This window comes from Lactuca saligna, chromosome 4 (genome assembly GCF_052625555.1).
Source record: "Lactuca saligna cultivar CGN05327 chromosome 4, ASM5262555v1, whole genome shotgun sequence".
Lineage (NCBI taxonomy): Eukaryota > Viridiplantae > Streptophyta > Magnoliopsida > Asterales > Asteraceae > Lactuca > Lactuca saligna.
In genome coordinates, this window is record NC_136420.1 from 177110347 (window position 1) to 177182435 (window position 72089).

At 37.4% G+C, this 72089-nt stretch overlaps 2 protein-coding genes and 1 non-coding gene across 4 annotated transcripts; 2 read left to right on the top strand and 1 right to left on the bottom strand.

Annotated features, from left to right (window-relative positions):
* Positions 1-19280: 19280 nt before the first annotated feature.
* Positions 19281-21334, top strand: LOC145043122 (putative UDP-arabinopyranose mutase 2). Its single transcript, XM_078991684.1, has 3 exons — positions 19281-19676; positions 20308-20558; positions 20646-21334. The coding sequence occupies exons 1-3, from the start codon at positions 19356-19358 to the stop codon at positions 21139-21141; spliced, it is 1068 nt and encodes a 355-aa protein (XP_078847810.1). The 5' UTR covers positions 19281-19355; the 3' UTR covers positions 21142-21334.
* A 575-nt stretch (positions 21335-21909) lies between these two features.
* On the bottom strand, positions 21910-23785 carry LOC145043123 (squamosa promoter-binding-like protein 6). Of its 2 annotated transcripts, none has more exons than XM_078991686.1 (4): positions 23106-23785; positions 22862-22983; positions 22636-22782; positions 21910-22553 (listed from the first exon to the last, which is right to left on the bottom strand). In XM_078991686.1, the coding sequence occupies exons 1-4, from the start codon at positions 23576-23578 to the stop codon at positions 22267-22269; spliced, it is 1029 nt and encodes a 342-aa protein (XP_078847812.1). In that variant the 5' UTR covers positions 23579-23785; the 3' UTR covers positions 21910-22266. The 2 variants fall into 2 exon arrangements, with proteins under 2 accessions (XP_078847812.1, XP_078847811.1); XM_078991685.1 differs by having other exon boundaries at positions 21912-22553; positions 22636-22791; positions 23106-23782.
* TRNAD-GUC (transfer RNA aspartic acid (anticodon GUC)) lies at positions 21984-22055 on the top strand. Its single transcript has one exon. It is a non-coding gene; the product is annotated as a tRNA-Asp (tRNA).
* Positions 23786-72089: the final 48304 nt, after the last annotated feature.

The following is a 72089-nucleotide window of genomic DNA, read 5'->3' on the forward strand; positions in this document are numbered from 1 at the left end:
TCTAGACGAAATCGCAATAAACGAAAACCTCCAATTTGTAGAGGAACCGGTAGAGATCATGGATCGGGAAGTCAAAAGGACTAAACAAAGCCGCATACCTATCGTAAAGGTCCGCTGGAATGCCAAGCGAGGACCTGAATACACCTGGGAACGAGAGGATCAAATGAAACAAAAGTACCCGCATCTTTTTCCTAAATTGTAATATTGATCTTAGATTAAATTTCGGGACGAAATTCCCTTAACAGGGGGATGATGTGACAACCCTATTTTTCCCAAAAACATTGTAAACACTCGAAAGCTAAAAACAACGAAATTAACCTCGAAAATAAAGTGTTCAGATATCTAAGTTGGGATGCATCGAATATTAGATATCATGCCCAGGTTTCCAAAAACATAAAGAACACTCAAAACCGAGTTATATTGAAGAAATTATAACCACTCGTATAATTACGACACGACGTTAAAACATAATTTGATGTAAAAAGTGAAATCTCAATAAAATACATTTTAGCCTTAAAGTATCTAAACAAAAGTCGTAGATCTCGTTGAAAGATGAGCGTGCATAAAAAGATCGCCCAATTTGGACCTCGTATGAAGAAGTTACGAATTTTCAAAGTTTCGTAACAGTAGTAAAGGGCTAAAAACTCGGATTGAAGATCGAGTATTATTTAGCTATCACCACCTAAACGGAAGTTGAAGATCTCCTCGGTGGTAATAAAACAATAAAAAGACAAACGAAAACCGACGTCGAATAAAGAACCTATGAAATTTTAACGAACTTAAGGAGTCCCGGCCTATTAAAATTATATCATTAAAAACAAAGTCAAAACTAGCCGACGGAGTCTAAATGAAAGTTGTAGAGCATAATCTCACCTACGCGTGGATATAAAGACCGCGAAAAACGGAGCTCGTACGCGAAAGTTACGGAATTTAGAAGTTGGAAGCAGGGATTACGCCCCGCGTAATCTGGGAGTACACCCCGCATACTAGACCCAGGGTCGAGTCCCATCGGCCCGCCCAAACTACACCTAGCTAGCCAGGAGTCGTAAGCCATGACGCCTTATTACGCCCCGCGTAACCGAAGTACGCCCCGCGTACTGACTACGCCCCGCGTACTCCGGCAGTACGCGCCGCGTACGGGGGTTTTCAGCCCTATAAATAGAGGGCATAAGACTCGGGTTTTGGCACACCTTCACCATTTCTCAGACATTCTCCCAGCTCCAGAGACCCTTTTCTCACCTCGGTTTCCGCACTCGAGCCCCGACGAAAGATTTACGTTGCAGAAGTTCCCAAAGAGCCCGACGACGCAACTATCCGAGATCGAAACTCTGCTCAACTCTAGCCCCTCTCTTCAAACTTAACGAGTGAGTTCATACCCCTACTTTTAAATCCTTTTACATGTTTTAGGGGGGGAAATACAAGTACATTACACGTTAAAAGTATCGTTTTCTAAACATAAATGCAATTTCTAACTTCGAATATCGATACAAACATCTTATGTATACAAGGGCAATTATATCACTAAGTTATGTCTACGAAATGGAACATACTATCTGAAGAACTATAATGGGTATAGTTAGCAAGTCAATCCTACATTTTTATACAATTTGAAAAACGAAACACTTTCAAAAAAGGAGTAAAGTCATTTCATTGTAAATCTATTTATACTAGGTAAATGTGAGACATTTAAACTTCAACGTACATTTTTGTACGCATTTCAAGTCTTGTATTATATACCATAATCTCTTGGAGGGAGAGCGTGATACTTGTGTATAGATCTATACGGGATTGACAATCCCGCACCTAAACTACTAGCTATAGTTAGACCGGCTGGTCTTGGGTGACAAATGTCATAACACTGCAACACTTGAAGAATGTTGTTACAGACCGTCAGTGTCAATAGTATGGTTATAAAACTCACATAAAAAGTATAAAACAAGATTGATTTACAAGGTTCATATGTGCATCGCAGTATTTCTACATTATATTTTCATACTAAAGTATTGTTATCAATTGTTTATAAAAGTTACTAACACATTCCAACTTTGGAACCTTTTACATTTTACAAGAAAATATTGGATTTTCTAAAGATCTCGTTTACCAAATTACTACCAAAGGAATATACTTTTCAACTCGGAACACTCATGAACTCACCAACTTAAATGTTGACACTTTTCAAAACCACTTGTATTTCTCAGGGAATCAGTGATACAGGTAAACTACCAGCTTTTGGAAGAAGGAACACAAAGGATGATTTTATCATCAAACATTTATTCATCATATTGTAATATTCTTTTGATAACATGTATAACGCAACAATACACGTTTTCATATATGATGGTTGTGTTACTTTCTTTGCAATATTCAATCGTTGTGATACTACGTGAAGTCATCCACCCCCGAATGTTTCCGCCATTCTGGTTTGGGGGTGTGACAGAAAGCCTCTAGAGACCGACAAAAAAGCTACGCTGACAAGCGTAGGAAACCATTGGAGTTCCAGGTGGGCGACTGATTCCTACTGAAAGTCTCACCCTGGAAGGGTTGATACCCTTTGGAAAGCATGGGAAGCTCAATCCAAGATACATAGGGCCTTTCGAGATTCTCGCGAGAATCGTCCCTATAGCTTACAAACTCAATCTACCGCACGAACTTAGTAACGTACATCCTACCTTCCACGTCTCGAACTTGAAAAAGTGTCTATCCGACGAGACTCTTGTTATTCCACTCGACGAGATCGAGATCAACGAGAGCCTCAACTACGTGGAGGAACCAGTAGAAATCATGGACCAAGAGGTCAAGCAAACAAAACAGAGTCGTATCCCGATAGTGAAGGTTCGCTGGAACACAAAACGTGGACCTGAATTCACTTGGGAACGAGAGGATCAGATGAAACTGAAATACCCTCACATTTTCGCTTAGTTAATTGTAACTTCTTACTTCTTAAATTCTAATTTCGGGACGAAATTCCTTCTAACGGGGGGATGATGTGACAACCCGAAATTTCCATTTTGTACAAACCATATCACTTCAATACAAGTTATAGCAGTCACAGTTAATTTTCAGACTTTTTCGTGTAAGTTTGAGTAATTCAGGGTTTACACTTCAGGAAATATCAGGAGAGTGGGTGCACTAGGGTTTTGTGCAAAACTGTTATTCCAACTCTCTATTATATTAGAGATCATTTCAGGAATAAAAATATTTTCTGCCAAAAATATCTCAGGACTAAAAATAGAATTCTGAACCAAATTCATTCATTATTCGCATTTCCAACTAGAGAAAAGTCATTTTCTCTCTCACGGATCTTCGGGTTTTTATACCAAAACGTGAGTAACTCTTTCTAGTAGTGTTAGAAAGCTTTATATGTGTTCATAACATGATTTAGAAGGCTAAATCACTAGATTTAGGAGTTTACTCCCCAAGGTGTTCTTGGGCGGTAAACTCCCGAAACGAAGCCTAGACTGTCCCCCGTGATACACTACTGCCTTGGACTTGTATAGGAGTGTATTAGGGAGATGAAATCAAGCAAGAACCACCCAAGTTTGGGAGTTCACGACCCAAGAATATCTTAGGCTGTAAACTTCAAAGTTCATGCTCAAAATGGTGCTTTTAAGGCACCTAAGGCCTTAGACTTTTACCTAGACTTGTTCCCATTAAATCAAGGGCCTTAAACACAACAAAATCACCTTACAAAGTGATTTTACAGCCATGACATGATTCATGGGCCGTAAACTCATTAAAGGGGCACCAAAGTGTGTCAATGGTCTTCATATGCTTGGAATAAAAGCCTAGAACCTATACCACTTGTGCATGAGACTTGAAATCATCTAAAACACTCATCCTTAAGAGTTTACAGCCGCAAACTCTAAGGGAAATGGCCTTAGGGCCGTAAACTCCTCAAAGGAGTGTTTCTAGGTCTTAAACCCTTCCAAGAATTTAACCACCAAGTTGGAATAATTCTAGGAATCATTTGGAACTTCAAAACACACAATACCCCCATGGTTGGGAGTTTACGGCTGTAAACTCAAGAGTTGACAACTGTAAACTCCTTGTGTGATGGTATTTGGAGAGTAAACACATATATGGGATCCTTTGGAACCCTAAACACAAGTGCCTTGTCCCACAATAGCTTAGATGCAATCCTTAGGGCTTAAAACACTTATATAAAGTGATTATTATGCCTAGGATGTCTTAACATTATCAATTAGTAATTTAAGACTAATTGAGTGCATATATGTGTGATTATATGTTCATTAGGATTGTACACTTGACACCTAACAATCCTACACCGTCCAGTTCATCCAATTCACCATCTACAAGTGAGTGCATAGCATGTTATTAAATCATCTATATGTATTTTATAACTGTGTTTTCGTTTAACAGATTTCACATACTACATAATGTGATGCATGAAATGGTTTTCTATCTTTGAAATACTTTGTTATCAAATGTATGACTTTTGAAATGTTTATCAAAATGACATCAAGTTACTTTTACGTTTGTTCAAAAACCCTTGTATGTCTTACAAAACCATTTTACATTCTTGAACTAAACTATGCATGTACACTTATATTGTATATATGTATTGATGTATAGTTTACATCTTTCATTTAGTTTCCCACACCCTTGAGTAGTAAGAGTGTATAAACCTACTTGAACAACCAATTACCTTTCAGTTAACTATCACAGGGATAGTTAGAAGATATCAAACATTATTCCTATTACAAGGAATCACACAAGAGTCAGTTCATTCATGAGTCTTTACAAGTACATTACCTGATACATGAGTACCTTTACATATGCTTACATGATACATGAATACGCTTCCACGAACACATTACATGAATACCTTTACGTAGATACATCTACCTGTGTATACTTACATGAATACTTGAAACTCGATTCGTAAAGATGATTTATTAAGTACCTTCAGTAAATCATCCGGCCCATCCCAGCTCAACGGGAGTCAGTTACGGGGTTAACCATTCCAAGAACCACTGTTCGCTACAGAGGTTAATTGAATAATCTTTGGATGTTCATTTGGTTGTTATTACTTATATTAGGAGTCAATTACGAGGTTAACCATTCCTGGAACCTACTGTTAGCTACAGAGGTTAATTGGACAATCTTCGGATGTTCATTAGGTTATCTATTTCGCTTACAGCAATGTAGAGTCAGTTACGGGACTAACCATTCTTGGAACCACTGTTCGCTAGAGGGGTTAATTTGACAATCTTCGGATGTTCATTAGGTTATACCTTTCATTTCGGCGATCTCGTATTAGTCTTGGTAATCCAGGGATAATGCTTACATGATTATACTTTTTCCTGTTTACTTTATTTTGTGACACTTTCACATAAACAATGAGTTAGACTAAGTACTTTAGTGCTAGTCTATCGAATGAAAAACTATCATTTTACTTACAAAACATTCGGGTCTTAGTAGAAGACTACATTTCATACCAGTAGGAAATAAGGGATTTCTTAGGGTTTTTCATACTTATATCAACTGTCTTACTTAAAGGTTTTACAAGACATTCATAACAGTTTATAAAAGCAAGATAATGACACTTAAATACTTATGAATTCACTAGCTTTAAAGCTGATACTCTCTTTCAAAATAATTTGTATTCTCAGGTCATCGGTAGATAGGTACGGTGGCCAGGTTTTGAGAAGACGGAGCAGACAAGTCTCGTCCTTTATTTTGATTATATTTTTGGTGTCTTATTACAATGAAAGAACACATATGTATTAAAACTTTACTTATAATGCAATGGATGATGTTGTTGCTTGTTTACTATTTTACACTGTTGTGATACTGTACATGACGTCCTCCAACCCTGAACATTTCCTCCGTTCGTGGTTTTGGGGTGTGACAATTACTATGAAGGTCTTCTATTTGTTTTCTAATAAGTTTGATGACCCTTGCAGGACATACCAAAACTTATCAGTAATCGATTGAAAAAGATTTCTGAGGGTGATAGAATGATGCTCACTTGTCCCTTTACCGAGGTTGGAATCAAAGAAGCTATTTGGTGTTGCGGTAATGATAAAGCTTCAGTTCCCGGTGGATTCACTTTCAGTTTTTTTTGAAGCATTATTAGGAGTTGATAAAATCAGAAGTTATGTTGTTTATGAAAGATTTTGAGGACTATGGGTCATTGGCGAGAGGATGCAGTTCATCATATATTTCTTTAATTCCAAAATCAAGAGACATGCTAACTCTGAAATATTATAGACATGTTAAGCTTGTTGGATGTTTATATAAGATTCTTTTGAAAGTTTGTCCATTCAGCACTTTAAAAAGTGTTGAACATGGTTATTAGTCGGGAGCAACCAACTTATGTTAAAGAAAAAAGCATCCACTACTACAAAATGATGTATACGATTTGCCAATTAGGACCCGATTTTTGGAAAAACCAGGTTATATTATGGAAAAACCGGGATCTAAAACGGGACAACCAATATGACCCGGTTTATTTGAAAAAACGGGGTATATATTACACTTAAATAACCCGGTCCCTAGCATAGAAACCGGGACTTTTGTTGTATGGCTATATGACTCGGCCTTGAAAAAACAATCGAGTTGCATTAGTGTATATGAGCCATTTTTTATGAAAGCAAGTTATTTGACTTTTTTTGGTATAAAAACTACATACCCTTACAGTAAACAATAGTCATATCACCCCCTATCTTCTAATTAGTCAAGTTAATGCTCATATCTTGTTTCTTTTTATATCAGTTTTTTCATCTATAACATAAGTAATCAATCATGTGATGATTATATTGCAATTTGTATTATTATTTGTATAGGAATCAGGTTTTTTTTTTGAACAGTTGATGTATAGACATCATTTTACTTTCATGTATATATTTCTTTTGACCAATGGTGTAGAATTACATGAAAAAATAGTCAAGTTCAATAAATTACATCAAATTAAGACTACATATTAAAAAGAATTGAACTTAGTTCACAAAAGATGTCCTCCGATACACTTTGATGGTTATAAATACAACAATACTGCATCAGTTACCATTAATCCCTCCATTGATATTGTTGTAGCTGAAACACCAAAACCATAAACAAACATCCTAATCCCCACCTATCAACAAGTAGATATATACATTTTCAACATGTTACATAATCTTGAGTTAAGTGAACAAGGTTTGGTTACACATCAGGAACGGTTGGAGACATAATGTTGGGGGAAAGGGTAAAGACTATGTAAAATTGGAATATCTAACTTGTTATCATTTACATAAGACAATAACAGATAAGACCAACTTCACAACCATGGGATGTGACATCCCCATTTTCACGGCCAGAAAAGACCGATTTTGTTTATGCTTTATAAAAATCAGAGTACCTCTTTTAATAAAAATGTTGCGGAATTTGTTCCTAGTAAAACATGATAAATACGTTATCAAAGCATTTCCGAAGAAAAGTATTTTTAATTCGTTTTAAAACATTTGGGATGTCATCGTTCATACAGAAACATAAGCATAAATAGAACTTACATTTATTTACACTAGTGATCTACATCTCTTTAATATCTCAGTGTAGTGTGACTTCATCTCAACACCTGTAATATAAATAAACTGAGTGGGTCAGGTTGGGAAACCTGGTGAGTACATAGGGTTTTCAACCCACAATAATATAATTATTATCTTTAAACAATCAAACAATCGACCCAATTACCCATCCCCATTATCTTCTTTACTCTTAAGGATCTATCCTAAGAGTCATCTATCCCGCATTCGTTCATTCTAAAGTCCTTTGCTTCCAGAGTTATAGGACTGGTACTAAATCCATAGCTGCCAATGCTCGTTCGTAAAGCACTAATTCCAAAGCTGCTGGGTACTAAATCCATAGCTACGAGTGTTTATCTAATAGGTACTAAGTCCATAGCTACTAATTACTAACAGGTACTAAGTCCATAGCTACCAGTGTTTGTCCAATAGTCACTAAGTCCATAGCTGCCGATGTTATTTGTTAGGCACTAAGTCTATAGCTGCCAATGTTTACTCACATCATCTTTTATCTCTCATCATTCATGTACCCATCCCATACCCAACATACTTGTATATTTAAAATACGTATACAGTTCAAATCATTTAAAACATGTATAAAAAAACGTTCATCCAGCATAGACAACAAGTATTCAGATAATATGCACACATAGCACATAGTTTATATAAAATACTTCATATCTATGTATAAGATGAAAGTAACTATGCACTCACCTGAGAAGGTGGTGACTCGGTTCTCGGACAGCACTTCGTTTACTTTAAAATAATTTCCTTCGACGAAACCTAGTATTATTACCACTAGATTTTAGTCTAATATTTACCGTGACTAATTATTAGTCTTATTATTATTATTATATAAGCGTTTAAACAATACTTTCCAACCACTATGTACAGACAGGGGCCAGACATAAAACACCGGAGGACAGGACCATTTTGGTGTATAGCACTTCTGAAATCCAACAACTCTATGCGGCCCTTTAAACCAGATTCCCCGTACCGCGAGTAGTTAAAAAGATATTATAACGACGTTTATATAAGTCATAATAATAGCTCCAATATTTATTATAAATTTATAATAACAATACTAATTTTAAATATAAACTCTATTTAAAAAAGGTTAAGCATAACTTACTTACAAGGGGATTTTAGCTAGGAAACAGGCTCTGCAGGGGCAGAACTTTGTCGTTGAATCTTTCTAAGAAAGATTTGTGTAGCGTTTCAGCACTCACCTTACTATATTAAAACTACAGAAAGAGAAGTCGAATCACGAGGGACCGAAATGCTCTGGGGATAAGAATAGAAAGACTCTTGAATCAAGAGAATGATGCAAGAAATATGAGAGCCCAAGCCTCTTATTTATAGTAAGTGAATTTACAAAAACTACCCTCCATAATTACTTAATCAACTTATAGTTATATAAACAAATAAACACCCCTTTATAATACTATTTTAAATAGACTTAACGATATTTGTACTAAACTAATATCGAAAGAACTCAACATTAGTCTTATAATGACCGCATCATCGATACCTTTCTAATGATATATACATATATATGTGTGTCTGTGTGTATATATATATATATATATATATATATATATATATATATATATATATATATATATATATATATATATATATATGTGTGTGTGTGTGTGTGTGTGTGTGTGTACGAATATATGATTTATACTTTATTTTAATACGTAAATATGCTATTACAATTTGTAACTTGTTCATACGAACTCTGTTTTTGACGTTCTTTATATCAACTCGTAGGTGGAGATGTATACTACAACTTTCATTTAGACTTTGTCGGCTAATTTTGACTTTATTTTAAAAGTTATATTTTTAACAGGCCAGGACATTATTGGTCCGTTAAAATCTCATAACTTCTTCATCCGATGTCCATTTTCGTCTGTCTTTTTATTGTTACACTACTAATAACGAGATCTTCGATTCTCGTTTAGGTTGTGTTGGCTAAAAATGCTCGATCTAATACTCGAACTTTGGGTTGTACACCGCTAAGCCGAAACTTCGAAAAATCATAACTTCCTCATAAGAAGTCAGATTTGGGCGTTCTTTTTATGGACGCTCTCAGGTTAACATATTCTACGACTTTCATTTAGATTACTAAGTTAAAATAAGCTCTATCATAAATTCACTATTTACGTCTTCGCGGTGCCGTGACGGTTCCGTCGCTAAACTTCGACGGGTCATAACTTCTTCGTTATAACTCGGATTTCGGCGCTATTTATATGTACGGAACCCTTGAGACATATTCTACAACTTGGTTAAGATTATTTATTCTAAATAATATTTTGTTGAAAAGTTGTTTTCGACCCCTATTATCTCTAAATTGACTAGCCCGGATCTAAGGGCGTTACATGGGAACATATGGAATCTACTATAATCCAAAAACCAAAAAATAACCAAGATTGATCTAATACAACTTTACCAGGTACCACTTTCTGCACTGAGTATTTTAGTGCTAAATCCATGCCCCACCTAAATGGCTAAATGAAAGCAGGGGCAAAATCGTCCATAATTCCCCACCATAATATATTAGAAATAACAAAACATGAGCAACAGGAAGCTGGAACAGTTAAAAAAAGGTTTGTAGAAATGAACAAAATAGAGACAACCTACTTTACTCCCAAATCGACAACCAGAGGAAAAGGAGTTTATGAAATCTTTAATTCAAGCAACATTATGAAAACTATAAGCACATGCTCACATGATGTATGTATTGTGCATATGGAACCTTGAGCTAATAACAGGGCGGCACCAAGAAAACAGTTGAATTTCAAAAAAATAACACTAGGGGCAAAATGGTCAAGTTGAATTTAAAGGGATGAAGTTATTTCGCATCCACCTAATTAGTAGCACCAGAACACCAACTAACTATCATGAAAAAGCAACCAACTCTCATGAACGGGCGTTTATCAAAAGGAAACTCAGGAAACTCAATAACTATTTAGTAAACATTCACCAATGTTACTTGAAAAGTCAGCAATCAAAAACTTTAAGTAGCAACAGCATAGTAATAATCAACATCTTTATGAGCGTTTCTATGTCGGATACTAAACAAAAAAATGGGTTTTTTGACAGATGAGACCTATGTTTTTTCGCTGTTTAATCATATCCTTATGTCTTTTGAAATTTATGTACTCTACAAAAAAAATAGATAAGCTACACTCAAAAGATTAATTGATCATGAATAAGCTTTGAATTTTAAAGTTATAGATATTGTTAAAAAACAAATCTGAAAGATAATTATTGTTGATTCATATGATTATCTAATTAGTTTCTATTTATTCTTCCATTTACACACACATAAAAAGAAGATACAACATATGAACAAACTTGTATTTGTTCATCAATAAGCATATGCAAAAAATCAAGTGAACAAAAAGATAAAAGCTGATTTGTACGTATCTCTAATCCTAGTTAGGTGCATACTTCTAATTGATTCCACTTCTTTGCAGCTACATTCGATTATATGATAACATAAGTTTACTGTTTAGTTATATATGCAGAAAAGAGATAAATTTTGTATGAAGGAGAAGAAAACCGTATGCTACAACACACATACTCTTCTTCATTAAGTCTTAAGTATGTATTTTTAACCCTATTCTACTCAAATTTTCACATTTGAGTTGGTTAATGTTTTAAATTTGAAAACTTACAGATAAAATTTAACAGATTCTAAAGCTGTTAAGGGCATAGAAGATTGCAAAGATTCGATTTCCTCAACAATCGAAGTTATCTGTAGTCTCGTTGTAGCCTTCCCAATATCCCTTGGAATTAAAGATATCATAGACACAATCCCTTTCATCTTTGACACCAACAATCAACAACACATTCAAATGTAACTCTTAAATTAGAAAATAATTTTTCTTTACATGTAAGTAGAACTGAAAATCCAAAACAGTGTTAAGACTGAAAATCTTAAATTGTGTTGAGTAGATACCATAAAACCTAAATTTGGTTTCAATAAACATGATTTTAGTTGAATACGACATACACTGAAGTATTATTACCTCAAATCAATGTAAGATTCAAGATCCTTCTGTATTCCTTATATTCACACTTAGGACAGAGTTTATAAAGACTCTACTAGGAGAGTAGATTAATAGAGACGATGAATCTTTCTTCCGCTACCAACCTTTCATCTCGGTCTCTCATTTTTTTCATTATCATGTATAGAATGGTCTTTATAAAGGATTAAAGACAACGAAATATTTGGCGGAAAAAGTCCCGGGTTCCAATAAAAGTCCCGCCTTCATGTATCGAATGGGTTTTTATGAGGTTTGTGATATCTATAAAAGTCTGTTAGTTAACCCTTATGAAACCCTAACATTTTGACACATTACGTATCGTTCATTTGTAACTTGTTATATTTTTTCTTTTTATTTTTACTAAATATTAAATAATTGTTTATAATTTCATAACGTCTATTAGGCTTAGTGTAACATCCACAAATTTTCCAATAAATTTAAACTTTTCAAAAGCAACCCAAATCCATTAATTATTACAAAAAGGTTTTCAGTTTGTTTATTATCAGAGTATCCTAGAAACATCATTGTAAAAAAGAGGAGCAATACGATCACGTCTTTGCCTTGCCATGATCTCCTGAAGTACCTGAAACAAAACACTGAAACTGTAAGCTCGAAAGCTTAGTGAGTTACCCCGAAAATACCAACCACATATAACCATACTCATATCATATCTCAATATAGAACAGCCATGCATATTGAGTTTACAGTGTGACTGGTCCGCCCACACCGGACCTTCAATCCACCTGGTCTACCCTCTGAGTCTACAGTACGACTGGTCCACCCGCATCGGGCCTTCAGTCCATCTGGTCCACTCTCTGAGTCTACAGTATGATTGGTCCACCCGCACCGGGCCTTTAGTCGGTCTGGTCCACTCTCCAAGCCTCGACACGTCTGGACCACCCTCTTGGGGCCTTCAGTCTATCCGGACTGCTCGCTGGGCCTTTGGTATATCCAGTCTGCCCTGTGTATGTTGGCCTACAACACAAAGCAGGACCTGCCTTAACCCAACCCCAATCAGACAACCATGTGCACATAAAATAGTTAATCACATAACAAATCCTCAGCTAGACGGATGGTTCAATCAGATCATACAACATAACAACATCCTAACCAGGATACTGACCTAACAGGTCACTAACATAACATTACCCTATATACCAGGATACCAACCTTAATCAAGTCACTAACATAACATTACTCTATACACCAGGCTACCGACCTTAACCATGTCACTAACATAATATCATCCTAATATCAGCATGCAGATCTAGCAACTCAATAACATATCAAACAAATACCCGGATTCCCATCCGATAAAGGGCCGACCATGGTGCCTTAGACCTTGTTGATATAATGAAGATAACTCACCTTGCAACTGCTGAACTGAACCACGAAAGCACAATCCTGAAGCTCTGCCCCAAACTCCAACACCTATAGCCATCAATGATCTATTGACATAAATATCTGAATTACCATACTACCCCCAAAGGTCAAACTAGTCAAAGTCAACCTTCCTGGTTGACCCTACTCGCTGAGTCAACTTATTGACTCACCGAGTTCCTAAACTCAGGAAACTCTCATATCACGACTCAACTCGCCGAGTCACCCCATGACTCGTCGAGTTCAAAAATCTCTGAGTCCTTATCCTGTCCAACCCACTATGTCACCACTCAACTCATTGATCTGGGTCTTAACCAGAAGAAGTTGAGGGTTTTGCGCTATGACTCGTCGAGTCCAAGAATAGACTTGCCGGGTCCACAACAATCTTCATCAGACTCGTCAAGTTGTTCTTCCAACTTGCCGAGTCCAAGCTCATCTTCATATGACTCGCCAAGTCCACCCATGCGACTCGCCTATTCTCTTCAGTCCTTTATCCATACAAAGGCTTTTCGAGCCATGCACGGGATCCAAACTGTAGATCCATTCTTCTAGAGCAGAACTCTCACATAAAGTTGGAAACTTTACATGAATACAAAGGGCTAAAGTCCCAAATCAATCTAGGGCTAAGGTTTTAAGACAAGAATGCTCACAAGCATGCCAAGGGTTGATACTTTCCAACTATATGGACCAAAAAAAGCCTAGATCTCAAGTTGCAACCTCAGATCTAGTCCCAAAACCCAAAATGGATTCCAAACATGCTAAAAGGCCTTAAATCATCACCTCAGAATAGATCTGGAAGGGAAAAGCTCAAGGTAACAACTTGTTACCTCGGAAATGTGCCCAAGATGGAGTAGATTCTAGATCTCCATGAATCCTTGATGCTTTACACTTGATCTACAAGTCTCCTTTGCTAGAACCTCCTTCTAAAGCTTCCAAGCTCACACCAAAGGCTCACACTCGATTTTAGGGTTTACTGGCTCTTAAGGGTAATAATGAGGCCGAGGGGAGGACATAAAGTCTTTGTAATAGGGTGCAAACCCTAAGATTTGCGTTTTCTCTTCCCAACACCAACTCGTCGAGTCCAGCTGCCGACTCGGCGAGTTGGTCACTTAACTCGCGACCAAATCCTGCTCCGAATCGACGAGTAACCGCACCTACGCGCTGAGTCCACCCTCCTAATGCAATAGGGATTAAAACTAATCGTTGAAATAATTATTTATTGGAAGTAAATATTTGCCGAAATAAGACTATTTGTCACCCATCGCATTGCGCATGCATACACCTAGTATTCCTTAATATATATATATATATATATATATATATATATATATATATATATATATATATATATATATAAATAAACAACACTAAAGTTAATATTTATATTGACTTATATAATGTTTTATGACTTCTTTCTTAATTAAGGTCTTTATTTTAATTGTTATTTAATATATCACAATTATAATGATAATAGGAGTTATGTTAAAATATTATATTATTTTATCAAGTTGTTGTAAAATATTAAATTTTTTTATTTGTTTGAAATTAAAAAATAATAATAACAAAACATTAAACGTTAAGCACGATCTATAAATATATAAAAACAAATATATTACTAATTATCATCAATAATGATTATTAGTTTATTTGTTTAATTCTAGAAAACTATTTATATTCTTATGCATGAAAAATGGTATATTTTTATGTGTAGAATGTAGTCTATTTTTAACTGATGCAAATGTTAAAAATTTATGACAAGATGTCATAAAATTTTATAAAGGTATAGAAAAATATATTGGTTTACATAATAACTCATTATATTTTATAATTAAGTATGTTGGTTTTTTTAAATATACGTCATTATATTTGAATCATAGGAATACGTATTGAAACTTATTGAACCGTAATATATTCTTCATCTTATCTAACGAATAAAAACATTGTATTTTTATTACTTTCAAGTGCTCGATAGTATTTTTGTATGATTAACTTTGTATTATGTACATTACATATACCTTTAAATGCAGATGTTTATCCTACATGCATGTTATTCATATATATCTTTTATGTAATAACAGATGGATCGTAGTTACTGGATGTATGGAATTAAATGCTCATGCGATAAATATTTGGCATGTTTGAGTGGTTTTCTTAAAGTTGCAGAGGAGAATCGGGTGAATAAAGGAGAAAGCTACATATGGTTTCCTTGTGTAGGTTGTCAGAATTGTTGTATGTACACTGATTCTGCCAAAATAGAAGAGCCTTTGATAGTTCGTGGGTTTATGAGAGATTATACATATTGGTCACGACATGGTGAGATATTGGTTGATCATAATGCAACTGCTTTAGAGTATAATGATGATATTGATGATACAGATGGTAACAACTATGATAACTTATCTGGAATGTTACATGATTGTGAAGACAATGTTGCTGAAGATGATTATGAAAAATTTCAACAATTATTTGATGAATCAGAGAAACCGTTGTACACTGGGTGTACAAAATTTACCAAACTATCCGCTGTGTTGAAATTGATTAACTTAAAAGCAAACAACGGTTGGAGTGATACAAGCTTCACAAGTCTTCTAAATATTTTGCATGAGATGCTTCCGGATGATAACGAGCTACCTGTGTCCACATACCAAGCAAAAAAATTGGTGTGTCTGATGGGAATGGGAATTGAAAGAATACATGTTTGCCTAAATGATTGTATGTTGTATCGAAACGACTATGCAGATCTACATAGTTGTATTACATGTGGTACATCATGATACAAAAGGAAAAATTCTACAGATGAAAACAATAATATGAGAATGAGTGGACCGCCTACTAAAGTCTTATGGTATTTGCCTATCATTCCAAGATTAAAACGGTTATTTGCAAACGCTAAAGATGCAAAGTTGACGCGATGGCATGCTAAGGAACGTATAATAGACGACAAAATAAGGGATGTTGCACATTCTCCTTAATGGAGAAATATCAATTCTAAGTTTGAAGAATTTGGTCAGGATATTAGAATATATTAGGTTTGGACTTAGTTTTGACTACATTAATCCATTTGATAGTCTATAACTATTGTACTGTTATTTTTATAAAATCATATTAAAAAAATATAAGAGTGTTAAAAGGAACCGGTTGCCTATCTAGAAACCAGGTTCTAAGCCTATTGTGGAAAAAAGGGTAAAAGTCTATTACGGCCCGATTGTATGTATGAACCGGTATATATTTTGTTTTCATATGCCCTAGTTATAGTGAAGGGAACTGATCCTAATATTCATAGGTAGTTGGGACGGAAAGTGTTATATGACCCGGTTATATAGATTCAAACTGGGCTCTATTTCAGATTCCACATAGGACTCGCCAGCATGAAACCCGGTTGCAAAACCGACTTCTTTATGCTATTTAACCGAGTCTTTTAACGCTTTTTGTAGTGGTGATCTAAGATGGTTCGATTTTACTAAAATGAAATCATATTGTGGTGGAGAAAGGTTAAGAAAAAGTCGTTAATTTTCAAAATTGATTTCCAAAAAGCATTTGACTCTTTAAATTGGGACTTTTGGATTCGATTATGGGGCAAATGGATTTTAGGTGAAACTAGATGAGGTGGATTAGAGGTTGTCTTGGTTCCAATCAGGCTTCTATCTTAATTAATGGTGCAATGATGAAAGAATTCGATATCAAAACAGGAGTGAGGCAAGGAGATCCATTAGCACATTTTCTCTTTATTATAGCCATGGAAGGTCTCCATGTTTCTATGGAAGCCGCTTGCTATCTTCATCACTTACATGTACTTTCTCCACCCAACAATTTTATGTATGTTGATGGCGTTATCTTCATTGGCGAGTGGTCGGATGTGAATTTTGTTAACGTTAATCATTTGCTATGTTGTTTCTTTGTTGCTTCAGGATTTAAGGTGAATTTACATAAAAGCAAGTTGTTTGGAGTGGGTGTCAATGACCTGGATGTGCATAGGCTCGCTAGCATTCTCAAGTATGATCCGACTACTTCTCCTTTCATGTATCTTGGCTTACCGGTGGGGGCTAACATGAGACTTGCTAAAAGTCCCTTTCATTTGGCGGAAGATTAACACTTGTTAACTCAGTGCTTAATAGTATTCCTCTTTACTTTTTTTTTCCTTATTTCGGACCCCTAAAAAATTATTAATCTTCTCGAGAGTATTTGGAGGAGATTTTTATAGGGTGGTGATGTTGATAAAAAGAGAATTAATTAGGTTGCTTGGTAGGTGGTTACCAAACTGAGGAAGTTGGGTGGTCTTGGCATTGGTAGTTTCTAGTTTGGCTCTTCTAGCTAAGTGGTGGTGGCGACTTAAAAATGATTGTCACTCGCTTTGGTTATCATGCATTAAATCTATTCAAAATATTAGTCTTATTGACGAGAAATCTCTCACCAAAAGTTCTTTGAAAGGTGTTTGTTATAGTATTGTAAGCATTAAAGGCGACTTATTGGAGAATGACATTTGTCTTAATAATATGTTTGTGCGTGTGGTTTGAAATAGTGATAGTACTTTGCTTTTGGAAGGATAAGTGGCCTAGTGATGCTCCGTTAAAAGATATATGACCAAATTTATATGCGGTTGAGAAGAAAAATGATTGTCTAATTACTCAGAGGGTTGTTTTTGAAAATGGTGTGTTGATACAGTGGAATTGGGATTGGATAAGGCAGAAGGGGTAGAGAGGCTGCTCAATTTTTGCTAATGTCTAATATGTTGGGGGATTTTTCTTTTGTTCAGGGGAGAGATAGATGGTGCTGGAGTGAAGATTCCGATGACATTTTCTCAGTTAAAAACTTCAGAAGCTTGATTGGTGTGAGTGATGATGATATTGCGAGTAAGTTTGTTTGGGTAAAGTGAATCCCTTTAAAAATTAATTGTTTTGTTTGGAAGTTATTATAAGATGGAATTCCGAATTATATTAATCGGGCGAAGAGTGGACTTAATATCCCTTCCACTCGTTGTCCTTTTATGTCATAATATAGTAGAGAGCTCGGAGCATATATTCTTCTTATGTGATTATGCAAAAGACATTTGGAGATGGTTTATTGGATGATCTAATACTTGGAGGGATTCTTGCTCTAATCTTGTGGCTAGGCTCAACTCTTCAAGTGTGGGAAAATGTTTGAAGAAATTGTTCATGTCGCTTGTTTATTCGCTGTTATGGATGATTTGCAAGGCGTGGAATGAGTTAATTTCTAGAAATAAAAGGCAAGATATAGTGAACGTGGCAGACGATATATGTGTTAGAATTTTTAATTGGATTAAGTGTAAATCAAAATTTTCTAATCTTGTTTGGTTTGTTTGGTGTATGTCTCCGTTAAACTTTTCTTGTATCGAAACTTGAGCTTCTCACTTAAGCCTTTTGTTTGTTAATGCTAATTTTTTGCTTGCCGTTAAAAAAAAAATCCACAGTTTAACAAAAATACATAGTTTTCATTAAATGTTTAGGCTCAAAGAGTCAAAGTAACGGTCAATTCCCCTATTTTATTCCTCTGTTTCCTTTTTTCTTTTCCCTCCACTGTTCTCATTTTGTTCCTGTGACATGAGCAAGTTTCTAGCACACTAGCAAACTTACAACTGTCCTATATATTAGAATCGTTGGGAAGATTATCAATGAGAGACAATCTTGTTATGTGTTTGTACAACCGCGATATATAGAACTCAAGGAACAACACAACTTTCATTGTGAATAGTTTTCATGTTTGAAGACACTCGTTCAATACTCAAATTTAAGATTTTCTTTTGGAAATCTATTACTATTGCTCTGATAGTTCCACGGTTGGCTTACCACATATGGCTAAACCAACCGTGGATACTATATTTGATGCTTAGATAAATCTTTCATTTTCTTAATTTAATAATTTACAATAGGTGTCATCTTGTGGTTAAGTACCAAGGTCAACTATACTCGATCTTGTTGGGTCATTTGATACGGGATTGATGAAGATATTTTTTTCCCCAAATGTGTTATAATATGAAAAATAATTTGGTTGACATTCACTAATCACAACAAAAGTTGATCACCAACTTTGTTTATATTAAGTACACATAATATGATAATAGTTTTGTATTTAACAACCTTTTCAACACAATAACATGCTATAAGTTTTGTAACGCATATACTCCCGAAAATTTCAAACTAGGAGTTTGAAAATCCTCTCACGAGTTTACACTTTACATATACTTTTCAACTGTTATACTTATAATGACTTATAAGGACTCTAAGTTTTCTTTTTTTACCTTTTTAGCCCCTTAACCTTTCTTCTCTATTTCGTCGACGTCCAATTCCAAAAGCAAATCTCCTTATTTATACCTTTAACAATCGCCTGCTTCTACTCGCACAAAACCTACTCGGTTTCTTCTCTTTCAACAACAATGGCTTCCCCTGTAACCCCAACACCAATTTTGAAAGATGAACTCGATATCGTCATACCCACGATTCGAAACCTAGATTTCCTAGAGATGTGGAGGCCATTCTTTCAACCTTACCATCTAATCATCGTACAAGATGGCGATCCTTCAAAGGTCATCAAAGTCCCAGAAGGCTTCGATTACGAGCTTTATAACCGTAACGATATCAACAGAATCCTGGGTCCTAAAGCTTCTTGTATCTCCTTCAAGGATTCTGCGTGTCGTTGCTTCGGTTACATGGTGTCGAAGAAGAAGTACATCTTCACCATTGATGACGATTGCTTTGTAAGTTTATTGTATTTCTCTTTGCTTAATGATTTCATTGTGCTTAGTTTCGAATATGATTGTAGATTTCAGATGGGGTTTGGGTTTAAGATTGAAATTTAAAACATCGAAATTATCCGCTTCTTGTCTTAAGATCGTATGATTTGGGGAAAATTTCCTGAATTTCGAATTTCACATTGAAATTAACTTCAATGATGTTTAATTCTTGTTACTTCCATTGATATTTCCACCGATCTGGGGTTTTGACTAGGTCTGTTATCGTGTTTGACTTGGATCTGGCTTTTCCGTTTCTAAATAACAGTCACCCTGTGAAAAAGGGAATACCCCTGATTATGACATGAAATCCATCTCTAATAATTGCTGGGTATGTGGACATGGACCCTTCAAAAATAATAACTTTGAGATCTATTCCTTCGAGTATCGATCTTCATCGATATTGAATTTGAAATCTGACCCTTTTCGAGTTGGTTACCTCTGACCAATGTACGCATGCATCTTAAATCAAAAAAACTTTCTAGATCTAATTTACAATTCTTTCCAACCAAACTTGATCTCGTTACATCACGCACACCAAGTGTTTGATAAATTGCTTTCTCTTCCATACTCTCACATATCTCACCTTCTTCATCAGGTTGCAAAAGACCCATCTGGAAACGACATCAACGCACTCGAACAACACATCAAAAACCTCCTCTCTCCATCAACCCCCTTCTTCTTCAACACCCTCTACGATCCATACAGAGAAGGCACAGATTTCGTCCGTGGCTACCCCTTCAGCCTCCGTGAAGGTGTCCCCACCGCAGTCTCCCATGGCCTCTGGCTCAACATCCCTGACTACGACGCCCCAACTCAACTAGTCAAACCCCGTGAAAGAAACACCAGGTAACTAAAAAGATTAACCAACCAAACCAAAACAATCTTGATTTTCTCCCCATTTTTCAAGATCTCATTATCATTCTCAATCTTCAGGTTTGTAGATGCAGTTTTAACAATTCCAAAAGGAACCCTATTCCCGATGTGTGGAATGAACCTTGCATTTGATCGAGAACTCATAGGCCCTGCAATGTACTTTGGTCTAATGGGCGATGGTCAACCAATTGGTCGCTATGATGACATGTGGGCAGGGTGGTGTATGAAGGTGATCTGTGATCATATGGGGTGGGGGGTGAAGACTGGTTTACCCTACATTTGGCATAGTAAAGCTAGCAACCCTTTTGTGAATTTGAAAAAAGAGTACAAAGGGATTTATTGGCAGGAGGAGTTGATCCCATTTTTTCAGGCGACCACCCTACCAAAAGAGTGCACCACCGTGCAAAGCTGCTACAAAGAGCTGTCAAAACAGGTGAAAGCTAAGCTTGGGAAGGTTGATGACTATTTCAACAAGCTTGCTGATGCTATGCTGACGTGGATTGAAGCTTGGGATGAGCTTAATCCATCTGGTCAACAAGTTGTTAATGGGAAGTGAAGTTTAGGGTTTGGATTTTGAAACATTGAATTTGATCCATAGTTGAATTATTTGGTAGTATTGCATTAGGCTTATTAATGAATTATTTTATGTTTGAGTTATTTTTGTAAGGTATTTGAGCATTTTGAATTTTTGGAGTATTGGGGGTTTATGTTGAGGATCTTTATTATATATACCTTTTGGAGCATTTGAATTTTTGGAGTATTGGGGGGTTATGCTAAGGATCTTTATTATATATACCTTTTGGGATTGATTTTGTTTACTTAAAAACTAAATTTGAAATCTTTGAAATGATGATGAAGACTTGAAATCATTGTTGTGTGGGACCCACATGGAAATTTGAGTAAATTTTTTTTTGCTTTTTAGCGGAGTCCCCACGTTTTTATCACAAGAATCGACTGTTTGTGTCCCTCATTAAGAGAGTGGTCCTTTTGCAGGTTTAAATTTTGACAATCTATGATAACTTTTGTTGTATGTGAGTCATGAGTCATGAGGTGAAAGGTATGGGACTATGGGTGGTGAAATTGTTTGTGATTTGGAATTTACAATTGGGGTAAAGATTGATATTGTTTTGTACAATATATTTGTTAATTAAGTTGTTTCAAGAACTATTTTTGTAACATATGGTTGTAGTTTGGTAAAAATTTATTATATGATTATTTATACGACAATCCAATCTTTGAAAATGTCGATAGAAATTCTGACTTATAGGATACAGCTTGCATCCTTTGTTTTCTACCTTCTTTTTCTTTTGTTAGTCGCTTTCATGTTCGGCTGTATATTAAATGAAATACGAGAATACATTAGATACAAATATTTTATAGGAAAATATAAACAAATCCGTCGTTGTAGTATAGTGGTAAGTATTCCCGCCTGTCACGCGGGTGACCCGGGTTCGATCCCCGGCAACGGCGTTTTTTCGTTCTTTTTAACAGATGCAATAATATCATTTTTACTATCAATTTCTGCTTCTACGTTTTTCACTCTAACATTTGCTATTTTATTTGAAAAGGCAATGCCAAAAACAATTTTAAGAAGATGCATCTTGAATTTCTACCATAACTAACAACTTAAATGGTGAAAATGAAGCTTTCTGCAGATTCAATCGCTACAATATAACCATATTTATTTATGAAGCTCCACTCGCTCAAGCTGTGATGATAGGTGAAGCAAGTCGACAGTAGACACCTGATGACACCATAGCCGATTCTGAGAGTTCATGTATTCAGAACCCACCATTAATGGGTTCATGTTATTTAACACTCCAGACGCTAGATGGGTATTCTGATTCAATGCGTGTGTCCATGATGTTGGGTTTCTTGATGAATGACATGAAGAAGAACCATGTGATTGAGATGACAGAGGAGAGAGAGCACACGTTGAATCCATGGTAATGAAGTCCTCTTCACCACCTACAAAGTTTAATATATAATCACTGCAATTACTCAACGAAAATTTAGAAAAAAGAACGTGTTGTTCATCCTTGTTCCTCACCTGATTGATCTTTATTAAGAAACGGAAATAAATGGGAATTTGATGCTTGTATGCATTCATTGTTATCGACATAAAGTGATGGGTACTGATCGACATCTATTATAGATGATCTTGCGCTTGTTTTTGTGAATCCTTTAACCTTGGTTCCTGTTGGATCTTGAAAATTATTTGAATTAGTAAGAAAAACGAAACCCTAAATTTTGAGAGAGTGGTGTCAAGATCTTACGATATGGTGGAAGCAATCTCCCATGGCGACTAGAATGAGGTTTCCTTCGCCGCTCATTATGATCAGCTAGACGTTTCCTACAACTCCTCTTTCCATCATCAAATTCTTTCAACAAATGAAACCTAGAATCAAGAAACAAGCTTAGAAATGATGCGTAAATCAGTTTGAAAGATGCTTAATTGATACAAATCGGGATATAAAACTTGAAAAGATTTGAATTTAGTTAATGGGTATGAAAAATTACCTGCTACACTGCTGACAAAACCTTTGTTCGACTCCATGCACGATGACTTTCGCTGTTTTTGAGTGTAGTTCACACACTTTATGCCTCTTATGGTAATCTTTACAAGAGACAAGGCTCTTGTTGCAGCCATGAACTTTGCATAATGGTGACAAAGAATTGAAAACCATGGTTCGTTTCTGATTAGATGGCACGTGTGTAGTAAGATCAAATAGTTGATTTGACTCGACAACAGAACTCAACAGCTCAGAACTCGATTCATGTTCTTCAAGAAATTTATTGTGAGTGGCACCAATAATAGGACTCGACAATGAGCTCCCGATGATTTGAGGGAAACAAATCTCCCCAAATCCTTGATTCTCAATGCACATTGCGTTATTTGAGAAAACGATATTGTTCTCAAAGATAAATGGAGATTTGGATTCCCAATCCAATGACCCCATTTTAGCTTTAGAATCAAAGGTCCAAGACTCCATCTCCAAAATCTTAGAAACCGAAAAACATGATTATAAGACTCGATTTCTTGAAATGATTCAAATCGCAACTCACGATAAAGAATAAAGAATAACCAAGATCAAGAAAAGTAAAAATGTAAGCCTTATGAGGAAAGTTTAATCAAAATAAGGTAAATTTGGTGTTGGAAGGATCCTTTAATGGGAAGACAATGTGAAATAGTGAGGGAAGGAAGCAAGAAGTGTATTTAGTTGACAAGGGACCATGAAAACGACAATGGAAGGTTGAACCCATGCGATTTAAGTATGATGGAGATAGGTAATAAGGTTAGAAGGGGGCCATGGGGTCGGTGGTTACTATTATGGTCGTAAATTGATGGAGACAGTACATAGGTTGCGCGTCCCAACTCCATGGAAGAAGGTTTGGGAAATTGGTAATAAATTCAAGAAAGAGTTATTTTGTATTATGTACGTAATAGACACGGTTTGCGTACTACAAAATCATGTGACAATCTTAAACCGGAGACTTGTTACTAAGATGTTTTGTTAAGTTAAACTTCTTGCCAAATTATAATTGGATAATGTATGGGAAGTGGGGCTTGATTACAAAATAAGGTTGTAAGCCTACAAAAACTCTTCTTGAGTGGTATGTTAGAAAATGGAGTAGAAAATAGTGGTTAATTTTAATGAATTTGGATATATGACGGATCATTTTCACTTTTCGTATTGATATTTCTTTCGGTAATGTCTATATTTCTTCCAATAATGTATTTCTGGATTACATTGAAATTCAGTTCATATATACATGTCTATGTGAAAATTAGATAAGGTTGATGAAAAATACGGATTTTGCAATTGAAAACGGTTTTTGAAATAAAACCACACACACAAATCAAGTTGCCTTATTGGAACTACCATAGGTAGCTTGAGTCTCCCTGAATTGCGTTTGAGCATACCCAAAATCTTCTTCTTTCTTCAAGTTCCCAAAATTCTGGTTGTTATGCAGCTTGAGCTCCGTTGGACCCTTAAGTGTACGGCCCTTTTACGTCCTCTTCATCATGTTTGGGGACAAATTTTCCTTCTATATTAATGTGCACTTTGCACCTTCAACTTGTAGTAGATAAAATGGCCAATGACACTAAAATCACCAACAATCTTCCTCCATTTTAATGTAAACCATGTATTAACTTAGTTAAACAGCTAAATAAAAATATTGAATCGATTGAATTTTCATGTTTGCGTTTTACATATTATAGACACAAGAATTATGGTTTTAACTCATCAACACATCTGGACATGTGAGATAAAATACATACAAATTTAAAATTCCTCTATAAAATAAAACATTGACACAATCATAAAGTTATGTATTCTAATATTCTCATAACGTACACATGTCAAGTCCCCTACCTTTTGAAGTACAAGTACTCCACTTCACAATCATGTAGGCAATTTTTTACATCATCTACCTACAATACAATGTTTCAAAGGAATTATTAACAAGATAAAGGTCATCCCATCCGAATAGCAAACTTGTGCACTAAGGCTCGTTTTTTTAGAACGGTGGAATTAAAATTGAAAACTAGCATAAACTAGGACAAAAGTATATTAAGAGATTGCAAATGAAGGATTTTGCACCCAATTTACCCACTTGACTCTAAACTTAGGAAATCTAGAGCTAATCTAAAAGAAATATTGAGATTGAACAAAACCCCAAAGCACCACCTTAAAAGGTTTAACATTCCTAAGCAACAAGTTATTGAAAAATGACCAAATCGCTCAAAACAAAGTAAGACCAACCGCATCTAGACATCTTTTCACATTGAGAGCCAAGTGAGCAAAATCAGTCCATTTTAACCATTATGGAATAGAAGAGAATACTGGTAAATCCAACTGGTACCATTTAGCTAGAAGACTCCACAAATCCATCACCACACCAGAAAAGAAGAAGGGATGAATGACAATTTCAACATCAGAGTTTCAAATCGGACACATGACGGAGTCAATGTCGATGTCATGTCCATCTAAATTAATTCTCATAGGCACATTATTCATTTGTGACCTCCAAAACAAAATATTAACTTTGGATGAGATGAAGCGGTTCCATCTAGAAAGTTGAATACATGACTCTAAGAACATAACAACAATCAAAACTTGAGTTGTAACATTCTGCTTCCCATCATTTCTTATTTCAGGGTCGTGGGCCAGAAGTCGATTGTGTAAAGGCTTTTGGCCTTTAGGAGGTAAATATTAGACCTTGTGTAAGAAGGTAATGATGGTTAAGAGATCTAACCCTTGAATTGTGTTTTGGGCCGAAGGGTAAAAAAGGAAAAGTCATAGGCCGGGTTCTTACATGAAAAATGGATTTTTTGTTCGAGAAGTTTTTAGTCTAATATATCTAGATAATATCATGGGGCTCTTCAATACATTTATGTGGATATAAAGATTGTCGAAATCGGAATTAGAACGAAAAAGTTATGATTGTTTGAAGTTAGGACGATTTTGGGTTAGCCGTGTATGCTAGGCATACGGGGAGTAAGCTGGGCATACTAGGCATCCTTGGTACGATGGGCGTACCAGGAGTACGTTGGGTGTACGCGATCAAAATCCAAACCCTATTTTCATGGTTTTAGCCATATTTAAGCTCCTTAACTTTGAAAAACGCATTCTATTCTCAACCTGCATCCCTTTAACATCCTTCCTTGAATGCCTAACCCTAGTTAGAGACTTGTGAGCAAAAAGAAGGTGTTTTTGTAACACCCAGATCACATATGTATTATCTTTAAAAGTACGAAGTTGTAAGTTTCAATAATTTCCATGCTTACGACGTGAAGATTGCCTTTTCACGTTGTGAGGATTGATCTGGACGCGTGCAAAATTTAAAAGTCCACGATGTGAGCAGTATAGTGCTCACGACGTGAAGGCGGCTGATGATCAAAAACCATAAGTTTTTGGTATTTAAGGGAATGAGAGGGCTAGGGTTTCTCATCCTCAGCCTATATTACTCTTTAAGCGTCCAAAAACCCTAATCTTACCTCTCCTTAAGATCCTTTTTCATTTGGGTGCATTTCTAGCTTTTGGGAAGAAGAAAAGAAGAAGAAAGAAGTATGCTAATGTTGGTGTAGACATATATTAAGCACCATCATCATCCTTTCTTGCTTTTGGACCCTTGTAAGTATCAAATGCTCCAACTTTATTGCTAAGCATTGCGTATATCTTGAGTTTTGTCCATTTTATTGATGTTATTACTTGATTAAGTAGAGTAAATCCATAAAGTTGGCAACTTTATGGATTCTAAGAGTCCCAAGAACCTCATAGTGTTCAGATATGGGAGTTGGTATAGATATGAGGCATGCAATTTTGAAGCCTATTTATTCCCTTTTTGACCTAGAAAATTGATGATCATGTTTCGTGCATGCATAGCCATAAAGGAAACATTTTTATGGACCTTAGTGGTCCCATTTAGCTTCTGGAAGAAGTGGAGTTGAAGACTTAAAGGAATATGGACTTAAAATGGTGATTTTTAGCCTCAGATAGTGCTCACAATGTGGTGTGTGAGATCCCATGATGTGAGAAGCGGAGCAGTCCCATTTCTGTTAGGACTCTTGGAGATCACGATGTGTGAATGGGTGCTCATGTCGTGATGCTAGTTTAGGTGGTTTCTTTGAATGGGTTTACCATTTTAGGTCGTGTTGATTTGGAATCGAATCGGGTTTGATGTTGCGACATGACCAAGGCCTGTCCACAACGTGAGGATAATTGACTTTGACTTTGACCAAGTTTGACCTTAAGGGTAATTTAGGATTTTGATGGAGTTGGTCAATTGGTGGGAATAGGTGTCGATTAGAGAGCTAAGATTTAGAGTCAAGACATCATCAGCTTTTGTTCACATTACTATTGGATTAGATTTCTAAGCCCATAACTATAATTGATGTGTTTTGAGCATCCTAACAACCTTAAGGTACACATACAACCCTAAATGCTTTGGAACTATGTTTTCTCTATTATACATGCAAAATTGATTTCCAAAGCATTGTCCTATCTAGGATGCGAGTGTAGGTTCTTGTACCAAAAAAAACTAGATAGAAATACATACCTTTCCTTGTAGTTGATTGCTTGGAGCTTTAAGAGCCTAGCACCAATAATGTGAATGCCTCAAGTGGAATCATAAATCACCACAACAACTTGGAAGTTCTTGAGAGAGTATACTAAGCTCACAAAATCGACTATGCTTCAAGTCTCACACACTAGTTCCAAATTCTAGAGCTAGTGACACCTTTACATAGTATAGAGGACTAGGGTTACATCCATGTAAACCCTAATAACCATGACCTTTCATTTACCTAGGATCCATAGGTTACAACTTCATGGACTATCCATGGACTTCCATGCAAGCTTAGCCCATCCTAAAGAATTCATTAGCCCATGGTATTAGAATTCATATTTAACTAGTCTCTTTTGATCACCAAATTAATTCCAAATTAATTCTTGATCAATACTAATTAAATAATGTGATTTCATATTAATATATTATAAATTATAATATATTAATAAATCATGAATATATATACTCTACTCAAAAGTTTATCCATACAAATTGTCCCGGTGAAGTTCAACCCAAATGGACCATTCAGGGTCGGGTCAAGTATATACCAAATATAGCTATGGATTTAGACACCTTATCCAACAGTCTCCCACTTAGATAAGTCTGATAACTATAGTTGCAAGTATAACTTTAGGAATCGACCAACAATCGTAGTTTTCAAGACTTTGTCGAACTATGAAGCGCCATTTTAAATAAGTGATCATATAACCCTCTGCTCTCAAGATATCAGCTGAACAAATACATGGAACAGCATCGTTGTTATTGTACACCAGTTTGTTTCCTGATTTCCAATTTGTTTGACATAGAACTTAATTGAACACATCAATTTGGTTCTGACCGGGCCTGGTACATAGGCCAAAACAAAATCATTGAGGGACCTAAGATATCGCTTTTAATCCTCCAAGGACTAAAAGGAACATATAAAATTTGACTCATATGCTTGTACTAACTACTTGTTGAATCATACACAAGAGCACGTTTTATAACATCAAGTTACTGATGCGTTTTCGTATAATCAATGTACAACAAACTCATAGTCAACAACTCATATCTCTTGGTTTGAAGACTTATATGATATTACCATCTCACGATCACTCGAGATAAATTCCATGAAGTGATACAAGTGAGCGTGAGTTTAATCTAATACTCAGAACTTATGAGCACTCATGAATGTTGTAAAAACCATTGTTATGTCTAATACAATTAGACAAATCTACAAAACCTATTCATGACAGTCTTGATTCAATACCTACTTCCAAAGTATGATCGACTCTGGAAAGTTTGAATAATAAGATATATCAAAACATCATTATTCTGGAAGTCAAAACATGCAAAATTAAACAATAGTAAATGATTGACACATGACAGTACCATACTAGTAAATAAAAACTCCTTTTATTTAAACATCAAATGTCAATTACATTTCAACTATCACAAGTTTTGAAAGCTATCTAATTACTAAAACTAATATCGTCCTTCAGACCGATGCTCCTTGCATGCTAGAAATGCTTAACTGTAGTAACTCCCTTCATGAGGGGGATCTGCAGGGTTCTCTTTTTGACGATACCCTCTTTGCCATGAGGAGTCATTCTTCTATTTTGTGTCTTATGAAGTGATATTTTCTGTCAATGTGTTTGGATTAGCCATGATCTCTTGGTTCCTTGGCTAAGGCAACCGCACTGTTGATGTCATAGAAAATCTCTATAGGCTTGTTTATAGCTTGTACAACTCCAAGGTCTCTGATGAAGTTCTTCATCTATATTGTCTCCTTTTCCACTTCACTTTCTGCTATGTACCCTGATTCACATGTCGAATCAGCTACTATCTCCTGCTTGGAACTTTTCCAAGTAACCGCCCCTGCATTCATAGTAAAGACCCAACACAATTGAGAGCGAAAATTATCTTTGTCAGTTTGAAAGCTGGCATCACTATACCCCACCACTCTCAAGTCATCACTCCCACCAAGGGTAAGGATCCAATCCTTAGTCCTCCGCAGGTACTTGAGAATGTTCTTTACCGTAGTCCAGTGAGCCTTACCGGGGTTCCTCTGATATCTGCTGACCATGCTCAAAGCAAAGGCCACATCAGGGCGAGTACAAGTCATATGATACATGATCGAGCCAACAACGGAAGCATATGGTAATCGACTCATCTCAGCTATCTCAGCATCTATAATCGGACTCTAAGTCTTACTTAGTTTGGAATGCTCTGGATTGGTAAGTCTCCTTTCTTGGAATTCTGCATTTTGAACCTCTTCAACACCTTATCCAAGTAAGTGCTTTGACTAAGTCCAATTAATCTTTTACTCCTATCTCTCAATATCTTTATCCCTACGATACAAGTAGCCTCTCCAAGGTCCTTCATTGTGAAACACTTCCCAAGCCAGACTTAACCTCCTAAAAGGTTGGGATGTCATTTCTTATGAGTAGTATGTCATCCACATACAATACCAAAAGGCTGACTATACTCCTACTAGCTCTGACATATACACATGACTCATCCTCGCTTCTTGAAAAACCAAACTCTTTGACTTTCTCATCAAAACAAAGATTCCAGCTATGAGATGCTTGTTTCAATCCATAAATGGATTTCTCAAGCTTACACACTCTATTAGGGTGCTTTGCATTAACAAAACCCTCTAGCTAACTTATGTAAACATCTTCAACCAACTTTCGGTTAAGGAAAGTGGTTTTACATCCATTTACCATATTTCATAGTCGTGAAATGAAACTATGGCTAGCATAGCCCTAATAAACTTAATCTTCGCTATTAGCGAGAAAGTTTCATCATAGTCAACTCCCAAAGTTTGAGTGAAGCCTTTTGCAACAAGTCGTGCCTTGTAAGTGTGAACCTTCCCGTCCATGTCGGTCTTCTTCTTGAAGATCCATTTTCACCTGACTGTCTTACGCCTTGATACATTGTCAACCTAATTCCAAACTTGATTGTCATTCATGGATTGGATCTCACTGTCCATAGCCTCTTTCCATTTAGTAGACTCAGGGCCTGCCATGGCTTCCTCATAGTTGTTAGCTTCATCCATATTTACCAATGTACTATCACTGATAAATGTATCACCTTCCGAAGTAATATAGAAACCATAGTAATGCTTAGTTGGATTCCTAACTCTGGTGGAACGCCTTAGAGGTATAAACTCGTCAGCTGGTTCAACATGAGTTTCCTTCTCAAGTTGAATGCCAAGGTTTGAGGTTCCTTCACCACTTGACTCTTGAAGCTTTTCAAGGTCAATTTTCCTCCCACTGTTTCCTTGGCTTATGAATTCTCTCTCACGAAAGACTCCTCTCCTTGCCACAAAGACCACATCTGTAGAAGTGGTAACCAAAGGATTTATGTGGGTAGCCGATCAAAATACACCACTTACTACAAGGTTCGTTCTTATCGTGAATCTCATGTCTCATGAAAGAATCGCATTCCCAAATCTTGATGTGGTCTAAAGTGGGAGCTTTCCCATTCCACATCTCGTGAGGTGTTTTGGCAGCCTTTTTAGTTGGTACTAGATTAAGGATATGGGCAGCAATCTCTAAGGCATACCCCCAAAATGAGATTGGTAATGAAGCTCGACTGATCATGGAATGAACCATGTATAACAAGGTTCGATTGAACCTCTCGGCCACACCATTAAGTTGTGGTGTCCTAAGAGGTGTCAATTGTGAAACAATTCAACATTCCTTAAGATAGTCAAGGAACTCTGTGCTAAGATACTCACCACCTCTATCGGATCGAAGCATCTTAATATTCCTGCCCAACTAATTCTCCACTTCCTGTTTAAACTCTTTGAACTTTTCAAATGTTTCTGACTTATGCTTGATTAAGTAGAAATAGCCATATCTACTATAATCATCAGTAAAAGTCACATTTAAGCGGTTAGCATCCCTTGTGGCGGTTTTGAAAGGTCCACACACATCTGTGTGTATGAGATCCAACAAACCCTAACCCTTTGTACAAGTACTAGTGAAGGGTGAGTTTGTTATTTTTACAAGTAAACAAGACTTGAAACTATTATTTGACGTTAAGTCAAATGATTCCACGACTCCAGACTTCTGGAGTTGGCCTATGCGCTTCTTGTTGACATGTCGAAGACGACAATGCCACATGGACGCCATATCCAAACTGGTGGAAGAATCACCATGCAATACATTATTTCCTAAGTTATCTACAACATTCACAACTTCATATACACCATTGGAAGGTAATTCTTTAAAATAAAACACATCATTATAAAAAACATTAATATCACCACATTCATTATCAAATGAAAAACTGTAACCTTGTTTGTACAAGCCATGAAAAGAAATCATATTTCTCACCATTTCAGACGAGTAACAATATTTATTCAAATCTAATGTTAACCTACTACTTAGCAATAAGAGTAAACTCCAATCTTGGTGACAGGTGATGCTTTCATATTAACCATGATTATGTTTATCTTCCTGTGCTCCACTTCCTCAATTCTTCCTAGTCCCTACAAATTACAACAAATGTAAATTCCAAACCATGTATCAAGGACCCAATAATTAGTAAGTGATGAGTTATTAGACAATATATTGTAAATATTTGCAAAGGAGGGTTTGATCTTCCCATCCTTTATATCCTGCAAGTACTTGGGGTAGCACTGTTTCCAGTGCCTATTTTCTTGACTACAGAATCATTGTGCATCTTTTGGGTTGGAAGAGGGAGTAGCAGAACCACCTTTGGTTCCAATAGAAGAGGAGCCTTCAAGATACTTTCCCTTGGCACCCTTCTAAGGGGTCTTCCTTTTTCCCTTTTCCTTTCCCGATTGCTAGAATAGGGCAGTGGTAGGAGTAGAAACAACAATTCTCCCCTTGAGGTTGCTTTCGGCAGTCCTGAAAAGTCCCTGAAGCTTGCTCAAGGTGACCTCCTCCTTATTCATATGATAGGTCATGTGGAATTGATCATACCATTGAGGTAAGGAGTGTAGAATGATATCTATAGCCACCTCCTCATTAAATTTCATATTCAGTTTGAGAAGACGGTCCACAAATCGTTGCAGTTTTTGTAGGTGGCCCATAACGGACTCTCCATCCTTCATCTTAGTTGTTATCTTGGAGGTGATTATTTCATACCTCTCTTGACGGGAACTCTGATGGTACCTTTCCATCAGATGCTCGTGCATCTCAACAGGGTATAAGTCCTCATAAGGCTATTTGAGTTCAGGTGCCATGGTGGCAAGCATAATACAAGCTACCGTGGTGGCATCTTTCACATGTTCCCTAAAATCAACAACCTCCTTTGGAGTATCAGGCGACTCATTAAGTTCCTTAAGCTCCTTATCAAAGACGTATTCCTTGTCCTCATAGCGTGTGACCATTCTGATGTTCCTAATCCAGTCATTGAAATTAGTTCCATCAAAAATGACCCTCCCACAAAGATTCATGAGAGAGAAGGAATCGGTAGGGTTTGAGCCTGAAGCATTGTTGGAAGACATCTGAAAAGGAAGAAAGACAAGTTTAGATTAGATTAAGAGTCCTTAATAGGACACCCAAATGTAATATTAAGTCTAGGACCCAACATAATATTTTATAACATAGAAGAGGGATGCCGTAATCCAAGCTATAAAATATTTGAAGGTAGGTGAATAAAGATTCACCAATTTCGACCATGAAAAACGAAATGCAAATTAGGTTTAAATGAATTGAAATTCCTAGATTCTTTTTAGATTCATTGAACTTTTCAATGGCAAGTTTAGATCTCGATTGACCCCTTCAAGTTTGTGACTGTGATGCCGAGGATCTCAAAACAAGGTGTGAATAACCATGAAAATTAACTTGGTACACTTAATTTTATCACCTAATGATGTGTTGGTTAACCACACATGCTCCACCAATCTATGATAAATATTAAGCTACCCTTTGCCACTCTTACTAGTTCATGTTAGTATGCCAGTTAACCACACATGCTCCACTAATGACTTGGTGAGGTACAAAGTGTAATTTCAGGGGTTATCACCAAATTCACATTTCCTAAAATAACTATGATTGGGAATTTATAAAACATTTAGTTACTTTATAGTAATCATTATACTTAATAAGAATTAGTGTCCCATCCTACCCGTTCAACTAACGACCATCCACCAGTCAAGGAAGCGGTGGGTGAGAGTGGACACCCATTAAGCTTCCATTTTATAGGCAACAACCTTATACCCTCCTTATATACCAACTTCGTGAATAAGGTCTACCAACAGTAAGACTGACTTGATCTTATATATATATATATATATATATATATATATATATATATATATATATATATATATATATATATATATATATATATATATATATATATATAACTTATAATACCATAAAGTATAAGGGTTGAATTTTAAGTATTTAAAATTCTAGGGATTATAATTAAGGTTTTCTAAAGTGTCTTTACAAATTCCTAAACTTAAGGGAAAAATTTGAAACTTTTCAAAACCTTTCAACTTCATAACATATGAGTTTAATGGTTATTGAAAATGAGACTCTTCATTTTTATAATCTATGACTTTTAGTGATTCATTTAAAAGAAAACCTTTGGAAATCCATAACTTGAGGACAAGTTATGGTGTCCATTAAAATCATCAAGAACAACAATTCAACTAACAAGAATGTTTAAGTTCTTTTTTAAAATAATATGATTAAGGTAATTCAAATCAAACAAATTCCATGTAATTTAGATTAATCATATAAACTAAAATAAAGTATGAAAATTTCACAATCACCTATCAGTTGGACAAGCAAGAACATTACCCTCTTGAAAAACGGGTTTCTAGGTTCAAAAATAGTTTAATGTAATGATCCTCATCCAATAGCAAGCAAAAACCCGAAATTCTTCACACAAGTGCATCACCACATCGTGGTAAAGACTGTCACATCGTGGTGAGAGTTAGATGCAAAAATGACAGAATTTCAACTTTGGAAAAAACTGTAGCATCAAGTATAATTCAAAACAAGCCTAGGCTCTGATACCACTACTCGGTTTTGAGCATCCTAACAACCTTAAGGTGCACATACAACCCAAAATGCTATGGAACTATGTTTTCTATATTATACATGCAAAATTTATTTCCAAAGCATTGTCCTATCTATCATGCGATTGTAGGTTCTTGTACAATAAGAAAATTAGATAGAAATACATACCATTCCTTGTAGTTGATTGCATGGAGCTTTAAGAGCCTAGCACCAATAATGTGAATGCCTCAAGTGGAATCACAAATCACCACAATAACTTGGAAGTTCTTGAGAGAGTATACTAAGCTCACAAAATCGGCTATGCTTCAAGTCTCACACACTAGTTCCAAATTCTAAAGCTAGTGACACCTTTATATAGTATGGAGGATTAGGGTTACATCCATGTAAACCCAAATACCCATGAGCTTTCATTTACCTAGGATCCATGGGTTAAAACTTCATGGACTATCCATGGACTTCCATGTAAGCTTAGCCCATCCTAAATAATTCACTTGCCCATAGTATTAGAATTCATATTTAACTAGTCTCTTTTCATCACTAAATTAATTCTTGATCCATACTAATTAAATAATGTGATTTCATATTAATATATTATAACTTATAATATATTAATAAATCATGAATATATACTCTACTCAAAAGCTTATCCATACAAATTGTTCCGGTGAAGTGCAACCCAGGTGGACCATGCCAAGTCGAGTCAAGTATATACCAAATATAGTTATCTACTTAGACACCTTATCCAACAAAATATGATGTTAGGAGAAGAGTATCTTCCTCGAGAGGTAATACAAAAACTAGAACAAGAACTATGGAACCTAACACTAAAGGGTTCAGAGATAATTATTTATACCACTAGATTTAATGACCTTACGGTGATATTTTCAGCATTTGTAACCCCTGAATATAAGAAGATTGAGGGATATATTTGCGGTCTAGCGTAACAAATCAAAGGGATGGTGATCGCATCAAAACCTACAACATATATCAATACAAAGAGAATAGCTCTTAAGCAAACAAAAACAGAGATCCAAGGAAAATTTATTGTCTCAAAAGCGGAACATCCCAAATCAGGAATGAACAAGCGTAAGTTTAATGGGAATAATCCCAGATAATCATCTGGGAAGAGACAAGAAGTGGAAACTAATTATGCAGCCATGACAATAATACCCAACAACCAAGGAAAAATAATGAAAAATTTCCATGGTGCAGTCAGTGCAACCGTCAACACGCAAGTGACTGTTTTTTTACTTAAAGTGTAAAAAGAAGGAATACACTGCCAATTACTGTAGGAGAAAGACAATTGCAACAGTAAATCAAGGACAAATACTAGAACATGCTATGGTGAATGAAGAATGTGTTATGAGTGTGGTGAGATTGGACAGTTCAAGAAAGAATGTCCAAAGTTAAGGGTTCAGGGAGGTTTAGGCCTCGGTAGAGCATTTGTAATCGAAAGCAGGGAAGCTATCCAAGACCTTACGGTGGTATCTGGTATGTTTCTGATAAATAATATATACACTACTATATCAACTCTGGAGCTGATAGAAATTTTATAACCTGACGTTTAGAAAATTGTTAAGTCATGAGTCTAGCAAATTAAAAGAAATCTATGAAGTGGAAATCGCAAACGGTCAAACTAAGACGAAAAATGAAATTCTGAAAATCTATCTATTAGCTCTAAATAATTACATTTTTCACGTCAACCTCATGCTAGTGTGTATTGGTAGTTTTGATGTCATAATTGACATGGATTGGTTATCTTTACACCATTCCGGAATCCTATCCTATGAAAAAACCATACGACTACCCTTACCTAATAGCGAAGTCCTAATTGCGATGGTGATAAGTTGTGACAACCTGATATTTCGTTTTAGTTCATGCAAATATTATCATTTAATACTTATGAAACTCGTCAGCTTATATGCTGATCTACTCTTTCAAAACTACTTGTATATCCCAGGAATTCAGTAATTGCAGGTAACAAACAGCTTTTGAAGAAGGGATGCTGCAGCGCTAGTTTAAATTCATATTTTGGCATCATATTATAATTGGTTTTGAACGTGTACCTTTTAAACAATGTAAACTTTCAATTATATATATGGTGGTTATGTTGCTCTCTTTACTATGTATTCAATTGTTACGTTACCACATGAAGTCATCCGCCCCTAAACGTTTCCGCCGTTCCAGTTTGGGGGTGTGACAGATTGGTATCAGAGCATTGTTTATACTGAACTAAGTATATCGAACCTCATAAGATATACTAAACTATAAATGCTTAGGGACTCAAAGTCTCTGACAAAACGTTTTTACACCTAAAACCTTGTTTCATTTAAATAGATTATTTTGGGTCATAAAAATACAAAATACATGCATACAACGATATATTTTCATGGTTAGAACTATAAAAAAAGTTTTAAGATGAGTTGGACACTAAGATTAGTTCTCGATATATGTAATCGAATTTGGGATGAATATAGCCTGATCAACTGTATTTATCCGAGATTGGACTAACGTATGTCGTGGAATGATCGTAGTGAGAAACAAGTCAAAACTTACCAAAATAGACACTAGTATCAAACATTAAATTTAAATACTATAGGAGTATTTGGTGCACACAATAGTTTAATCGACATGTTTAGAGTTACATGTTTTCAAATTTTGTTCAAATCTTATAACCCTATTCTCGTATAGTCAAATGGCTAGATTCCACCCACCAGGGGACCCCTACTACCTGAACCAGGGCAATGGAGGATGGGTAGAGGAAGATCCCGAAGAGGATGAAGAACCTATCGAGTTGGAAAAAGGGGATGACTCTGGTACAGACTCAGAACCAAAAATAGTCGACCCTCTAGCCATTAGGAGGATCTTCCAGGGACCGACTCCCATTTGGTGAAGTCACCTCCACCATTGGAGCCAACAACAAGGGATACGCTCTCCCTACGGTATGTGTCAAAACTTCAACGACATCAGGGAAGGAGGTTCAGCCAACCGAGCACTCCCGGTCATGGTATGCAAACTGGCCAACCAGTCCTATCAATCGGGGGTCCAAGCAAATCAACTTCGTGAAGTCAACGTGGAAGTACAAGTTCACATTTCCGACATCCGTCAACTGGATATGCTGCAGGATGACACCCATCTCCGTGCCAACGCATTCCAAACACAAATGATTGCAGCCCTCGCAGAGTTGAGGGAACAACAAGCCGCCTTCGATAGGAATCTTATGGAATCAAAGCAATTGGATGCGGAGTCAAGCTCCAAGCGCAACACACGTCGCAAGTAGCGCTTGCCAAAATCCCAAATTTTGTTATAAGTTAGGACCTCGGCTAAAAGTTTTATTTTCTGAAACCTTGTAACCGGAGACCCTTTTAGGGGTCAAATTTTCGTGATCATTGTATCATCTATTATATTAATATAATTGGCACGCTATTATTACTATGTTGAGTATTTCGTTCAATCTTTAAAATATTATGGAAAAACCATACGCTTGTTTTATATATTCGGATTTACGAATAACTTTCATTCTTCTATCTTTGAGACTCATACTATCATTTGTTGTTGAACTATAGCGATTTAGTTCACGAGACACATTCATTTTATATAGTATGGAATTCTTATCTTTGTCTTTTCAATCTATAGTTGAAGGATGCCTCCGCGTAGAAATCCGAGACGAAATAACGGTGAGGAAGCATCGATACCACCACCATCTCCACCTCCTCAATTTGATGCTATCATGTTCCAAGAAGCAGTCACCGCAGCTGTGGCAGCTGGCATGTCACAGATCAATACCCCTGTTACTATTGGATCAGGAATTGGCACACATCCTTCCAACCATGGCGAGAGTCATGGGCAACCCCGAGAGTGCACCTATAAAGACTTTACGAATGCCAAACCACGTATGTTTAATGGAACTGGTGGTGTGATGATTTTGAGGCAGTGGATTGAAAGGACAGAATCAGTCTTTGAAATTTGATCCTGTCTCGAGCACAGCAAAGTCAAGTTTGCAACTTACACACTTACTGATAGAGCTTTAACTTGGTGGAATGGCCACGTTAAGGTACTTACTCTGATAGTGGTGAATTCAATAAACTGGAAGAGCTTAAAAATCATGCTGATGAGAGAGTACTGTCCACGAGGAGAGATTAAAAAACTTGAGCACGAACTCTGGACTCTTGGAATGATTGGTACCGACATCGCAACTTATACCAACAGATTCTGCGATCTGGAAATACTTTGCCTAGATATGATTGCTCCTGAGAGCAAGAAAATAGAGAGATACATTTGGGGAATATTGCCCCAAATTCAATCAAGCGTGTTAGCTTCAAAACCTGACATTTTTGAAAGTGCCAAAGAGCTGGCACAATCTCTTATTGATCATGGAAGTCATCAGAACTCAACAATTTATGCACCAAAACCACAAAAGGGAAACAACAACAACAATAACAAGAAGAGAGGATGGAATAAGGGGAAGGGTGGGTCTTCCCAAGAATCCTCGAAGAAACAACAACTAGTTACAGTGAATGCTGCTAGTCTACCTACTACTGTTCCTACAAATCTCTACCTAACAAAGCCTTATGTGGGCAACCTTCCAAAGTGCACCAAATGCAATTACCACCACAATGGACCTTGTCGGGAAATGCAGTGCTCCAACTGCAACTGAAAGGGACACATTATCCGTTTCTGCAAAGCCCCCGTAAAGCCGATCACTCAAGTTCCCAATGCTGGTGTAGGCCAAGCTTGCTACGGTTGTGGCGAGGTGGGTCACTACAAAAGAAACTGCCCGAAGGTAGCGAATACCGGCGGAGTGGGATGAGTTTTGGCTATAGGTCATGAAGAAGCCGTAGCTGATCCTACAATAGTTGATGGTATGTTTCTTCTCGATAATTCATATGCTTGCATGCTATTCGATAGTGGAGCAGAGAGAAGCTTCGTGAGCCAAAACTTTATTCACTTACTTAAACATTAACCTAGCATGTTAGAAAAATCATTCACTGTAGAAATGGCAAATGGAAAAACGGAAAACACTAACTGCATATACATGAGTTGTACATTAACTTTAGACGGTCATTCTTTCCTAATGAACCTCATGCCGATCCAAATTAAAAGTTTCGACGTCATAGTTGGCATGGATTGGTTAAGTCTTCTTCGCGCCGATATCATGTGCTTTGAAAAAGCAGGTCGTCTTAATCTCCCTAACGATGAAACATTAGTGATTTACGACGACAAATCAAGCACAAACCTTCGCATCATTTCGTGCATCCAAGCTCGAAAGTGTTTGTGGAAGGATTATCATGCATTTCTTGCACACATCGTCAATACGAGTCGGGAAGTAAAGAATATTAAGAGCATTCCAGAAGTACGCGATGTCCCCGATATCTTTCCATAAGAACTAGTTCCAGGGGCCAAGTCGAGTTCAGAATCGACTTAGTTCCAGGGGCTACCACAGTAGGAAAATCGCCTTATCGTCTGGCACCAGTAGTGATGCAAGAACTTTCCAGTCAGCTTAACGAACTCCACCAAAAAGGATTCATTAGACGAAGCTTCTCACCTTGGGGGAGCACCGGTCTTGTTTGTAAAGAAGAAAGACAGATCGTTCCGTATGTACATCGACTACAGAGAGCTTGTCACACCCCCGAACCAGACGAAGGAAACGTCCGAGGGCTGTTGTGACTCAATTGAATACCATCACAGTGAATATACATGAAACATAACATCATTCATCACCATGCATTGAAATAATACAACTGGTAGTGTTTATATTTAGTATATTGTTTCAAAACATTACATTCCCAAAAATAGATTGTTCGATACTAGTTAAACAAACAACATGACATCACTCAATACATTTTTCCCCTCGATTTACCTGTTACCTGAGAATACAAGCATTTTGAAAAGCGTCAACATATGAAATGTTGGTGAGTTCATAAGTAATGTTTGAAATAAAACGTTTTGTATTGTTTTGAAAACCACCTGAAAATCCGATATATTCTGAAAAGAGTATCGTATAAAAAGTGTGAAGATCCGTAAGTATGCTTGTTTGTTTCTATAAATGTAAAAAGAATTTGTTGTACTTGGTATGCATCTCGTAGTTGTATGTATTGAAAAACCCTAGGAAAACCCGATGTTTTCCTAATACTTTGAATTACGCTTTTTGTGTGGTGTTGTATCGTTGCGACATGTGAAGTCAATGATTCCAAGTGACATTGAATTAAATTTGTATTGTGAATTGTTATAAACACGCGTGAATAGAAACGACTAGTTTACAACCATACTAACGATCCCTTAGGCGTCGTCCGTACTATTCACTTAATCGAACCACCCTGACTTCTCGTAGCCCCAAAACCGAGGAGAAAAGAGGGCATGAAGACCTCGATAATTCCATAAGTCGTTCAAGGCTATAGTGAATGCGAAGGGCCCTTGGCCCGACCCGCATTTTTGTGAATTCTCGACTTTACTAGCCGTACCAAAGGACCTTTGGGGCCCAATAGCCTAAAAGCCATTAAAAGTCCTTTTACACGGAGTTAGGTCATGTAAGACCCAACAATCATGTAAGTAAGTTGTCTTCGGGCCTAAAGATCAGGTCATTGGGCTAGTTAGGCCCAACAAGCAAGATTTGACACTTTTGGGCCCAAAGATGGTGTATTGACGTCTTTGTATTCCCACATATGTATTAACTTCCCGAAATTTCCGCGTGCGTATTGAATATCGTCGTGTTAGTAGTTTCGGATTTGTTATTGATTCGAGACCGAATCAATTCGTTTAGTAACGATTTTTGGTGTTGATGGTGTATTAGGTTTTGTCGGTAGTCGCGGTACCAGTATTTTATCTCAACGGATTTATTGTTTAAACTTTGGAGTTTTTTTTGTTTGCAGCCCCTTTCTTTTATGATTTTACACTTTTAACCCTTTGAATAAAAGAATTTCCAATTTAGTCCTTAGACCATTTTTCTTGACATTTTAATATAAAAAACTTGTTGAAAATGGTATTTTTCAGCTCATATTTATTTGAAAATAGTTTTAGTCCCCCAAAATGAAGTTTTCTCGGTTTAATACTCATTTTTCGCAACTTTTACACTTTTGGCCAGAAATAGAATTTTTTTGCATCTTTGGTCCTTTTTAAATATGAAAAGTGTTTTTAACCCTTGAAATGGACTTAGAGCACTAGTAGTCCCTTGTTTTTACAGAAAAATACAGTTTCAGCCCTTCAAATTTGAAAATCTCGCATATGGGCTTTATTGGGCCGAAAAATTCATTTTTGACCCATTATGCTTAAAATTTTATATTTTAGTCCTTCAAAAGAGTGTATTTCTAGAAAATACATTATTGAAACTGTTTTGACTCACTTCAACCATCATAATTTCTATTTTGTCATTTTGGGCCCTTATATTTTATATTTTTGACATTTTGAGTCCAAAAATGAGTTTTTTTAGCCCAAAGAAGTTCATATTAACCAACTTGGTTATTTTTCTAGAAATGATTTGTATGTAGTAATATAATTTATACTGGTATCATATAACTTGATGCAAATCTCAGTTTTAAGGACTTTTTAACTAGATCCAACATCAGAATCACATAAAAACACAAATATAAACATAGAAATCACACAAAGCATACATATACACATAGATCTACACATTTGCTTGTATCCCCCCCCCCCCAAAAAAAAAACTTATAAAACCGAAAAATAGGGGGTATGAAGCTCACCTTTGGGTGTGGTTTCAGTTTTGGAGAATAGATGGAAGAAAATGAGATGATTTTCGGTCCTAGCAACACTTTGATGAAGATCTCAAATTTGAGGTGATTCTAGGATGCAAGATCATGATTTCTTATGAGTTAAGAAGAGATGTTTGATAAATCAAGGAACCTAGATCATAGATGTAAGTATAAACTTACCTTAGATGATGATTCTTGTGAAAAATCTCCTTGAAATGCCCTTAAGTCTCGAAAATTTGGTGAAGAGAGGTGAGGGTGTTCCTTGAGAGTGTTTGATAAGCAAAAAGTGATTGAAGTGTGTGTGTGAGCTCTCGGTCGAGAACAAGAAGAAGAGAAGAGAGAGAGAGAGAGAGAGAGAGTTGAGATGACAATCCTAGATGCACGTTGGTCCATGCATGGAGGTATGTGATGCATAAATGAGGTGGCAACTTCTCAAGTCAATTCTTCACTCCTTGGGTTTGGGCTTGGGCTGAGATTTGGAAAGAAAAAGGAGATTATTGGGCTTTAATGCCCCTAAGCCCATATTAGAGTTAGGTTGGGTGATTTTTAGCCCTATAAAATATATGTGTGATTTTTATGCTTTATTAGGCTAGATTAGGTTAATTATGGTCCATAATAGTTCATAATATTTAATCTATTTCTTTCTAGGCCCAATATGGCCCAAAATGTTGAAATAAATGAAAGTGGGTCCAATTAGAGCCCATTTAAAGGTTCTAAGCCCAAGATAGTCGTATTGGAAGCTTATTGGCCCATTGGGTCCAATAAGGTAGTCCTAGTCCAAAATGGACCTAAACAAGAACTTCTAGGGTTTCCAATTACTTGTTGACTATTTGAAATGCTTGTATGGTGTACCTAATTGAAATTTTTGTTGCCATGAAGTAAGCGTCTTACATGCTCTTAAGTTTTTGATTCAAAATTTTACTTGAGTGTTGTGATTACAAGGCACAAAATTTCTAGTTGTGACATCATCCCCCCGTTAGAGGGAATTTCATCCCAAAATTCTGTTTGAAAGCTAGATTTGAGAATGCGAGAATAGGTGAGGGTACTTTTGCTTCATTTGGTCTTCGCGTTCCCACGTGAATTCTGGCCCACGCTTTGCATTCCACCGTACTTTCATGATCGGGATGCGACTTCGCTTAGTACGCTTCACCTCCCTGTCCATGATTTCAACCGGTTCTTCAACGAATAGAAGATTCTCGTTGATTTCGATCTCGTCAAGGGGAATGACGAGTGTTTCATTCGATAGGCACTTCTTTAGATTGGAGAAATGGAACACGGGGTGTACACTGTTTAGCTCTGTGGGTAGTTGCAGTTTGTATGCCACTGTACCTATTCGGGCGACGATTTCGAAAGGTCCAATGTATCGTGGGTTAAGTTTTCCCAGCTTCCCAAAACGAATAACTCCTTTCCAGGGTGAGACTTTTAACAGTACTCGATCCCCGACCTGAAATTCTAAGGGCTTTCGCCGTTTATCGGCGTAGCTCTTTTGTTGGTCGTGCGATGCTTGTAATCGAGCTCTGATTTGAATGATCTTTTTCGTGGTTTCACGAATGATCTCCGGTCCCGTTAGCACTTTGTCTGATGTGAGTGCTGTTGCTAGCTGGGTATCGCCCACCTCAGCCCAACATAACGGTGATCTACACTTACGCCCGTATAGTGCTTCGAAAGGAGCGACCTTGATGCTCGAATGGTAACTGTTGTTATAAGAGAATTCGACTAAACGTAAATGGGTATCCCAAGACTTCCCAAAGTCTATCACACATGCGCGAAGCATGTCTTCGAGCGTTTGAATGGTTCGTTCACTTTGACCATCCGTTTGTGGATGATAAGTGGTGCTCATGTCGAGGTGAGTTCCTAGTGCTTTCTGGAGTGATTGCCAAAAACGTGAAGTGAACCTACTGTCTCTATCCGAGATAATAGACACTGGTACTCCATGGAGTCTCACGATTTCTCGAATGTATAAGCGTGTCAATCTCTCCATCTTGTAGGATTCTTTTATTGGCAGGAAATGGGCAGATTTCATCAGTCGGTGGACTATTACCCATATGGTGTCTAGTCCATCCGACATTTTGGGTAGCTTGGTCATGAAATCCATAGAAATCCCTTCCCATTTCCACTCAGGGATTACTGGTTGCTGCAATAACCCTGAGGGCTTCTGGTACTCTACCTTTACCTTGGCACAAGTAAGGCACTTACTAACATAGGTGGCGATTTCCGCCTTCATGTTAGGCCACCAATAGTGTTGTTGAATATCTAAATACATCTTGTCTGAGCCAGGATGGATCGAGTATCGTGTCTTGTGTGCTTCATTCATGAATACCTCCCTAAATCCTCTGAGTTTAGGGACCCAAATACGGTTCATGAAGTAGTATACTTCGTCTTCTTTTACCTTTAGATTCTTCTCCATTCTGCTTCACTTGCTCTGTTTTCCGTCTTCATGGCCTCCGACTGGGCTACCCCAATCTGAGTGGTTAAGTGGGATTGGATGGTTATTGAGAGAGTTTTCGCACGACGATTAGAGTACTCCTTCCGGCTCAATGCATCAGCTACCACGTTGGCCTTGCCTGGGTGATACTTGATTTCAGACTCGTAATCGTTTAATAATTCAACCCATCTTTATTGCCTCATGTTCAACTATTTCTGGTTCAAGATGTGCTAAAGACTTTTGTGGTCCGTGAAGATGGTTCACTTTATACCATAAAGGTAATGCCTCCAAATCTTTAGAGCAAAGACCACTGCTCCTAATTCCAGATCATGGGTTGTCTAATTCGCTTCGTGCGTCTTTAGTTGGCGGGATGCGTAAGCTATCACCCTTCCACGCTGCATGAGAACGCAACCTAAACCCTGATCTGACGCGCCACAGTAGACTACGAAGTCTTCCGTTCCCTCCGGTAGAGATAGTACCGGGGCGCTACGGAGGGCTTGCTTCAGGGTTCGGAATGCAACCTCTTGCTTGTCCATCCATTTGAATGGTATGCCCTTTTGCGTAAGTGAGGTAAGTGGCTTGGCGATTTATGAGAAGTTTTGAATAAACCTCCTATAGTAGCCCGCTAGACCTAAGAGTTGACGAATTTCCGTGGATGTTGTCGGGACGGCCCATCCTTCGACGGATTTGACCTTGGAAGGATCCACATGAATTCCTTCTTGACTAACAACATGCCCTAAGAAGTTCACACTACGGAGCCAAAACTCACACTTGGAGAGTTTTGCGTACAACTTTTCCGATCGCAGAGTTTCTAGAATTTTTCGGAGATGTTGACCATGCTCTCCTCGCTTCGGGAGTAGACGAGGATATCATCAATGAAGACAATGAAAAAGTTGTTGAGGAATGGTCGACAGATTCGGTTCATCAGATCCATAAATGCAGCAGGGGCATTTGTTAGACCAAAGGGCATTACGACAAATTCATAATGTCCGTAACGAGTTCAGAAAGCGGTTTTTGGAATATCCTCTTCCCGGACTTTGAGTTGATGGTATCCGGACCGTAGATCTATCTTAGAAAAATAACTAGGTCCTTGGAGCTGGTCAAATAGATCGTCGATTCGTGGGAGTGGATAGCGATTTTTGACAGTGAGTTTATTTAACTCTCTGTAATCGATGCACATTCTAAAAGATCCGTCCTTCTTTTTGACAAAGAGGACTAGAGCTCCCCATGGCGAGTAACTAGGTCGGATGAATCCCTTGTCCAAGAGTTCACTGAGTTGGCTAGATAATTCCTGCATTTTAGCAGGAGCTAGCCGGTAGGGTGATTTAGCGAGAGGAGTTGCTCCTAGAACGAGGTCAATTCGGAACTCCACTTGTCTCTCTGGGGGTACTCCAGGAAGATCTTCAGGAAACACGTCTGGGAACTCACGTGCTACAGGAATGTCTTGAACGTTAACCTCTTCCTTGGTTTTATCCACTATGTGAGCCAGGAACGCCAAATTGTTCTTTCGTAGATGTTTCTGTGCCTGGATGCACGAGATGAGGCGAAGGTTCATGCTAGGATTGTCTCCGTAAATTACTAGGGTTTCATGATTGGGAAGGTGAAGGCGAACGACCTTCTCATGACACATAATTTCGGCATGGTGGGGGCTTATCCAGTCCATGCCGATAATCACATCAAACCTCCTAATGGAAACCGACATTAAGTCTATTCGAAAGACGTGTTGATTTAAGGTTAGGGTACATCCGGTGTAGATTTCCCCAGTGGATTCGGTTTTCCCATTGGCCATTTCCACCATAAAGGTTTCATTGAGCTTATAGGGTTGTTGTTTTAATAAATGCTTAAATTTATTGCTTATGAAACTTCGCTCCGCTCCGGTGTCAAATAGGATGCATGCATAAGTGTGATTTAGGGGAAACGTATCGGTAACGGCTGCGGGATCCTGAATTGCTTCCCCCTGACCTATGGCCAGCACCCTTCTCGTTCCTCCATTTCCGGGATTGTTGTTGTTAGGGCAATCTTGGTGGAAATGCCCAGTCCTCCCACACCCATAGCAGGTGTGGCTAGGCCCTGCATTGTTGTCGCCGGTGTTGATGTTGTTGTTGTTGCAGTTGTTGTTGTTGCTGTTGTTGATGTTTCCCTGTTGTTGGTTCTGGGGAGGGTAAGTCCTGCAGTACCTCGCCGTGTGTCCCCTTTGATTGCAACTGGTGCACTACAACTCCTTGCATTCTCCATTGTGATGGAAACTGCACTTGTTGCACTTGGGAAGATTTCCGGACTAAGGCCTGGGAGCATTTAAAGCAGCTGAGGCTGGAACATGTTGTGTGGCTAGAACTGGTGCGGTGGCAGCATTAACTGCCACTGTCTGCTGCTTCTTGGAATTCTCGGAGCCTTGGTGCCCCTTCCTTTTGTTGTTCTTCCCTTTCTTGCCCTCACTTTCCTTCTTGGCCTTAGTCTCCGCTAGTTTCTCACCCTTCTTGTTGTTGTGGTCATACAGCTTCTTCGCCAATCTTTTAGCACTGTCGAAGGTTTCGGGGTTTGCAGCTATCACATTTCCCTGGATTGGTGAGGTTAGTCCCCAGATGAATCGCTTAATCTTATTTTCTTCCGAGGTGGTCATACCCGGGCATAACAGAGATAGTTCACTAAATCTCGATATGTAGGCATCGATATTCGCATTCTGCACGGTGATGTTCCAAAACACTTGCTCTATTTTCTGAATTTCACCTCGTGGGTAGTATTCGGCCATCAGTATTTGTTTCATTTCCGCCCACGACATGGAGTTGGCTACCGGGAGTGTCATGGCTTCCACGTGTCCGTTCCACCAAGTGAGCGCTTGATCAACAAAAGTGCAGGCTGCGAACTTCACCTTCATTCCCTCGGGACAATCGCTTATCTCGAATACCGATTCCACCTTCTCAATCCATCACTTCAGAGTGATCACCCCTCCAGTGCCGTTAAAAGTTCGTGGTTTGGTGTTTGTGAAGTCCTTGTAGGTACATTTTTTTGTTGGGTCCTTGATTCATTCTGTTTGATTTCCGGCCCCTTGCCCGTTTCCTCCTCCGTTGTTCACTTGGTGAATTTGTGCCATAGCTATGGTGACCGCAGTAGATACAACCGCCTGGAATGCAGTGGAATCAGCTTCGGGTGGGGTTGGTCCAGGGTTTCCGCGAGTAGGTCGGCGAGGCATCTTTCTGTCATGAAACAGAAAGATGTTGAGTGTACGTGGTTTCCGTGAGGTTGTGATCCTACTGACTAAGTGCGTGGTACGAACTTAAACACTTCTACCATTTAGCATACAATCATAGATTCTCAACACATAGCAATTTTTAATGTCATAATAAACACGCAACAATTCATTAATATTATCTGCATTTGATACATGAAATTTTTTCTCGTAAGAGCATACATGAGTGACACTAGTTTGACAGCATAACGGCTCTATGAGTAGTGTAGTCACCTAAACATAGAGTCGAAGTACATAGCATAGTTCCTAATGACCTAGTAAGATAAGCCTATCCCTAACACTCCGTGGTGCGTCCTATATAAGGGCGGGGTCATATGCCGAAGTGTTGGGCCAGGAACTGATCCATCTCAGTCATGTCTCCAATAACCTCATCCCTCTCGTGCTCAGCTTGCACTGCACGTGCTTCCATGGCATACAGCTATTGCCGTAGAGCGGCGATCTCAACTTTGGTGGAGCGATTTTCCATTGGGTGGTTCACTGGTGGGGCGGGGTGGTCCTGCTGCACTTTGCTAACAGGGGATGCAGAGTGATCTTTGCCCAGGTATTGTTCTTCCTCCATGTCATCATCGGTCTCCTCGAACTCATAGTCGATGTCCATGTACTTTTCAGGTCTGACAACGTGGGCTCCCTCTTGATTCCCTTCTGGTTCATCTTCGAGCATCCCGTGTGCTACTAGGACTTGATGAAACTGAATGCCCTGCTGCTTTCCTTCCATGTATACTGGGAGAAGGTATACGAATAAACTATCATTATCCTATGACCCTACCACTATTGCATAGGCTAAAAAAACGTTCTCTTTTTGGTGCTAAAGGGGTATAGTTTTAGATTCCCTAGCTATCACGATCTCATCGGAACATGTGTTAATTATACCTTGGAGGGAATGTAGTTGATCAGGCTACATTCACTTATTGATATTGCTAAAACAGTCCTGAATTAACCGGGATACTAGCATTATCTTGTTTGGTTCGGCGTTATGTTCTTATTCCTAATGCAAGCAAGGGTGTTTTTATTGTGTGTTTACTTGTTTTGTTCAGAGTTGTGTTAGTCCCTCTTTTGGTTTATAGTTGCATATCAATGTGTGGTTAGATATGCTAGTTTACTATAAACAAAGATCTGATACCAACCTGTCACACCCCCGAACCAGACGGCGGAAACGTCCGAGGGCTGTTGTGACTCAATTGAATACCATCACAACGAATATACATGAAACATAACATCATTCATCACCATGCATTGAAATAGTACAACTGGTAGTGTTTACATTTAGTATATTGTTTCAAAACATTACATTCCCAAAAATAGATTGTTCGATACTAGTTAAACAAACAACATGACATCACTGAATACATTTTTCCCCTCGATTTACTTGTTACCCTGAGAATACAAGCATTTTGAAAAACGTCAACATATGAAATGTTGGTGAGTTCATAAGTAATGTTTGAAATAAAACGTTTTGTATTGTTTTGAAAACCACCAGAAAATCCAATATTTTCTGAAAAGAGTATCGTATAAAAAGTGTGAAGATCCGTAAGTATGCTTGTTTGTTTTTATAAATGTAAAAAGAATTTGTTGTACTTGGTATGCATCTCATAGTTGTATGTATTGAAAAACCCTAGGAAAACCTGATGTTTTCCTAATACTTTGAATTACGCTTTTTGTGTGGTGTTGTATCGTTGCGACATGTGAAGTCAATGATTCCAGGTGACATTAAATTAAATGTGTGTTGTAAATTGTTATAAACACGCGTGAATAGAAACGACTAGTTTACAACCATACGAACGATCCCTTAGGCGTCGTCCATACTATTCACTTAATCCAACCACCCTGACTTCTCGTAGCCCCACAACCGAGGAGAAAAGAGGGCATGAAGACCTCAATAATTCCATAAGTCGTTCAAGGCTATAGTGAATGCAAAGGGCCCTTGCTTCGACCCGCATTTTTGTGAATTCTCGACTTTACTAGCCGTACTAAAGGACCCATGGGGCCCAATAGCCTAAAAGCCATTGAAAGTCCTTTTACACGGAGTTAGTGTTGGGTTTTGAGCAATCTAACACTTCCTAAGTGTGCATGTAACCCTAATAAACTTTGGATCTATGTTTGTCTAAATACATGCAAAATAATAATTTTCCAAGGTTTATAACCTATCTAACATGGCATGGGGAACATTTCAACATAAAGAGTTAGAAGAGATTACAACCAATTTAGGGTAATGTTTCTAGTCCATTTCCAGCAGCAAAAGTCGAGAATCTGCACTCTTTCGATCCTACTCGTCGAGTGCATGAACTTACTCGCCGAGTAGGTTGAAGTTTGCCTTGGACTCGTCGAGTCCCCCCAATGGACTCGGCGAGTCCACCATGCTGACAGCAATGATTTCGACTTTTTTCACTATTTTGCATCAAGTATCAAACAAGCAAGCCTAGGCTCTGATACCACTGTTGGGTTTTGAGCAATCTAACACTTCCTAAGTGTGCATGCAACCCTAATAAACCTTGGATCTATGTTTGTCTAAATACATGCAAAATAATAATTTTCCAAGGTTTATAACCTATCTAACATGGCATGGGGAACATTTCAACATAAAGAGTTAGAAGAGATTACATACCTTTTGGTGAGTTTGGTTCTAAGGAGTTTGAGGGCCAAGCACCAATAGTGTGAATGCCTCAAATGGAATCACAAACACCACAAACTCTTGGAAAACTTTGAGAGAGTATACACCTTGTATAAAATCGGCCACACACATGCACACACACACACACTAGTTCACTAGTTTTCTCTTTTTAGGCTTCATTTCATGCTCCATAAGCATGCTTATATAATGTGCATGGTTAGGGTGAAACCCTAATAACCCATGTCTTTTCCTTTTCCAAGGATCCATGGGTTAAAAGCTCCATGGATCATCCATGGACTTCCACATAAGCCTAGCCCCTTAACAAATGAGTATTAGCCCACACTATATAAAACAAATAGCCCATAATTTAATTAGTATTCCTTTTAATCTCTAAATTAATTCATAATTAATTTAAGACTAAAACTAATTAAATAACGTAACTTCATATTAATATATTATAACTCATAATATATTAATAAACATATGTGTATAACTCTCATAAAATTATCCATAATAGTTTGGATGAGATGCAACCCAAATGGACCATGCCGGTCGGGTCAAGTATATACCAAATAAGTTATGGACTTAGACACCTTATCCAACAGTTAGGTCATGTAAGACCCAACAATCATGTAAGTAAGTTGTCTTCGGGCCTAAAGATCAGGTCATTGGGCTAGCTAGGCCCAACAAGCAAGATTTGACACTTTTGGGCCCAAAGATGGTGTGTCGACATCTGTGTATTCCCACGTATGTATTGACTTCCCCAAATTTCCGCGTGCGTATTGAATATCGTCGTGTTAGTAGTTTCAGATTCGTTATTGATTCGAGACCGAATCAATTCGTTTAGTAACGATTTTTGGTGTTGATGGTGTATTAGGTTTTGTCGGTAGTCGTGGTACTAGTATTTTATCTCAACGGATTTATTGCTTAAACTTTGGAGTTTTTCTGTTTGTAGCCCCTTTCTTTTATGAGTTTACACTTTTAACCCTTTGAATAAAAGAATTTCCAATTTAGTCCTTAGACCATTTTTCTTGACATTTTAATATCAAAACTTGTTGAAAATGGTATTTTTCAGCTCACATTTATTTGAAAACAGTTTTAGTCCCCTAAAATGAAGTTTTCTCGGTTTAATACTCATTTTTCGCAACTTTTACACTTTTGGCCAGAAATAGAAATTTTTTGCATCTTTGGTCGTTTTTAAATATGAAAAGTGTTTTTAACCCTTGAAATGGACTTAGAGCACTAGTAGTCCCTTGTTTTTACAGAAAAATACAGTTCCAGCCCTTCAAATTTGAAAATCTCGCATATGGGCTTTATTGGGCCGAAAAATTCATTTTTGACCCATTATGCTTAAAATTTTACATTTTAGTCCTTCAAAAGAGTGTATTTCCAAAAAATACATTATTGAAACTGTTTTGACTCACTTCAACCATCATAATTTCTATTTTGTCATTTTGGGCCCTTATATTTTATATTTTTGACATTTTGAGTCCAAAAAATGGGTTTTTTTAGCCCAAAGAAGTTCATATTAACCAACTTGGTTATTTTTCTAGAAATGATTTGTATGTAGTAATATAATTTATACTGGTATCATATAACTTGATGCAAATCTCAGTTTTAAGGACTTTTTAACTAGATCCAACATCAGAATCACATAAAAACACAAATATAAACATAGAAATCACACAAAGCATACATATACACATAGATCTACACATTTGCTTGTATTCCCCCCCACAAAACTTATAAAACCGAAAAATAGGGGGTATGAAGCTCACCTTTGGGTGTGGTTTTGGTTTTGGAGAATAGATGGAAGAAAATGAGATGATTTTCGGTCCTAGCAACACTTTGATGAAGATCTCAAATTTGAGGTGATTCTAGGATGCAAGATCATGATTTCTTATGAGTTAAGAAGAGATATTTGATAAATCAAGGAACCTAGATCATAGATTTAAGTATAAACTTACCTTAGATGATGATTCTTGTGAAAAATCTCCTTGAAATGCCCTTCAGTCTCGAAAATTTGGTGAAGAGAGGTGAGGGTGTGCCTTGAGAGTGTTTGATAAGCAAAAAGTGATTGAAGTGTGTGTATGTGTGTGAGCTCTCGATCGAGAACAAGAAGAAGAGAAGAGAGAGAGAGAGAGAGAGCTGAGATGACAATCCTAGATGCATGTTGGTCCATGCATGGAGGTATGTGATGCATAAATGAGGTGGCAACTTCTCAAGTCAACTCTTCACTCCTTGGGTTTGGGCTTGGGCCGAGATTTGGAAAGAAAAAGGAGATTATTGGGCTTTAATGCCCCTAAGCCCATATTAGAGTTAGGTTGGGTGATTTTTAGCCCTATAAAATGTAAGTGTGATTTTTATGCTTTATTAGGCTAGATTAGGTTAGTTATGGTCCATAATAGTTCATAATATTTAATCTATTTCGTTCTAGGCCCAATATGGCCCAAAATGTTGAAATAAATGAAAGTGGGTCCAATTAGAGCCCATTTAAAGGTTCTAAGCCCAAGATAGTCAACTTGGAAGCTTATTGGCCCATTCGGTCCAAAAAGGAAGTCCTAGTCCAAAATGGACCTAAACAAGAACTTTTAGGGTTTCCAATTACTTGTTGACTATTTGAAATGCTTGTATGGTGTACTTGATTGAAATTTTTGTTGCCATGAAGTAAGCATCTTACATGCTCTTAAGTTTTTGATTCAAAATTTTACTTGAGTGTTGTGATTACAAGGCACAAAATTTCTAGTTGTGATAGAGCTGAACAAACTTATTGTCAAAAAACGTTACCCTCTACCCCGCATTGACGACCTATTTGATCCACTTCAAGGAGCGAAGTACTTCTCGAAGATAGATCTATGATCCGAATATCACTAATTACGAGTGGTAGAGGAAGATATTCACAAGACAGCCTTCTGAACCCGTTATGGACACTACGAATTTATAGTGTTGTCGTTCGGATTAACCAACGCACCAGCGGTATTCATGGACCTAATGAATAGAGTGTGTCATCCTTACTTGGATCAGTTCATCATCGTCTTCATCGATGATATACTTATTTACTCCTGAAGTAAGGAAGAACATAGTCAGAACCTACGAAGAGTCTTAGAAACACTACGATCGGAGAATCTCTATGCGAAGTTCTCTAAATGCGAATTTTGGATTCGAAGAGTCGAATTTTTGGGCCACTTTGTTAGCAAAAAGGGGATACATGTGGACCCCTCCAAAATTAAGGCCATTGAGAACTGGTCGGCACCGAAGACACCTACAGAGATTCTTCAATTTCTATGTCTAGCTGGCTACTATCGCAGATTCATAAAGAACTTCTCTAGCATTGCGAAACCTCTTACTACATTAACCCAGAAAGGCATGGCCTTTGACTGGGAAGCAAAACAAGAGAAGGCGTTCCAAACACTGAAACAGGCCTTGTGCACCGTACCGATACTATCCCTCCCCGAAGGGATAGAAGATTTCATAGTGTATTGCGATGCATCAAATCAAGGACTTGGTTGTGTTCTTATGCAAAGAAGGAAGGTTATTGCCTATGCCTCCCATCAACTTAAGATACACGAAGTAAACTATACAACACACGATCTTGATTTAGGAGCAGTGGTATTTGCTCTTAAGATCTGGAGACACTACCTATACGGAACAAAGAGTACTATTTACACCGACCACAAGAGTCTTCAACACATTTTCGATCAAAAGGAGCTCAACATGCGACAACGACGATGGGTCGAGCTACTCAATGACTACGAATGTGAAATTCGTTATCATCCTGGCAAGGCCAATGTAGTAGCTGACACCTTCAATCGAAAATAATACCATGGTCGGAGAGTCAAATCTCTGAATATGACTATCCATTCCCACTTATCCACACAAATTAAGGAGGCTCAACTGGAAGCTTTGCAACCTGAACATGTGACGGGTGAATCCCTGAGAGGAATGGAAAAGAATCTAGAAATCAAGGGTGGCGGAGCCTATTATCTCATGGACCGTATCTGGACACCGAGACATGGTGGATTCAGAGCCGTGGTCATGACCGAAGTACACAACACGAGGTATTCCGTTCACCCAGGTTTAGATAAAATGTATCTGGATCTTAAGAAACTGTACTGGTGGCCTAACATGAAAGCAGAAATTGCTACCTTCGTAGGTAAATGTCTTACTTGCGCTAAGGTTATGGTCGAGTATCAGAAACCTTCAGGATTACTACAACAACCGGAGATACCGGAATGGAAATGGGAACGGATTACTATGAATTTCATAACCAAGTTGCCCAAGACAACGAGTAGACTTGATACCATATGGTTCATCGTCGACAGATTGACCAAATCTGCGCATTTTCTACGAATCAAGGAGACTGACAAGATGGAAAGACTTACAAGAACTTACATAAGGGAAATAGTGTGACTGCATGGTGTTTCGATGTCCATTATCTCTGATAGAGATAATAGATTTACATCAAGGTTCTGGCAGTCACTACAAAGTTCCTTGGGGACTAGGCTAGACATGAGTACAACCTACCATCCACAAATACACGGGCAAAATGAGAGAACGATACAAACTTTGGAAGATATGCTGAGAGCCTGTGTGATTGAATTTGGAAAGGCATAGGATATATCCATTTACCCCTTGTCTAATTTTCATACAACAATAGTTATCATACGAGCATAAAGACTGCTCCATTTAAAGCCCTCTATGGCCGTAAGTGCAGGTCCCCTCTGTGCTGGACTGAAGTTGGCGACACACAGTTAGCTAAAGGACGAGATCCTAAAGCACACTCACCAATCCAGAAATCATACGGGAAACGGCAGAAAAGATCGTTCAGATTCGTGAACGGTTGAAAGCCTCTAGAGACCGACAGAAAAGCTACGCTGACCAAAGGAGGAAACCTTTGGAATTCCAAGTAGGAGACCGTGTTCTATTGAAGGTCTCACCGTGGAAAGGCTTAATATGCTTTGGAAAGTGTGGAAAGCTAAATCCAATATACGTAGGTCCTTTCGAGATTCTCGCCAGAATCGGCCCTGTAGCTTACAAACTTAATCTACCACGTGAACTTAGTAACATACATCCAACCTTCCATGTCTCAAACTTGAAAAAGTATCTGTCCGATGGGACTCTTGTTATCCCACTCGATGAGATTGAGATCAACGAGAGCCTCAACTTCGTGGAAGAACCGGTAGAAATCATGGAACGAGAGGTCAAACAAACAAAACAAAGTTGCATACCCATCGTGAAAGTTCCCTGGAGTGCCAAGTGAGGACCTAAATTCACATGGGAACGCGAAGATAAAATGAAACAAAAGTACCCACATCTTTTTCTCTGATTCACAAGTATCTTTCTTACTTTAAATTTCAGGATGAAATTCGCTCTAACGAGGGGATGATGTGACAACTCGATATTTCAACTCTATGTAACGACCTAAAAAGTCAAGTATTGTAACCACTTTTTTTATAATGAAATTAACTTCGAAAATAAAATGTCCAAAAGTCTCTAATTAATTACCTACTATGTTAGATGTCATTAAACTGTGATCGTACGTAACAGAACGCCCAAATCTGACTTCGTATAAGGAAGTTTTGAATTTTCCAAGTTCGGCTTAGCAACGGACAACTAAAAACTCGAAATAGAGATCGAGCGACTTTTGGACGAAATGACCTAAATGAGAATCGAAGGTCTCGACAATGGTTTTTCAATGGTAAAAAGTCTGGAAAAAATAGACGTCAGATAATGAAGTTATGAATTTCTAACGAAATTTTCTTACCGCGATCTTTTAAAAGTAAATAATAAAAATAATTTCAAAATTTGCCGACGGAATCTAAACGAAAGTTGTAGAGCATAGTCTCACCTACATGTGGATATAAAGAACGTCGAAAACGGAGTTCGTATGGAGAAGATATGAATTTTTGAAGTTTATTAAATAATAAAAATATAAATTTTATATTTAATTTCGGTATTTTCCGAAGGATGAGTCACCAGGCTGATCCGAGTTACGCCCAGCGTACACTCGTATGCCTAGCGTACTCGAGGCCTAGGCCTCAGATCGTCCATGTCGCCCCTATGCGAGGCTATGCCCCGTCCCATCTGAAGCTCCGAGGCAGTCGAGGAAGCGGTCACACATGACGTACGCGTACGCGCAACGTATCAAGGCGGTTCCCACCCCCTATAAAAGGGATGCGAGGGTTCCAAAGAAAAGGCCCAATTCCTCTCATCTTTCTTGCATTTTTTCCTTGTTTTCCGTGCACGTGCTATCCCGAAGCCCCAGTTTCCTTGCTCAAGTCCTCAAGGTCGTTTGTGCTCCCGAGATTCCCGAGAATCACGAGAAAATCCGCTTTCTTGAGTCGAAATTCTGCTCAATTTTCATCTCGCCTTCTTCGATCTTTCAAGTGAGTTCATACCCCTATAATCCACACTTTTAAATGTTTTATAAATAATTTTATATGCTTTTAAGGGGGGGGGGGTACAAGTAAAACACATGATTATTACCGTGTGTTATATAAAGTTTCATTATACACTTTTTATCAATGGAATCATATGTGAATTATAACTATTATAGGTAAACTTTCATATGCAAAATATACCACGATAACATCTTATCTTTGAAATAAGAAATCATTTATGTATATATGTAAATGAAACACTCTGCTTCTACTGTATGTATATGTGTCCATCTTTGGCACTACAAAAATTATACTTTTGATAACAAGTGAGCATTTCATAAGGGATTACTATACAAATGAAACACACTTTTAGAAAACTATAATAGGTATAGTTTTACGAGAACATTACAAACTTTTACATACTAGAAATACTATTTCAAGAATTTACTGTGATATACAAGAACAAACGAACATTTTCATACGTAAATCTGTTTTATACTAAGTTTTGTGAGACATTAAACTTCACGTACGCTCGAGTACACATTTCAAGTCCTGTATTATATACCAGAATCCCTTGGAGGGGGAGCATGGTGTTTGTGTATAGATCTATACGGGATTGAAAACCCCGCATCCTGATTGTTAGCTACAGTACACCATTTAGGGTGACAAACGTCAGAACATTCCAACGCCTGAAGAACGTTGTATATAGGCGTTTCTAGTCAAATAGCATGGTTATAAAACTCACATGAAGTATCAAAAACACATTGATTTACGGGGTTTTTCAAATGTATTGACAATTTTATACGTACATTAATTAACTACTTAAGGCATGAAAAACCTTATCGTGATACAATTTTGAAACTTCTAAACCGCTACCCGCATATGGAAAATGTGACAACTATCAATTTCTGGTCAAGTTAAAGTCAAATAAAGTCAACAAGTCAAACCGGTCAATTCAACTAACCCTTGTGTACTAGAGCTCATGTTAAGTAAATACTATGCAACTCGCTATTCTAATGAGAAGTCATAAATTAAAAAGTACGTACATCTGGATTTTCTCAACCCAAAACTATGGTAAGTAACGAACCAAACCGATAAAACAATGTTGCATACTCATCGGGAGTGTGTAAGGTCCTTAAACATGGCTTAACGGGGTTTACAGACCTTGCATTGCGAAGCCGGACACTCACAAATGTCACACACGAAACCTCTCTAAACCGTTTTCACTCTATCTCTCTTTATCATGAATCTCTCCCAAATCTCTCCAAGAATGTGAAATTTCTCCCAAATCTCTCTTTGTATGAGAAATCTCTCTAAGTATGTGAAATTGCTCCCAAATCTCTCTCTGTATGAGAAATCTCTCCAAGAATGTGAAAACTCTCCTAAATCTCTCTTTGTATGAGAAATCTCTCTAAGTATGTAAAATCGCTCCCAAATCTCTCTTTGTATGAGAAATCTCTCCAAGAATGTGAAATCTCTCCCAAATCTCTCTTTGTATGAGAAATCTCTCCAAGAATGTGAAATCTCTCCCAAATCTTTCTTTTCATGAGTAATCTCTCTAAGTATGTGAAATCGCTCCGAAATCTCTCTTTGTATGAGAAATCTCTCCAAGAATGTGAAATCTCTCCCAAATCTCTCTTTGTATGAGAAATATCTCCATGAATGTGAAATCTCTCCCAAATCTCTCTCAAAAGTTTCCGTAACTTTTTGAAGTCTTTCGGGCCATCCCGACCCTTAACCGGGTCAAAACGGCTTAAAACGGGGTAAAAACAAGTAAAATAGGCTTAAGGACCCGAAACCCCTCTCAAGGAGCCAAATCCTCTTAAGGACCCGAAACCCCTCTTAGGAACCGAACTCATCAGAAACGAAGGCATCATAAGCGAAAGCATGAGAAGCAAACCTATCCAGCGGCGAAAGCATGAGAAGCGAACCTATCAGAAGCGAAGGTCAGAAGTGAACTAGTCAGAATCGAACCTCGCATAAGGAACCGAAGGTTCCTTCGGTCCATTTCGCTTCCTACTCTTTCGGTTCATTTCGCTTCCTACATTTTCGGTCCATTTCGCTTCCTACCCCTTCGGCCCATTTCTCCTCTTACCCTCTTTGCTTCATTTCGCTTCCGGCGAGCACCAGAAGGGACCGAACCTCCGGCCAGGACCGAGAGGTCTCTCTGGAAGCCCTTTTCTTCCCAGTTTTCGACTAGTTTTGCGTTTTAGGCCCGTTTTTAATTGTTTTAACACGGGATTTTCACCCAAAACTTTATTTTAACATATAAAACCCCATATTTACTAGTTATCCACATTTTTGGGGATAAACCTTATCCAAGAAGAGTGGGTGAAGTACAAGAGGCGGAGTGTTGACTTTGCTTTAATCTATGACACAAGCAACCTCCCACACCCACTCCATGTCACTAGTTCCCATCAACCCATACCTAGTCACTTCATTGTACTTTTCCCACCTTTTCCAACCACACAATTGGTCAAAGGCTAGAAAACTCTCCTCTCTCCTCACACTTCTCTCCTTTTCTCATTCTTCCACAAAAGATGAAACATATTTTCTCTCTCACTTCCTCTCTCTAAAATTCGAGATTCAAGGCTATACTCCAAGCTTTTCTTCTACTTTTGGTAAGTATTAACATCATTTGTATGATTATTCACTTCCTTCTACTCAAATCATAGATATCTTACACAAACTCCATCCTATTGTTGTTAGATCTCGAATCTTCAAGCAATCCCCCAAGTGTTCTTGAGTTGAGCAATTCTTTTTTCCATCATCCATCTACTGAAATCACTCAAGGTGAGTTCATACCCCTACATTTTTATGTTTTCTTAATTTTTAAGGGGGGGGGGGAATACAATTGAAAATACCAAGAACATAACTAAACTTTTCTAACAGCCTTCATCAGAAACGTTCAACTCCATTCACGGACTGTTTTGGGAGACTTAAACATTTTTGTTTTGAAAAATGTTTTAGGTGTAAGTAGTTCCAGTTCTTAGTTTTGAAATTACTACTTGCACATCTCCATACGATTTTTCTACAATTTATGGTGGTTTTTACAAAACTTCCTATCATTTCAAACACAAATCCGGACCAGTTTGTGATTATGGACTTTTTTTGCCCATGTTGGAGGTCATTAAAAATCGTGATAAAAATTATGAGTAAACTAGATACATTTTGGAAACTCTCAGAGATTACGGATTTAGTTTTTGACTTCGTATGATTTTTCTATGACATTTCTAAAACAGCGCAGAAAGGTCAAAATTTGTTAACAGCATATAACTTTCGTAACACTTTGTATTATGTTGAGCAAAGTGTATAAAAATAAGTTCTAAATATTGTATGTGTTTCCTTGTAGTTATCATCATAAACTGAAACTTAGTCACTCATAATAAGATCATTCATTCATTTAGAACACGAATATTAAGCTATAATAAACATAGTTTAAGGATTCATAACACTAATGCATCTTCATAAAAGAGTTCTTATACATTACAAATGTTTTGGATAAACTATAATAGTTATAGTTTATGTTGTATCATTTACTCATCAAACTTATTTACCAAATGTTTTCAGTTTAGTTCATGTAAATCTGTTAATGAATAAATTTGTGAGTCATTCGCTTTGGGCTACTTCCAAAGTAACCAATTCAAAAAGTCCTGTAAATTGTAACCAGAGTCTCTTGTAGGGAGAATGTGATACTTGTGTATAAATCTATATTGGGCCTGAAAAACCCACACCAGAGCTGCTTGCAATAGCTAGACCGGAAGGTCTGTGGTGACAAGTGTCATTTAACAGCGACTCCTGAAGAACGTCGCATTACGAGGCCGTCTAAGTCAAGTATGATTATGATAGCTCACATGTGGTATTAACAAATCATAAGATTTACGAGTTCTAACTTTAATTTAGCGAGTTATGTCGATTTAGCTCACTGAAATTATTTTAAGTATGGAAAAATACTTGTACGTCTTCATATCAAAAAGGGTTTTATGTCGATTTAAAATCACTTTTCATATGAATAACTACATATATTGTTGTATATTTTCAGTCTTGGTATTTCAGACTACACACCATTCATTACAGGAGTTTTTTCAAACCAGAAAGAGGTTTTACGCCAATTTGGAACCACTTTTATATCTTTAAGTATGACGAATACTTGTTCGTTTTCGGTCCTGGTATTTAGGACCACCTAACTTTTATAAGGAAAATATTGGATTTTTCTTGGTAACATACATCTCTTTACAAAGAACGATTTTCAAACTCTTACTGTCAAAATCTTATGAACTCACCAACCTTTGTGTTGACACTTTTCAAAAGTACTTGTATTCTCAGGAATTCAGTGAAACAGGAAATCAACAGCGTTTTGAGGATGGGACGATAAATCGTCAAACAATTCATTTTGTAATATAATGTAATTGATTTGAATCATGTAAACATATACTTTGGTGTAACTTCTTCAATTATATTTATGATGGTTGTATTTAGTTTGAGCTCTATTATACTCATTGTTGTGATACTCTACATGAAGTCCTCTACCCCTGGACGTTTCCGCCATCCTTGGTTTGGGGGTGTGATAGATTGTTATCAGAGCATTGTTTATAGTGAACTCAGTATATTGAACCATATAAGATATACAAATTATAAATCCATTGGGACTAAGGTATCTGATTTAAAGTTTTCAAAACAATCATACTTTTAGAAATAAATAGTTTGTTGTTAAAAGTATACATACATGCATACATACTAAGTTCAGCATCATTCTAGAACAAAACAAAGGTAACGATTGTTGGATATAACCGGTAAGCTCGGGGATGTATGGTCAGTCTTGGGAGTGGCATAGCCTGATCAACTATGATGGTCCGAGGAGTGATTAGCACATGCCCAAGAATGGTTGTGATATGGCAAGAAGTCTAAAAACTTACCAACAATACCACAATGAGAACATTAGAACAGAACATGAGTTTAAAATACTATAGGAGTATTTTGTAATATCATAACTTATATGAAAACTATATGGATCCTTAATAGTAGGTCTACAGTCCCTATGTGGATACTTTAAGGTTATATATAACTTAGAAATCATAGACTTAGAATTTGTCGTTATTGCCTTACTTCCTTTTCCTTGTTTGGATGTGGACCTAGGGTAGGATCACTTATTCGAATGTCTATCGTATCTTGTTATATGTAATTAGTATGCACTATGTCATTATAGAAGTAACTAACAAGGATCACCCCTATAAGTAATTAATTATAGATTTAGACGCCTAGTAATTATCTCTTCCACTCCTATTCTCGCAAGTACAACATAGCAAGATCCTACTTACCGAACGACCCTTACTTTCCTAATCCGAACCTGAGGAATGATGAATGGTTATGAGAAGAATATGAAGTGGAACCGGAGGTAATCAATCCTCCATGCATAGCAAGGGTTCTGCGAACCGTTTCGACTATATCAAACCTGTGCCCCGGTTGGCAATCGTGATCAAGGGTTGAATGTCGACAACAATGACAACAACCACCATGTGGAGACCAACGAGGGTGCTATGACCTCAACCATGGGGGACCGAATGACAGAGCTTTCCCGGCGAAGACCCAACGGATCGTGAACATCGGGCATTAAAACAGGAAGACTACAACCCGAGTTCAGAAAACTGCGCGCTACTACGGACCCTACCATCTCACATACCCGTGCCTCAGAATTAGACTACTACTCCCGAGACTAACTCTATTTCTAAGACCATATCGCCGCTCGGGAGGAGGAAATTTCAATTTCAATGTTTCACTTGTATACAGAACTACTAAAATACGTGAAATGGTCACAAGAAAGGCCTAACTTGGATCAAATTTCAATGTTTCACTTGTATACAAAACTACTAAAATACATGAGTTTATCATATATAGTCTCGCGTAATGAAATGTTTTCATAAAATCATAAAACAACCAAAATACGTTACAAGTGAACTAAGATAAACTTAGTTAGAAAACTCGCGACTTATAGTCATCCTAAAAACTCATTTCCATCTCACCTTTAAAAACCTTGGTTGCGAGCTGCTTTCTTCATAGACCTATAGGGTGCGATCATACTAGTGCTAATACACCGGACCCCATCAAAACTCCTCAGCTAAGTGTGTGGACAAACATGATCCTAAGATGAGTAAAGCTTAACGCCCATATGAAACCCATTCCTACCTACTGCCATAACTCCATCCCAGGTACGTTAGTAGAAACACTGAGAATAGTACAGTAATGTGCATGAATTTGTATATGTGAATATAAATCGTAAGGATGCACTTGAGATAATTATTTCCACTCACAAAGTCGTTTTTTTTCATCATGAAACAGAGCTATGTCTTCACCAAGAGGCAACCAACCAACTAGCAAGGCGCCAACCCTGCAGATAGACTCTGCTACTTTTCAATCTGCAGTCACGGCAGCCGTGACAGCCGCCATGGCACAATTAAATGCTAACAACGCCAGCAGAGATGGAAGCGGTAGTGACAATGCAGGATGTGGTAACAATCAGGAACACCAATGGGTGTCTGCCAACGAAAATGCCTCAAACCACAAACCTACGAACAAGGAGAGGAAGTTTTGGAATAAAAAGGAGCGCAACCAATCTCATAAATCCGCTAAAAGACAACAACTTGTAGGCACCCCTACAATTACAACAGCAGTCACGACGAATGCCGCGACACTAGCCACAAGGTCTGCCACCCAAACGTCAGCCAGACCATATAACAGATCACTCCCAAGGTGTAACCAATGTGGCTTCCATCACAATGGGGATTGCTGGGAGATGCACTGTAAAACCTGCAACAGGAATGGGCATACCGTCCGTTTCTATAGGGCCCCGACTCCGTACATCGCTTCAAACCCCAATACCAAAGTAATTCCAGTGTGCTTCCTATGTGGCGAAACAGGACACTTCAAGAGAAACTGTCTAACTAAGAGGAATGACGGGGGAGCCAGAGGAGTGTGACAAACAAATCAACAAGGGTAACATCGAACCATATTAGGACTTTTGTAATTTTTACAACGACAAAAACGTTTAAGTACCATATGTTTGTAATAAATTTGGTATGTTTGCTAAAATCACCGTTTTTCTAAAAATAGTTAAAATACTCTCTCATCAAATCAAACCAAAGACATTCGTATACAATGTTAGGATCATTACCTGCAAGACGTGATGACTTTGTACATACATCGGGGTTAATTATAATCAAAATACTGAAGTCTTGAAACAAATAATTCCATCCAGACTCCTATTCCATGTCTAGTAGTAGGAATTGAGCAGGGTCACCCACTCGACGATTTCACCACATCAAATTGCATACGACGCTCATATACCGGTCGATCATAGGGAGACCTGTCAGTGATCATGATATCAAGTATCATTACTAGCTATCAAAAACACACCCACTACTAATGCTAGACACTATGGTATGAATCATCCATAGTAATCATAATATCGAATGAAACAAAACACACTAAAGAGAAGCACAAGATACTCTGTCACCCTAAGGAGCACTTCTTACGAATACAACTTAACACATGCTTTATCCAATAAGATACGGTGTCATCATTCAACTTCGATTGGTATAGTCCTCATTTTCCCGGTTTAACGGCTATGAAAGGACCCTTCACCTAACCCATCGAATATCAAAACCTTTGTTTCCCATAAACACATCCAGCACGGACCTCCGGGTCATCTCTTGCAGTGAAACCCCAAAACATGCACCAGAGGAAAATTATACTTCCCGAAACCTTATTCCAAGTATTCCAGGAGACCTTTCGGGAATGTCATGCATACATCAGACAAGGTTCAAGAACGGAAGCTTGGGATGGATACGACCAGGTGCGAGTCCTGCCATGAACTTTGGGCCAGGAATACCTAGGAGTACAAGTGAACGCCCTATGCAACGCCCCGAGAAGAAGTCATTGCTTATGGATTAAGACGGCTAAATACTTACGAGATCGGCTAGGTCACGCATGACCTTGAACAAGGAGAAGTAGTGTTCTCCCTAGAGGTATAGAGGCACCCTCTCTACTATATGAAGCATACAATCTTCACCAATCATAAGAACCTAGAGGGCACAGACGGCGGGGCATGTTAGTCCATGAACCTGATTTGGACAACGAGGTTGATGGATTCAGAAAATAATGTCATGAACGAAGCAAACAAAAACTCACTACTTGCCTTCATCCAGGCTCGGACAAGATGTGTTCGGACCTCAAAGAATGCCATCAGTGGGAAAATGGGAAAGCAAACATCGTTACACATGTGGGCAAGTATCGGACTTGTGCCAATGACAAGAGAGAATACAGGAAGCCTTAACGTCTCCTACAACAACCAATGATACCTAAAAGGAAGCGGGAGTGCCTAACCATGAGCTTCATAATCAAGCTACCTAAGGAAATAGATGGTATCAATACCATTTGAGTAACCGTCGACGGACTAGCCGAATCTACACACTCCCTACTAATCAAAGAAACCGACAGGATGGAGAAACCAAATAGAACGAACATCAAAGAGATTATGCGACCCTTGCAGGGAACTAGGTTAGACTTAAGTATGGCCTACTAATAGCAAACCATCAGGCATAACTAAAGGGACTATTCAAACCTTAGATGACATGTAAATAGCTTGGGTGATTAACTTCGGTAAAGCATGGGTGTGCCCACTTACCACTTGGCGAAATCGAAATGAACCAGAGTCTCCACTTTGTAGCGGGGAGCATAAAGGCACACATATAATACACTATCATTTCAACACCATAACTCCTTTAAATCGACTTAGCTCAAGTTACAATAAGAATTTCCCAGGCGTCATTTAATATCAGGCGGATTAGTCCCCGCCATATCAATTTCTTGTACTAGAAAACATTTCCCCCATCTTTTTCTCCAGATTCTTGGAGTCCCGGTCAAAGTGCTAATTTCGGGACGAAATTCCCTCTAATGGGGGGATGATGTGACAACTATCAATTTCTGGTCAAGTCAAAGTCAAATAAAGTCAACAAGTCAAACCGGTCAACTCAACTTACCATTGTGTACTAGATCTCATGTTAGGTAAATACTATACAACTCGTTATTCTAATGAGAAGTCATAAATTGAAAAGTACGTACATCTAGATTTCCTCAACCTAAAACTGTGGTAAGTAACGAACCAAACCGATAAAACAATATTGCATACTCATCGGGAGTGTCTAAGGTCCTTAAACATTGCTTAACGGGGTTTACAGACCTTGCATTGTGAAGCCGGACACTCACAAATATCACACACGAAACCTCTCTCAATCGTTTTCACTCTGTCTCTCTTTATCTAGAATCTCTCCCAAATCTCTCCAAGAATGTGAAATCTCTCCCAAATCTCTCTTTGTATGAGAAATCTCTCTAAATATGTGAAATCGCTCCCAAATCTCGTTTTGTATGAGAAATATATCCAAGAATGTGAAATATCTCCCAAATCTCTCTTTGTATGAGAAATCTCTCTAAGTATGTCAAATCGCTCCCAAATCTCTCTTTGTATGAGAAATCTCTCCAAGAATGTGAAATCTCTCCCAAATCTCTCTTTGTATGAGAAATCTCTCCATGAATGTGAAATCTCTCTCAAAAGTTTCTGTAAGTTTTTGAAGTCTTTCGGGCCATCCCGACCCTTAACCGGGTCAAAAACAACTTAAAAGGGGGTAAAAACGAGTAAAATAGGCTTAAGGACCCGAAACCCCTCTCAAGGAGCCGAAGCCTCTTAAGGACCCGAAACCGCTCTTAGGATCCGAACTCATCAGAAACGAAGGCATAAGAAGCGAAAGTATGAGAAGCGAACCTATCAGAAGCGAAAGCATGAGAAGCGAACCTATCAGAAGCGAAGGTCAGAACCGAACCTCACACAAGGAACCGATGGTCCCTTTGGTCCATTTCGCTTCCTACTCTTTTGGTCCATTTCACTTCCTACACCTTCGGCTCATTTCGCCTCTTACCCTCTTCGCCTCATTTCGCTTCCGGCCAGCACGAGAAGGGACCGAACCTCCGGCCAGGACCGAGAGGTCTCGCTGGAAGCCCTTTTCTTCCCAGTTTTCGACTAGTTTTGCGTTTTAGACCAGTTTTTAATTGTTTTAACGCAAGATTTTCACCCAAAACTTTATTTTAACATATAATACCCCTATTTACTAATTATCCACGTTTTTGGGGATAAACCTTATCCAAGAAGAGTGAATGAAGTACAAGAGGTGGAGTGTTGACTTTGCTTTAATCTATGACACAAGCAACCTCCCACACCAACTCCATGTTACTATTCCCTATCAACCCATACCTAGTCACTTCATTGTACTTTTTCCACCTTTTTCCAACCACACAATTGGTGAAAGGCTAGAAAACTCTCCTCTCTCCTCACACTTCTCTCATTTTCTCATTCTTCCACAAAAGATCAAACATATTTTCTCTCTCACTTCCTTTCTCTAAAATTCGAGATTCAAGGCTATACTCCAAGCTTCTCTTCTACTTTTGGTAAGTATTAACATCATCCGTATGATTTTTTCACTTCCTTCTACTCAAATCATAGATATCTTACACAAACTCCATCCTATTGTTGTTAGATCTCGAATCTTCAAGCAATCCCCCAAGTGTTTTTGAGTTGAGCACTTCTTTTCTCCATCATCGATCTAATGAAATCAATCAAGGTGAGTTCATACCCCTACATTTTTATGTTTTCTTAAGTTTTAAGGGGGGGGAGGGGAATACAAGTTAAAACACCAAGAACATAACTAAACTTTTCTAACAACCTTCATCAGAAAACTTCAACTCCATTCACAGACTGTTTTAGGCAACTTAAACATTTTTGTTTTCAAAACTATTTTAGGTGTAAGTAGTTCCAGTTCTTAGATTTAAAATGACTACTTGCACATCTCCATACAATTTTTTCTACAATTTATGGTGATTTTTACAAAACTGCCTGTCATTTCAAACACCAATCTGAACCAGTCTGTGATTATGGACTTTTTCACCCATGTTGGAGGTCATTAAAAATCGTGATAAAAATTATGAGTAAACTAGATACATTTTGGGAACTCTCAGAATTTACGGATTTAGTTTTCCGCTTCGTATGATATTTCTATGACATTTCTAAAACAGCACAGAAAGGTTAAAATTAGTTAACAGCATATAACTTTCATAACACTTTGTATTATGTTGAGCAAAGTGTATAAAAATAAGTTCTAAATATTGAATGTGTTTCCTTGTAGTTATCATCATAAACTGAAACTTACTCATTCATGATAAGATTATTCATTCATTTAGAACATGAATATTAAGCTATAATAAACATAGTTTATGGATTCATAACACTAATGCATCTTCATAAAAGAGTTCTTATACATTACAAACATTTTGGATAAACTATAATAGGTATAGTTTATGCATCATTTACTTATCAAACTTATTTACCAAAGGTTTTCAGTTTAGTTCACGTAAATCTGTAAATGAATAAATTTGTGAGTCATTCGCTTCGGGCCACTTCCAAAGTAACCAATTCAAAAAGTCCTGTAAATTGTAACCAGAGTCTCTTGTAGGGAGAATGTGATAGTTGTGTATAGATATATATTGGGTTTGACAAACCGACACTAGAGCTGCTTACAACAGCTAGACCGACAGGTCTGTGGTGACAAGTGTCATTTAACGGCGACGCCTGAAGAACGTTGCATTACGAGGCCGTCTAAGTCAAGTATGGTTATGATAGCTCACATGTGGTATTAACAAATCATAAGATTTACGGGTTCTAACTTTAGTTTAGCGAGTTATGTCGATTTAGCTCACTGAAATTACTTTAAGTATGGAAAAATACTTGTACGTCTTCATATCAAAAAGGGTTTTATGTCGATTTAAAATCACTTTTCGTATCAATAACTACAGATATTGTTGTATATTTTCAGTCTTGGTATTTAAGACTAGACACCATTCATTATGGGAGTTTTCTCAAATCAGAAACAGTTTTTACGCCAATTTGAAACCACTTTTATATCTTTAAGTATGACATACATCTCTTTACAAAGATATTGGATTTTTCTTGGTAACATACATCTCTTTACAAAGATTGGATTTTTCTTGGTAACATACATCTCTTTACAAAGATCGATTTTCAAAGTCTTACTGTCAAAAGCTTATGAACTCACCAACCTTTGTGTTGACACTTTTCAAAACTACTTGTATTCTCAGGAATTCAGTGAAACAGGAAATCAACAGCGTTTTGAGGATGGAACGATAAATCGTCAAACAGTTCATTTTGTATCATAATGTAATTGATTTGAATCATGTAAACATATACTTTGGTGTAACTTTTTCAATTATATTTATGATGATTGTATTTACTTTGAGCACTATTATACTTTGGTGTAACTTTTTCAATTATATTTACAAAGACTTCATCAGACAAAACTAACAACGGACCCTTTCAAATGTGTATTGATTATCGGGAGATGAACAAACTAATGATCAAGAATCGTTACCCGCTTCCAAGAATTTATGATCTATTCGATCAACTTCAAGTATCTAGCTAGTACTAAAAGATAGATCTCAGATAGGGATACCATCAACTCATAGTATAAGATGATGATGTTCCAAAAACAACATTTACGAGTTGGTATGGTTATTATGAGTTGTTAGTTATGCCGTTTGGATTAACCAACGCCCCAGCAGTTTTATGGATCTCATGAATCGTATTTGGATAAATTCATGATACTATTTATCGATGATATATTGATATATTCATAAACCACAGAAGAACATGGTGAACACTTGCAAATAATATTGGAACTACTAAGAAAAGAAATTTGTACGCCAAATTCTCCTATGAATTTTCGATTAGAGAAGTATAACTTTTAGGGAATGTAGTTCGTAACAAAGGGATTCATGTTTACCCCTCCAAGGTTGAAGCAATCAAGATTTGGGAAGCACCAATGATGACAACAGAAGTGTATCAATTCTTAGGACTTGCTAGCTATTACCGTAGATTCATAGAGAATTTATCTAAAATAGCCAAGCCGCTTACAACACTAACACAGAAAGACATGAAGTTCAACTGGGAAAAGAAACAAGAAGCTACTTTCTAGAAACTAAAAAAAGTGTTGTGTATTGGACCAATCCAATCCCTCGTAGATGGGATAAAAGATTTTGTCATACACTGCGATGCATCAAATCAAGGATTAGGATGTGTGATGATGCAAAGGGGAAAATTTATCACTTACGCATCATGACAACTTAAGGTGCATGAGAATAACTACAGTACCCATGGCCTTGAATTGGGAGTTGTAGTTTTTGAACTGAAAATAGGGAGACATTACTTATATGGTATGAAGTGCACTATCTTTACCGATCATAGGAGTCTTCAACACATCTTCGACCAAAAAGATCTTAATGTGAGAAAACGAAGATGGTTCGAATTGTCGAATGATTACAAATTTGAGATTCATTCTCATCCTGGAAAGGCAAACGTGGAAGCAGATGCCTTAGTCGAAAGGAATATATTAAACCCCGACTAATACAAGCATTAACTATAACTATCCATTCTAACTTTACTGCACAAACTAGAGAAACTCACCTCGAGGCTTTAAAATGTGACAACCGTCAAAATTTGAGATGGTTCTAGATTTGAATAAACTTAGATGAACTATAGGCATGATAGATACTACACTTTGTAACTATAAGCGATGTTATAACCTAATAGAAACTTGGAAACAAGTAGAATCAAAAGATAGTGCACTTAGATTTCACATTGATATGTGACTTCTATAATTACTTTAAGTATAACAACTATTCAAATTTAGGTCATTCCTCGACTTGAAAACCTTTTCATGAATCATATACACACATCATGCACTTGATGTAGAAGTAGAAATTAGGTCAGAGTCTCATAATATCTTAAGTCAAATTTGAAAACTAGGACTAGTAGACTTGATTCCTCAATTTCGCTTGAATCTCGTAATCACTACATAGAATGCCAATAAACCGATAAAAATAAATTAAAAACATTATTCCTAACTTGAATAAGAGTTACGAAACACAAAGCTAATTTTTAGTCTCAAAGATTCAATTTATTTTGATATTCAGATTTTAGCAAAATCCGAAAAACCTTAAAAACACTAATACCTAATTTTCCAAACTTTAACACCTAAAGATCCATTAAATTTGGTATGGTCTTTAGAATATCAATCTAAAATAACTAAATTATGTAAAATATATTCAAGGAGGAAAAAAATTTAATTCATTAATAATTAACCTTATTTTATAAGCCAAAAATCAAGGTTTATGAATAAAAATTAGATTAAAATGCACATTTTATAAATTTTTTTTATTTTTATAAAGAAATTGGAATTTTATAAAGACGATAGAGAGGAAACTCTCTATCACTCCCAAAATTCAGTCCCCACTTTCTCCTCCCACTCTTCCCAAAACACTTCACTCATTATATCATCTCCCACACTCTACATCTTTACTTTTTCTCTCTAAAAACTTCTCTCTCATTCTCCATACCAAATCCAAACATAGATGAATAATCTATGGGAGAGATTTACCCACTCTATTTTTCATAAATCAAGTTACATTTCTGGATCTTGGTGTACGATTTTGGAGGAGTATAATCCCAAAGAGATGATGAGAGTGTTGGGTCAATATTTTGGTTTATACTTTGCTTTTCTAGGAAATTGTATTTTTATGTAATATCTTATATGTTTACGGTCAGGAAGTGAGTTTACGACCGTAAACAGAGTTTACGGCCATAAACTCAGTTTGCGGCCCAGTCCAGTATATATAGGGGTGAGGGGTGTGAGGAAAAAAAATGATGAACACCAAGGAACTTAAGTGTGTGCATTTGAAGGTGTTCTAGAGAGAGAAACTAGAGAGTGTGTGTTAGTGTGCGTGAATCTTGTATCCGGATCTTCATTCATATCAATACATACAAAGATTCATATTAATCTTCTTCTCCTTCTCTTCTATTTGATCTGACATAATCCGTTTGATTGGGATTCCGCACCATCAAACGGATCTGATTGATACACAGGCAGATTAGGGACTTACAATTGGTATTAGAGC

Excerpts from the sequence above, each read along its gene's own strand:
- LOC145043122 (XM_078991684.1), top strand. The coding sequence starts at position 19,356 with ATGGCTTCCCCTGTAACCCCAACACCAATTTTGAAAGATGAACTCGAT. Across the intron at positions 19,677-20,307 it reads CCATTGATGACGATTGCTTT|GTTGCAAAAGACCCATCTGG; the intron begins GTAAGTTTATTG and ends CTTCTTCATCAG. Across the intron at positions 20,559-20,645 it reads CCCCGTGAAAGAAACACCAG|GTTTGTAGATGCAGTTTTAA; the intron begins GTAACTAAAAAG and ends CTCAATCTTCAG.
- LOC145043123 (XM_078991685.1), bottom strand. The coding sequence starts at position 23,578 with ATGGAGTCTTGGACCTTTGATTCTAAAGCTAAAATGGGGTCATTGGAT. Across the intron at positions 22,984-23,105 it reads TTTTGTCAGCAGTGTAGCAG|GTTTCATTTGTTGAAAGAAT; the intron begins GTAATTTTTCAT and ends TCTTGATTCTAG. Across the intron at positions 22,554-22,635 it reads TCTTAATAAAGATCAATCAG|GTGGTGAAGAGGACTTCATT; the intron begins GTGAGGAACAAG and ends TAAACTTTGTAG.